The sequence below is a fragment of the Schistocerca serialis genome, chromosome 6 (genome assembly GCF_023864345.2).
Source record: "Schistocerca serialis cubense isolate TAMUIC-IGC-003099 chromosome 6, iqSchSeri2.2, whole genome shotgun sequence".
Taxonomy (NCBI): Eukaryota; Metazoa; Arthropoda; class Insecta; order Orthoptera; family Acrididae; genus Schistocerca; species Schistocerca serialis.
In genome coordinates this window covers 11,563,785-11,635,873 of record NC_064643.1, presented here as the reverse complement: position 1 = coordinate 11,635,873, position 72,089 = coordinate 11,563,785, and positions in this window count along the sequence as shown.

Sequence of the window (72,089 nt, the reverse complement as noted above, 5' to 3'; positions counted from 1 at the left end):
CATCGGAATAAATAACTAGTGTCACAGGAATGGTTCAAACATAGACAGTAAGACTAGTCAATTTTCTTGTACCTAAGTGGGCATTGTGTATTTTGAATTTAATTCCGATGAAATTTCTGTGTTTCATCGTCATTAAGAAAGTCAGAGGGATACAGTAAACCTGAAGTGAAGCATCGGAATCTATAAGTAGTGTCACAGGAATGGTTCAAAACATAGACAGTAAGAAGATTCAGATTTCTTGTACTTAAGACGGCATTGTGCCTTTTGTATTTAATTCCGATGCAATATCTGTGTTTCATCGTCAATAAGAAGGTCAGAGGGATACAATAAACCTAATGTGAAGCATCGGAATCTATAACTACTGGCACAGGAATGGTTCAAAACATAGACAGTAAGAAGAGTCAGTTATCTTGTACTTAAGTAGGCATTGTGCTTTTGTATTTAATTCCGATGCAATTTCTGTGTTTCATCGTCAATAAGAAGGTCAGAGGGCTACAGTAAAGCTGAAGTGAAGCATCGGAATCTATAACTAGCGTCACAGGAATGGTTCAAAACATAGACAGTAAGAAGATTCAGATTTCTTGTACTTAGGTCGCCATTGTGCCTTTTGTATTTAATTCCGATGCAATTTCTGAGATTCATCGTCAATAAGAAGGTCCGAGGGATACAGTAAACCTGAAGTGAAGCACCCGAAACCATAACTAGTGTCACAGGAGTGATTCAAAACATAGACAGTAAGAAGAGTCAGTTTTCTTGTACTTAAGTCGGCATTGTGCCTTTTGTATTTAATAATGATGCAATTTCTGTGTTTCATCGTCAATAAGATGGACAGAGGGATACAGTAAACCTTACGTAAAGCATCGGAATCTATAACTAGTGTCACAGGAATGGTTCAAAACATAGACAGTAAGTAGAGTCAGTTTTCTTGTACTTAAGTCGGCATTGTGCCTTTTGTATTTAATTCCGATGCAATATCTGTGTTTCACCGTCTATAAGAAGGTCCGAGGGATACAGTAAACCTGAAGTGAAGCATCGGAATCTATAACTAGTGTCACAGGAATGGTTCAAACATAGACAGTAAGAAGAGTCAGTTTTCTTGTACTTAAGTCGGCATTGTGCCTTTTGTATTTAATTCCGATGCAATTTCTGTGTTTCATCGACAATAAGGAGGTCAGAGGGATACAGTAAACCTGACGTGAAGCATCGGAATCTATAACTAGTGTCACAGGAATGGTTCAAAACATAGTCAGTAAGAAGAGCCAGTCTTCTTGTACTTGAGTCGGAATTGTGCCTTTTGTATTTAATTCCGATGCAATTTCTGTGTTTCATCGTCAATAAGAAGGTCAGAGGGCTACAGTAAAGCTGAAGTGAAGCATCGGAATCTATAACTAGCGTCACAGGAATGGTTAAAAGCATAGAGAGTAAGATGAGACAGTCTTCTTGTACTTAAGTCGGCATTGAGCCTTTTGTATTTAATTCCGATGCAATTTCTGTGTTTCATCGTCAATATAAGGTCAGAGGGATACAGTAAACCTGAAGTGAAGCATCGGAATCAATAAGTAATGTCACAGGAATGGTTCAAAACATAGGCAGTAAGAAGAGTCAGTTTTCTTGTACTTAAGTCGGCATTGTGCCTTTTGAATTTAATTCCGATGTACTTTCTGTGTTTCGTGGTCAATAAGAAGGTCCATGGGATACAGTAAACCTGAAGTGAAGCATCGGAATCTAAAATCGGTCTCACAGGAAAGGTTCACAACATAGACAGTATGAAGAGCCAGCCTTCTTGTACTTGAGTCAGCATTGTGCCTTTTGTATTTAATTCCGATGCAATTTCTGTGTTTCATCGTCAACAAGAAGGTCAGAGGGATACAGTAAAGCAGAGGTGAAGCATCGGAATCTATAACTAGTGTCACAGGAATGGTTCAATACTTAGACACTAAGAAGAGTCAGTTTTTTGTACTTATGTCGGCATTGTGCTTTATGTATTTAATTCCGATGCACTTTCTGTGCTTCATCGACAATAAGAAGGTCAGAGGGATACAGTAAACCTGAAGTGAAGCATCCGAAACTATAACTAGTGTCACAGGAATGGTTCAAAACATAGACAGTAAGAAGAGTCACTTTTCTTGTACTTATGTCGGCATTGTGCCTTTTGTAATTAATTCCAATGCAATTTCTGTGTTTCACCGCCAATAAGAAGTTCAGAGGGAGGCAGTGAACCTGAAGTCGAGCATCCGAATACATAACTAGTGTCACAGGAATGGTTCAAAACATAGACAGTAAGAAGAGCCAGTCTTCTTGTACTTGAGTCGGCATTGTGCCTTTTGTATTTAATTCCGATGCAATACCTGTGTTTCATCGACAATAAGGAGGTCAGAGCGATACAGTAAACCTGAAGTAAAGCATCGGAATCTATAACTAGTGTCACAGGAATGGTTCAAACATAGACAGTAAGAAGAGTCAGTTTTCTTGTACTTAAGTCGGCATTGTGCCTTTTGTACTTAATTCCGATGCAATTTCTGTGTTTCATCGACAATAAGGAGGTCAGAGGGATACAGTAAACCTGACGTGAAGCATCGGAATCTATAACTAGTGTCACAGGAATGGTTCAAAGCATAGTCAGTAAGAAGAGCCAGTCTTCTTGTACTTGAGTCGGAATTGTGCCTTTTGTATTTAATTCCGATGCAATTTCTGTGTTTCATCGTCAATAAGAAGGTCAGAGGGCTACAGTAAAGCTGAAGTGAAGCATCGGAATCTATAACTAGCGTCACAGGAATGGTTAAAAGCATAGAGAGTAAGATGAGACAGTCTTCTTGTACTTAAGTCGGCATTGAGCCTTTTGTATTTAATTCCGATGCAATTTCTGTGTTTCATCGTCAATATAAGGTCAGAGGGATACAGTAAACCTGAAGTGAAGCATCGGAATCAATAAGTAATGTCACAGGAATGGTTCAAAACATAGGCAGTAAGAAGAGTCAGTTTTCTTGTACTTAAGTCGGCATTGTGCCTTTTGAATTTAATTCCGATGTACTTTCTGTGTTTCGTGGTCAATAAGAAGGTCCATGGGATACAGTAAACCTGAAGTGAAGCATCGGAATCTATAACTAGTGTCACAGGAATGGTTCAAACATAGACACTAAGAAGAGTCAGTTTTCTTGTACTTAAGTCGGCATTGTGCCTTTTGTATTTAATTCCGATGCAATTTCTGTGTTTCATCGACAATAAGGAGGTCAGACGGATACAGTAAACCTGAAGTGAAGCATCGGAATCTATAACTAGTGTCACAGGAATGGTTCAAAACATAGTCAGTAAGAAGAGCCAGTCTTCTTGTACTTGAGTCGGAATTGTGACTTTTGTATTTAATTCCGATGCAATTTCTGTGTTTCATCGTCAATAAGAAGGTCAGAGGGCTACAGTAAAGCTGAAGTGAAGCATCGGAATCTATAACTAGCGTCACAGGAATGGTTCAAAACATAGAGAGTAAGATGAGACAGTCTTCTTGTACTTAAGTCGGCATTGAGCCTTTTGTATTTAATTCCGATGCAATTTCTGTGTTTCATCGTCAATATAAGGTCAGAGGGATACAGTAAACCTGAAGTGAAGCATCGGAATCAATAAGTAATGTCACAGGAATGGTTCAAAACATAGGCAGTAAGAAGAGTCAGTTTTCTCGTACTTAAGTCGGCATTGTGCCTTTTGAATTTAATTCCGATGTACTTTCTGTGTTTCGAGGTCAATAAGAAGGTCCATGGGATACAGTAAACCTGAAGTGAAGCATCGGAATCTAAAATCGGTCTCACAGGAAAGGTTCAAAACATAGACAGTATGAAGAGCCAGCCTTCTTGTACTTGAGTCAGCATTGTGCCTTTTGTATTTAATTCCGATACAATTTCTGTGTTTCATCGTCAACAAGAAGGTCAGAGGGATACAGTAAAGCTGAGGTGAAGCATCGGAATCTATAACTAGTGTCACAGGAATGGTTCAATACTTAGACACTAAATAGAGTCAGTTTTTTTGTACTTATGTCGGCATTGTGCTTTATGTATTTAATTCCGATGCACTTTCTGTGTTTCATCGTCAATAAGAAGGTCAGAGGGATACAGTAAACCTGAAGTGAAGCATCCGAAACTATAACTAGTGTCACAGGAATGGTTCAAACACAGACACTAAGAAGAGTCAGATTTCTTGTACTTATGACGGCATTGTGCCTTTTGTATTAATTTCCGATGCAATTTCTATGTTTCATCTTCAATAAGAAGGTCCGAGGGATACAGTAAACCTGAAGTGAAGCATCGGAAACTATAACTAGTGTCACAGGAGTGGTTCAAAACATAGACAGTAAGAAGAGCCAGTTTTCTTGTACTTAAGTCGGCATTGTGCCTTTTGTATTTAATTCCGATGCAATTTCTGTGTTTCATCGTCTATAAGGAGGGCAGAGGGATACAGTAAACCTGAAGTGAACCATCGGAATCTATAACTAGTGTCACAGGAATGGTTCAAAAACATAGACAGTAAGAAGAGTCAGTTTTCTTGTACTTATGTCGGCATTGTGCCTTTTGTAATTAATTCCAATGCAATTTCTGTGTTTCACCGCCAATAAGAAGTTCAGAGGGAGGCAGTGAACCTGAAGTCGAGCATCCGAATCCATCACTAGTGTCACAGGAATGGTTCAAAACATAGACAGTAAGAAGAGCCAGTCTTGTTGTACTTGAGTCGGCATTGTGCCTTTTGTATTTAATTCCGATGCAATACCTGTGTTTCATCGACAATAAGGACGTCAGAGGGATACAGTAAACCTGACGTGAAGCATCGGAATCTATAACTAGTGTCACAGGAATGGTTCAAAACATAGACAGTAAGAAGAGCCAGTCGTCCTGTACTTGAGTCGGAATTGTGCCTTTTGTATTTAATTCCGATGCAATTTCTGTGTTTCATCGTCAATAAGAAGGTGAGAGGGATACAGTAAAGCTGAAGTAAAGCATCGGACTCTATAACTAGTGTCACAGGAATGGTTCAAAACATAGAGAGTAAGATGAGACAGTCTTCTTGTACTTAAGTCGGCATTGAGCCTTTTGTATTTAACTCCGATGCATTTTCTGTGTTTCATCGTCAATATAAGGTCAGAGGGATACAGTAAACCTGAAGTGAAGCATCGGAATTTATAAGTAGTGTCACAGTAAGGGTCAAAACATAGACAGTAAGAAGAGTCAGTTTTCTTGTATTTAAGTTGGCATTGTCCCTTTTGTATTTCATTCCGATGCAATTTCTGTGTTTCATCGTCAATAAGATCGTCAGAGGGTACAGTAAACCTGAAGTAAAGCATCGGAATCTATAACTAGTGTCACAGGAATGGTTCAAAACATAGACAGTAAGAAGAGTCAGTTTTCTTGTACTTAAGTCGGCATTGTGCCTTTTGAATTTAATTCCGATGTACTTTCTGTGTTTCGTGGTCAATAAGAAGGTCCATGGGATACAGTAAACCTTAAGTGAAGCATCGGAATCTATAACTAGTGTCACATGAATGGTTCAAAGCATAGAGAGTAAGAAGAGTCAGTTTTCTTGTACTTAAGTCAGCATTGTGCCTTTTGTATTTAATTCCGATGCAATATCTGTGTTTCATCGTCTATAAGAAGGTCAGAGGGATACAGTAAACCTGAAGTGAAGCATCGGAATCTATAACTAGTGTCACAGGAATGGTTCAAACATAGACACTAAGAAGAGTCAGTTTTCTTGTACTTAAGTCGGCATTGTGCCTTTTGTATTTAATTCCGATGCAATTTCTGTGTTTCATCGACAATAAGGAGGTCAGACGAATACAGTAAACCTGAAGTGAAGCATCGGAATCTATAACTAGTGTCACAGGAATGGTTCAAAACATAGTCAGTAAGAAGAGCCAGTCTTCTTGTACTTGAGTCGGAATTGTGACTTTTGTATTTAATTCCGATGCAATTTCTGTGTTTCATCGTCAATAAGAAGGTCAGAGGGCTACAGTAAAGCTGAAGTGAAGCATCGGAATCTATAACTAGCGTCACAGGAATGGTTCAAAACATAGAGAGTAAGATGAGACAGTCTTCTTGTACTTAAGTCGGCATTGAGCCTTTTGTATTTAATTCCGATGCAATTTCTGTGTTTCATCGTCAATATAAGGTCAGAGGGATACAGTAAACCTGAAGTGAAGCATCGGAATCAATAAGTAATGTCACAGGAATGGTTCAAAACATAGGCAGTAAGAAGAGTCAGTTTTCTTGTACTTAAGTCGGCATTGTGCCTTTTGAATTTAATTCCGATGTACTTTCTGTGTTTCGAGGTCAATAAGAAGGTCCATGGGATACAGTAAACCTGAAGTGAAGCATCGGAATCTAAAATCGGTCTCACAGGAAAGGTTCAAAACATAGACAGTATGAAGAGCCAGCCTTCTTGTACTTGAGTCAGCATTGTGCCTTTTGTATTTAATTCCGATACAATTTCTGTGTTTCATCGTCAACAAGAAGGTCAGAGGGATACAGTAAAGCTGAGGTGAAGCATCGGAATCTATAACTAGTGTCACAGGAATGGTTCAATACTTAGACACTAAATAGAGTCAGTTTTTTTGTACTTATGTCGGCATTGTGCTTTATGTATTTAATTCCGATGCACTTTCTGTGTTTCATCGTCAATAAGAAGGTCAGAGGGATACAGTAAACCTGAAGTGAAGCATCCGAAACTATAACTAGTGTCACAGGAATGGTTCAAACGCAGACACTAAGAAGAGTCAGATTTCTTGTACTTATGTCGGCATTGTGCCTTTTGTATTAATTTCCGATGCAATTTCTATGTTTCATCTTCAATAAGAAGGTCCGAGGGATACAGTAAACCTGAAGTGAAGCATCGGAAACTATAACTAGTGTCACAGGAGTGGTTCAAAACATAGACAGTAAGAAGAGCCAGTTTTCTTGTACTTAAGTCGGCATTGTGCCTTTTGTATTTAATTCCGATGCAATTTCTGTGTTTCATCGTCTATAAGGAGGGCAGAGGGATACAGTAAACCTGAAGTGAACCATCGGAATCTATAACTAGTGTCACAGGAATGGTTCAAAAACATAGACAGTAAGAAGAGTCAGTTTTCTTGTACTTATGTCGGCATTGTGCCTTTTGTAATTAATTCCAATGCAATTTCTGTGTTTCACCGCCAATAAGAAGTTCAGAGGGAGGCAGTGAACCTGAAGTCGAGCATCCGAATCCATCACTAGTGTCACAGGAATGGTTCAAAACATAGACAGTAAGAAGAGCCAGTCTTGTTGTACTTGAGTCGGCATTGTGCCTTTTGTATTTAATTCCGATGCAATACCTGTGTTTCATCGACAATAAGGACGTCAGAGGGACACAGTAAACCTGACGTGAAGCATCGGAATCTATAACTAGTGTCACAGGAATGGTTCAAAACATAGACAGTAAGAAGAGCCAGTCGTCCTGTACTTGAGTCGGAATTGTGCCTTTTGTATTTAATTCCGATGCAATTTCTGTGTTTCATCGTCAATAAGAAGGTGAGAGGGATACAGTAAAGCAGAAGTAAAGCATCGGACTCTATAACTAGTGTCACAGGAATGGTTCAAAACATAGAGAGTAAGATGAGACAGTCTTCTTGTACTTAAGTCGGCATTGAGCCTTTTGTATTTAACTCCGATGCATTTTCTGTGTTTCTTCGTCAATATAAGGTCAGAGGGATACAGTAAACCTGAAGTGAAGCATCGGAATTTATAAGTAGTGTCACAGTAAGGGTCAAAACATAGACAGTAAGAAGAGTCAGTTTTCTTGTATTTAAGTTGGCATTGTCCCTTTTGTATTTCATTCCGATGCAATTTCTGTGTTTCATCGTCAATAAGATCGTCAGAGGGTACAGTAAACCTGAAGTAAAGCATCGGAATCTATAACTAGTGTCACAGGAATGGTTCAAAACATAGACAGTAAGAAGAGTCAATTTTCGTGTACTTAAGTCGCCATTGTGCCTTTTGTATTTAATTCCGATGCAATTTCTGTGTTTCATCGTCAATAAGAAGGTCAGAGGGATACAATAAAGCTGAAGTGAAGCATCGGAATTTATAACTAGTGTCACAGGAATGGTTCAAAACTTAGACAGTAAGAAGAGTCAGTTATCTTGTATTTATGTCGGCATTGTGCTTTTTGTATTTAATTCCGATGCAATTTCTGTGTTTCATCGTCAATAAGAAGGTGAGAGGGATACAGTAAAACTGAATTGAAGCATCGGAATCTACAACTAGTGTCACAGGAATGGTTTAAAACATAGACAGTAAGAAGAGCCAGTCTTCTTGTAGTTGAGTCGGCATTGTGCCTTTTGTATTTAATTCCGATGCAATTTCTGTGTTTCATCGTCAATAAGGAGGTCAGAGGGAATCAGTAAACCTGAAGTGAAGCATCGGAATCAATAACTAGTGTCACAGGTATGGTTCAAAACATAGATAGTAAGAAGAGTCAGTTTTTTTGTACTTATGTCGGCATTGTGCCTTTTGTATTTAATTCCGATGCAATTTCTGTGTTTCGTCGTCAACAATATGGTCCAAGGGATATAGTAAACCTGAAGTGAAGAATCGGAATCTATAACTAGTGTCACAGGAATGGTTCAAAGCATAGACAGTAAGAAGAGTCAGTCTTCTTGTACTTAAGTCGGCATTGAGCCTTTTGCATTTAATTCCGATGCAATTTCTGTGTTTCATCGTCAATAAGAAGGTCAGAGGGATACAGTAAGCTTGAAGTGAAGCATCGGAATATATAACTAGTGTCACAGGAATGGTTCAAATCATAGACAGTAAGACGAGTCGGTTTTTTGTACTTAAGTGGACATTGTGACTTTTGTATTTAATTCCGACGAAATTTCGGTGTTTCATCGTCAATACGAAGGTCAGAGGGATACAGTAAACCTGAAGTGAAACATCGGAATCTATAACTAGTGTCACAGGAATGGTTCGAAACATAGACAGTAAGAAGATTCAGTTTTCGTGTACTTAAGGCGGCATTGTGCCTTTTGTATTTAATTCCGATGCAATATCTGTGTTTCATCGTCAATAAGAAGGTCAGAGGAATACAATAAACCTGATGTGAAGCATGGAAATCTGTAACTAGTGGCACAGGAATGGTTCAAAACATAGACAATAAGAAGAGTCAGTTTTCTTGTACTTATGTCGGCATTGTGCTTTTTCCATTTAATCCCGATGCAATTTCTGTGTTTCATCGTCAATAAGAAGGTCAGAGGGATACAGTAAACCTTACGTGAAGCATCGGAATCTGTAACTAGTGTCACAGGAATGGTTCAAAACATAGACAGTAAGAAGAGTCAATTTTCGTGTACTTAAGTCGCCATTGAGCCTTTTGTATTTAATTCCGATGCAATTTCTGAGTTTCATCGTCAATAAGGAGGTCGGAGGGATACAGTAAACCTAAAGTGAAGCATCGGAATCTATAACTAGTGTCACAGGAATGGTTCAAAACATAGACAGTAAGAAGAGTCAGTCTTCTTGTACTTAAGTCGGCATTGTGCCTTTTGTATTAATTTCCGATGCAATTTCTATGTTTCATCTTCAATAAGAAGGTCCGAGGGATACAGTAAACCTGAAGTGAAGCATCGGAAACTATAACTAGTGTCACAGGAGTGGTTCAAAACATAGACATAAAGAAGAGTCAGTTTTCTTGTACTTGAGTCGGCATTGTGCATTTTGTATTTAATTCCGATGCAATAACTGTGTTTCATCGACAATAAGGAGGTAAGAGGGATACAGTAAAGCTGAAGTGAAGAATCGGAATCTATAACTTGAGTCACAGGAATGGTTCAAAGCATAGAGAGTAAGATGAGACAGTCTTCTTGCACTTAAGTCGGCATTGATCCTTTTGTATTTAATTCCGATGCATTTTCTGTGTTTCATCGTCAATATAAGGTCAGAGGGATACAGTAAACCTGAAGTGAAGCATCGGAATTTATAAGTAGTGTCACATTAAGGGTCAAAACATAGACAGTAAGATGATTCAGTTTTCTTGTACTTCAGTTGGCATTGTCCCTTTTGTATTTCATTCCGATGCAATTTCTGTGTTTCATCGTCAATAAGATCGTCAGAGGGTACAGTAAACCTGAAGTGAAGCATCGGAATCTAGAACTAGTGTCACAGGAATGGTTCAAAACATAGACAGTAAGAAGAGTCAGTTTTCTTGTACTTATGTAGGCATTGTGCCTTTTGTATTTAATTCCGATGCAATTTCTGTGTTTTATCGTCAATAAGAAGGTCAGAGGGATACAATAAAGCTGAAGTGAAGCATCGGAATCTATAACTAGTGTGACAGGAATGGTTCAAATCTTAGGCAGTAAGAAGAGTCAGTTTTCTTGTACTTAAGTCGGCATTGTGCTTTTTGTATTTAATTCCGATGCTATTTCTTGTTTCATCGTCAATAATAAGGTCAGAGGGATACAGTAAAACTGACTTGAAGCATCGGAATCTATAACTAGTGTCACAGCAATGGTTTATAGCATAGACAGTAAGAAGAGCCAGTCTTCTTGTACTTGAGTCGGCATTGTGCCTTTTGTATTTAATTCCGATGCAATTTCTGTGTTTCATCGTCAATAAGGAGGTCAGAGGGATACAGTAAACCTGAAGTGAAGCATCGGAATCTATAACTAGTGTCACAGGAATGGTTCAAAACATAGATAGTAAGAAGAGTCAGTTTTTTTGTACTTAAGTCGGCATTGTGCCTTTTGTATTTAATTCCGATGCAATTTCTGTGTTTCGTCGTCAATAATAAGGGCCAAGGGATACAGTAAACTTGAAGTGAAGAATCGGAATCTATAACTAGTGTCACACGAATGGTTCAAAGCATAGACAGTAAGAAGAGTCAGTCTTCTTGTACTCAAGTCGGCTTTGAGGCTTCTGTATTTAATTCCGGTGCAATTTCTGTGTTTCATCGTCAATAAGAAGGTCAGAGGGATACAGTAAGCTTGAAGTGAAGCATCGGAATATATAACTAGTGTCACAGGAATGGTTCAAAACATAGACAGTAAGACGAGTTAGTTTTCTTGTACTTAAGTGGACATTGTGACTTTTGTATTTAATTCCGATGAAATTTCGGTGTTTCATCGTCAATACGAAGGTCAGAGGGATACAGTAAACCTGAAGTGAAGCATCGGAATCTATAACTAGTGTCACAGGAATGGTTCAAAACATAGACAGTAAGAAGATTTAGTTTTCGTGTACTTAAGACGGCATTGTGCCTTTTGTATTTAATTCCGTTGCAATATCTGTGTTTCATCGTCAATAAGGTCAGAGGGATACAATAAACCTGATGTGAAGCATCGAAATCTGTAACTAGTGGCACAGGAATGGTTCAAAACGTAGGCAGTAAGAAGAGTCAGTTATCTTGTACTTAAGAACGCATTGTGCTTTGTATTTAATTCCGATGCAATTTCTGTGTTTCATCGTCAATAAGAAGGTCAGACTGATACAGTAAACAAGAAGTGAGGCATCGGATTCTATAACTAGTGTCACAGGAATGGTTCAAAACATAGACAGTAAGAAGAGCCAGTTTTCTTGTACTTAAGTTGTCATTGTGCCTTTTGTATTTAATTCCGATGCAATTTCTGAGTTTCATCGTCAATAAGGCGGTCGGAGGGATACAGTAAACCTAAAGTGAAGCATCGGAATCTATTACAAGTGTCACAGGAATGGTTCAAGGCATAGACAGTAAGAAGAGCCAGTCTTCTTGTATTTGAGTCGGAATTGTGCCTTTTGTATTTAATTCCGATGCAATTTCTGTGTTTCATCGTCAATAAGAAGGTGAGAGGGATACAGTAAAGCTGAAGTGAAGCATCGGAATCTATAACTAGTGTCACAGGAATGGTTCTAAACATAGAGAGTAAGATGAGAGACTCTTCCCGTACTTATGTCGGCATTGAGCCTTTTGTATTTAATTCCGATGCAAATTCTGTGTTTCATCATCAATATAAGGTGAGAGGGATGCAGTAAACCTGAAGGGAAGCATCGGAATCTATAACTAGTGTCACAGGAATGGTTCAAAACATAGACAGTAAGAAGAGTCAGTTTTCTTGTACTTAAGTTGGCATTGTCCCTTTTGTATTTAATTCCGATGCAATTTCTGTGTTTCATCGTCAATAAGAAGGTCAGACTGATACAGTAAACAAGACGTGAGGCATCGGAATCTATAACTAGTGTCACAGGAATGGTTCAAAACATAGACAGTAAGAAGAGTCAGTTTTCATGTACTTAATTAGGCATGTGCCTTTTGTATTTAATTCCGATGCAATTTCTGTGTTTCGTGGTCAATAAGAAGGTCCATGGGATACAGTAAGTCTGAAGTGAAGCATCGGAATCTAATTCCGGTCTCACAGGAAAGGTTCATAACATAGACAGTAAGAAGAGCCAGCCTTCTTGTATTTGAGTCGGCATTGTGCCTTTTCTATTTAATTCCGATGCAATTTCTGTGTTTCATCGTCAATAAGAAGGTCAGCGGGATTCAGTAAACCTGAAGTGAAGCATCGGAATCTATAACTAGTGTCACAGGAATGGTTCAAAACATAGACAGTAAGAAGATTTAGTTTTCGTGTACTTAAGACGGCATTGTGCCTTTTGTATTTAATTCCGATGCAATATCTGTGTTTCATCGTCAATAAGGTCAGAGGGATACAATAAACCTGATGTGAAGCATCGAAATCTGTAACTAGTGGCACAGGAATGGTTCAAAACGTAGGCAGTAAGAAGAGTCAGTTATCTTGTACTTAAGAACGCATCGTGCTTTGTATTTAATTCCGATGCAATTTCTGTGTTTCATCGTCAATAAGAAGGTCAGACTGATACAGTAAACAAGAAGTGAGGCATCGGAATCTATAACTAGTGTCACAGGAATGGTTCAAAACATAGACAGTATGAAGAGCCAGCCTTCTTGTACTTGAGTCGACATTGTGCCTTTTGTATATGATTCCGATGCAATTTCTGTGTTTCATCGCAAAAAAGAAGGTCAGAGGGGTACAGTAAAGCTGAAGTGAAGCATCGGAATCTATAACTAGTGTCACAGGAATGGTTCAAATCTTAGACAGTAAGAAGAGTCAGTTTTCTTGTACTTCAGTCGGCATTGTGCTTTTTGTATTTAATTCCGATGCAATTTCTGTGTTTCATCGTCAATAAGAAGGTCAGAGTGATACAGTAAACCTGAAGTGAGGCATCGGAATCTATAACTGCTGTCACAGGAATGGTTCATAACATAGACAGTAAGAAGAGACAGTTTTATTGTACTTAAGTAGGCATTGTGCCTTTTGTATTTAATTCCGATGCAATTTCTGTGTTTCGTGGTCAATAACAAGGTCCATGGGATACAGTAAGTCTGAAGTGAAGCATCGGAATCTAATTCCGGTCTCACAGGAAAGGTTCATAACATAGACAGTAAGAAGAGCCAGCCTTCTTGTATTTGAGTCGGCATTGTGCCTTTTCTATTTAATTCCGATGCAATTTCTGTGTTTCATCGTCAATAAGAAGGTCAGCGGGATTCAGTAAACCTGAAGTGAAGAATCGGAATCCAAAACTAGTGTCACAGGAATGGTTCAAATTATAGACAGTAAGAAGAGTCAGTCTTCTTGTACTTAAGTCGGCATTGAGAAATTTGTATTTAATTCCGATGCAATATCTGTGTTTCATCGTCAATAAGAAGGTCAGAGGGATACAGTAAGCTTGAAGTGAAGCATCGGAATAAATAACTAGTGTCACAGGAATGGTTCAAAACATAGACAGTAAGACGAGTCAGTTTTCTTGTACTTAAGTGGACATTGTGTCTTTTGTATTTAATTCCGATGAAATTTCTGTGTTTCATCGTCAATAAGAAGGTCAGAGGGATACAGTAAACCTGAAGTGAAGCATCGGAATCAATATCTAGTGTCACAGGAATGGTTCAAAACATAGACAGTAAGAAGATTCAGATATCTTGTTTTTAAGACGGCATTGTGCCTTTTGTATTTAATTCCGATGCAATATCTGTGTTTCATCGTCAATAAGAAGGTCACAGGGATACAATAAACCTGATGTGAAACATCGGAATCTATAACTACTGGCACAGGAATGGTTAAAACATAGACAGTAAGAAGAGTCAGTTATCTTGAACTTAAGTAGGCATTGTTCTTTTGTATTTAATTCCAATGCAATTTCTGTGTTTCATCGTCAATAAGAAGGTCAGAGGGATACAGTGCACCTGAAATGAAGCATCAGAATCTGTAACTAGTGTCACAGGAATGGTTCAAAACTTAGACAGTAAGAAGAGTCAGTTTTCTTGTACTTAAGTAGGCATTGTGCCTTTTGTATTTAATTCCGATGCAATTCCTGTGTTTCGTGATCAATAAGAAGGTCCATGGGATACAGTAAACCTGAAATGAAGCATCGGAATTTAAAACCGGTCTCACAGGAAAGGTACAAAGCATGGACAGTATGTAGAGCCAGCCTTCTTGTACTTGAGTCGGCATTGTGCCTTTTGTATATAATTCCGATGCAATTTCTGTGTTTCATCGTCAAAAAGAAGGTCAGAGGGATACAGTAAAGCTGAAGTGAAGCATAGGAATCTATAACTAGTGTCACAGGAATGGTTCAAAACTTAGACAGTAAGAAGAGTCAGTTTTCTTGTACTTTATTCGGCATTGTGCCTTTTGTATTTAATTCCGATGCAATTTTGTGTTTCATCGTCAATAAGAAGGTCAGAGGGATACAGTAAAACTGAATTGAAACATCGGAATCTATAACTAGTGTCACAGGAATGGTTTAAAACATAGACAGTAAGAAGAGCCAGTCCTCTTGTACTTGAGTCGGCATTGTGCCTTTTGAATTTAATTCCGATGCAAATTCTGTGTTTCGTCGTCAATAAGAAGGTCCAAGAAATACATTAAACCTGAAGTGAAGCATCGGAATCTATAACTAGTGTCACGTGAATGGTTCAAAACTTAGACAATAAGAAGAGTCAGTTTTCTTGTACTTAAGTCGGCATTGTGCTTTTTCCATTTAATTCCGATGCAATTTCTGTGTTTCATCGTCAATACGAAGATCAGAGGGATACAGTAAAACTGAATTGAAGCATCGGAATCTATATCTAGTGTCACAGGAATGGTTTAAAGCATAGACAGTAAGAAGAGCCAGTCTTCTTGTACTAGAGTCGGCATTGTGCCTTTTGTATTTAATTCCGATGCAATTTCTGTGTTTCATCGTTAATAAGGAGGTCAGAGGGTTACAGTAAACCTGAAGTGAAGCATCGGTATCTATAACTAGCGTCACAGGAGTGGTTCAAAACATAGAAAGTAAGAAGAGTCAGTTTTTTTGTACTTAAGTTCGCATTGTGCCTTTTGTGTTTAATTCCGGTGCAATTTCTGTATTTCGTCGTCAATAATAAGGTCCAAGGGATACAGTAAACCTGAAGTGAAGCATCGGAATCATAAACCGGTGTCACGGAAAAGGTTCATAATATAGACAGTAAGAAGAGCCAGTCTTCTTGTATTTGAGTCGGCATTGTGCCTTTTGTATTTAATTCCGATGCCATTTCTGTGTTTCATCGTCAATAAGAAGGTCAGCGGGATTCAGTAAACCTGAAGTGAAGAATCGGAATCCATAACTAGTGTCACAGGAATGGTTCAAAGCATCGACAGTAAGAAGAGTCAGTCTTCTTGTACTTAAGTTGTCATTGAGCCATTTGTATTTTATTAGGATGCAATTACCGTGTTTCATCGTCAATAAGAAGGTCAGAGGGATACAGTAAACCTGAAGTGAAGCATCGGAATCTATAACTAGTGTCACAGGAATGGTTCAAAACATAGACAGTAAGAAGATTCAGATTTCTTGTACTTAAGACGGCATTGTGCCTTTTGTATTTAATTCCGATGCAATATCTGTGTTTCATCGTCAATAAGAAGGTCAGAGGGATACAATAAACCTGACGTGAAGCATCGGAATCTATAACTACTGGCACAGGAATGGTTCAAAACATAGACAGTAAGAAGAGTCAGTTATCTTGTACTTAAGAAGGCATTGTGCTTTTGTATTTAATTCCGATGCAATTTCTGTGTTTCATCGTCAATAAGAAGGTCAGACTGATACAGTAAACATGAAGTGAAGCATCGGAATCTATAACTAGTGTCACAGGAATGGTTCAAAACATAGACAGTAAGAAGATTCAGATATCTTGTTTTTAAGACGGCATTGTGCCTTTTGTATTTAATTCCGATGCAATATCTGTGTTTCATCGTCAATAAGAAGGTCAGAGGGATACAGTAAGCTTGAAGTGAAGCATCGGAATAAATAACTAGTGTCACAGGAATGGTTCAAAACATAGACAGTAAGACGAGTCAGTTTTCTTGTACTTAAGTGGACATTGTGTCTTTTGTATTTAATTCCGATGAAATTTCTGTGTTTCATCGTCAATAAGAAGGTCAGAGGGATACAGTAAACCTGAAGTGAAGCATCGGAATCAATATCTAGTGTCACAGGAATGGTTCAAAACATAGACAGTAAGAAGATTCAGATATCTTGTTGTTAAGACGGCATTGTGCCTTTTGTATTTAATTCCGATGCAATATCTGTGTTTCATCGTCAATAAGAAGGTCACAGGGATACAATAAACCTGATGTGAAACATCGGAATCTATAACTACTGGCACAGGAATGGTTAAAACATAGACAGTAAGAAGAGTCAGTTATCTTGAACTTAAGTAGGCATTGTTCTTTTGTATTTAATTCCAATGCAATTTCTGTGTTTCATCGTCAATAAGAAGGTCAGAGGGATACAGTGCACCTGAAATGAAGCATCAGAATCTGTAACTAGTGTCACAGGAATGGTTCAAAACTTAGACAGTAAGAAGAGTCAGTTTTCTTGTACTTAAGTAGGCATTGTGCCTTTTGTATTTAATTCCGATGCAATTCCTGTGTTTCGTGATCAATAAGAAGGTCCATGGGATACAGTAAACCTGAAATGAAGCATCGGAATTTAAAACCGGTCTCACAGGAAAGGTACAAAGCATGGACAGTATGTAGAGCCAGCCTTCTTGTACTTGAGTCGGCATTGTGCCTTTTGTATATAATTCCGATGCAATTTCTGTGTTTCATCGTCAAAAAGAAGGTCAGAGGGATACAGTAAAGCTGAAGTGAAGCATAGGAATCTATAACTAGTGTCACAGGAATGGTTCAAAACTTAGACAGTAAGAAGAGTCAGTTTTCTTGTACTTTATTCGGCATTGTGCCTTTTGTATTTAATTCCGATGCAATTTTGTGTTTCATCGTCAATAAGAAGGTCAGAGGGATACAGTAAAACTGAATTGAAACATCGGAATCTATAACTAGTGTCACAGGAATGGTTTAAAACATAGACAGTAAGAAGAGCCAGTCCTCTTGTACTTGAGTCGGCATTGTGCCTTTTGAATTTAATTCCGATGCAAATTCTGTGTTTCGTCGTCAATAAGAAGGTCCAAGAAATACATTAAACCTGAAGTGAAGCATCGGAATCTATAACTAGTGTCACGTGAATGGTTCAAAACTTAGACAATAAGAAGAGTCAGTTTTCTTGTACTTAAGTCGGCATTGTGCTTTTTCCATTTAATTCCGATGCAATTTCTGTGTTTCATCGTCAATACGAAGATCAGAGGGATACAGTAAAACTGAATTGAAGCATCGGAATCTATATCTAGTGTCACAGGAATGGTTTAAAGCATAGACAGTAAGAAGAGCCAGTCTTCTTGTACTAGAGTCGGCATTGTGCCTTTTGTATTTAATTCCGATGCAATTTCTGTGTTTCATCGTTAATGAGGGGGTCAGAGGGTTACAGTAAACCTGAAGTGAAGCATCGGTATCTATAACTAGCGTCACAGGAGTGGTTCAAAACATAGAAAGTAAGAAGAGTCAGTTTTTTTGTACTTAAGTTCGCATTGTGCCTTTTGTGTTTAATTCCGGTGCAATTTCTGTATTTCGTCGTCAATAATAAGGTCCAAGGGATACAGTAAACCTGAAGTGAAGCATCGGAATCATAAACCGGTGTCACGGAAAAGGTTCATAATATAGACAGTAAGAAGAGCCAGTCTTCTTGTATTTGAGTCGGCATTGTGCCTTTTGTATTTAATTCCGATGCCATTTCTGTGTTTCATCGTCAATAAGAAGGTCAGCGGGATTCAGTAAACCTGAAGTGAAGAATCGGAATCCATAACTAGTGTCACAGGAATGGTTCAAAGCATCGACAGTAAGAAGAGTCAGTCTTCTTGTACTTAAGTTGTCATTGAGCCATTTGTATTTTATTAGGATGCAATTACCGTGTTACATCGTCAATAAGAAGGTCAGAGGGATACAGTAAACCTGAAGTGAAGCATCGGAATCTATAACTAGTGTCACAGGAATGGTTCAAAACATAGACAGTAAGAAGATTCAGATTTCTTGTACTTAAGACGGCATTGTGCCTTTTGTATTTAATTCCGATGCAATATCTGTGTTTCATCGTCAATAAGAAGGTCAGAGGGATACAATAAACCTGACGTGAAGCATCGGAATCTATAACTACTGGCACAGGAATGGTTCAAAACATAGACAGTAACAAGAGTCAGTTATCTTGTACTTAAGAAGGCATTGTGCTTTTGTATTTAATTCCGATGCAATTTCTGTGTTTCATCGTCAATAAGAAGGTCAGACTGATACAGTAAACATGAAGTGAAGCATCGGAATCTATAACTAGTGTCACAGGAATGGTTCAAAACATTGACAGTAAGAAGAGTCAGTCTTCTTCTACTTAAGTCGGCATTGTGCCTTTTTGTATTAAATTCCGATGCAATGTCTATGTTTCATCTTCAATTAGAAGGTCCGAGGGATACAGTAAACCTGAAGTGAAGCATCCGAAACTATTACTAGTGTCACAGGAGTGATTCAAAACATAGACAGTAAGAAGAGTCAGTTTTCTTGTACTTAAGTCGGCATTGTGCCTTTTGTATTTAATTCCGATGCAATTACTGTGTTTCACAGCCAATAAGAAGTTCAGAGGGAGGCAGTGAACCTGAAGTCGAGCATACGAATCCATAACTAGTGTGACAGGAATGGTTCAAAACATAGACAGTAAGAAGAGCCAGACTTCTTGTACTTGAGTCGGCATTGTGCCTTTTGTATTTAATTCCGATGCAATTTCTGTGTTTCATCGACAATAAGGAGGTCAGAGGGATACAGTAAACCTGAAGTGAAGCATCGGAATCTATAACTAGTGTCACAGGAATGGTTCAAAACATAGACAGTAAGAAGAGCCAGTCTTCTTGTACTTGAGTCGGAATTGTGCCTTTTGTATTTAATTCCAATGCAATTTCTGTGTTTCATCGACAATAAGGAGGTCAGAGGGATACAGTAAACCTGAAGTGAAGCATCGGAATCTATAACTAGTGTCACAGGAATGGTTCAAAACATAGACAGTAAGACGAGTCAGTTTTCTTGTACTTAAGTGGACATTGTGTCTTTTGTATTTAATTCCGATGAAATTTCTGTGTTTCATCGTCAATAAGAAGGTCAGAGGGATACAGTAAACCTGAAGTGAAGCATCGGAATCAATATCTAGTGTCACAGGAATGGTTCAAAACATAGACAGTAAGAAGATTCAGATATCTTGTACTTAAGAAGGCATTGTGCCTTTTGTATTTAATTCCGATGCAATATCTGTGTTTCATCGTCAATAAGAAGGTCAGAGGGATACAATATACCTGATGTGAAACATCGGAATCTATAACTACTGGCACAGGAATGGTTCAAACATAGACAGTAAGAAGAGTCAGTTATCTTGTACTTAAGTAGGCATTGTTCTTTTGTATTTAATTCCAATGCAATTTCTGTGTTTCATCGTCGATAAGAAGGTCAAGGGGATACAGTGCACCTGAAATGAAGCATCAGAATCTGTAACTAGTGTCACAGGAATGGTTCAAAACTTAGACAGTAAGAAGAGTCAGTTTTCTTGTACTTAAGTAGCCATTGTGCCTTTTGTATATAATTCCGATGCAATTTCTGTGTTTCATCGTCAATAAGAAGGTGAGAGGGATACAGTAAAGCTGAAGTGAAGCATCGGAATCTAAAACCGGTCTCACAGGAAAGGTTCAAAACATAGACAGTATGAAGAGCCAGCCTTCTTGTACTTGAGTCGGCATTGTGCCTTTTGTATATAATTCCGATGCAATTTCTGTGTTTCATCGCAAAAAAGAAGGTCAGAGGGGTACAGTAAAGCTGAAGTGAAGCATCGGAATCTATAACTAGTGTCACAGGAATGGTTCTAAACTTAGACAGTAAGAAGAGTCAGTTTTCTTGTACTTCAGTCGGCATTGTGCTTTTTGTATTTAATTCCTATGCAATTTCTGTGTTTCATCGTCAATAAGAAGGTCAGAGTGATACAGTAAACCTGAAGTGAGGCATCGGAATCTATAACTGCTGTCACAGGAATGGTTCATAACATAGACAGTAAGAAGAGACAGTTTTATTGTACTTAAGTAGGCATTGTGCCTTTTGTATTTAATTCCGATGCAATTTCTGTGTTTCGTGGTCAATAACAAGGTCCATGGGATACAATAAGTCTGAAGTGAAGCATCGGAATCTAAATCTGGTCTCACAGGAAAGGTTCATATCATAGACAGTAAGAAGAGCCAGCCTTCTTGTATTTGAGTCGGCATTGTGCCTTTCCTATTTAATTCCAATGCAATTTCTGTGTTTCATCGTCAATAAGAAGGTCAGCGGGATTCAGTAAACCTGAAGTGAAGAATCGGAATCCAAAACTAGTGTCACAGGAATGGTTCAAAGCATAGACAGTAAGATGAGTCAGTCTTGTTGTACCTAAGTCGGCATTGAGCCATTTGTATTTAATTCCGATGCAATTTCTGTGTTTCATCGTCAATAAGAAGGTCAGAGGGATACAGTAAGCTTGAAGTGAAGCATCGGAATAAATAACTAGTGTCACAGGAATGGTTCAAAACATAGACAGTAAGACGAGTCAGTTTTCTTGTACTTAAGTGGACATTGTGTCTTTTGTATTTAATTCCGATGAAATTTCTGTGTTTCATCGTCAATAAGAAGGTCAGAGGGATACAGTAAACCTGAAGTGAAGCATCGGAATCAATATCTAGTGTCACAGGATTGGTTCAAAACATAGACAGTAAGAAGATTCAGATATCTTGTACTTAAGACGGCATTGTGCCTTTTGTATTTAATTCCGAAGCAATATCTGTGTTTCATCGTCAATAAGGAGGTCAGAGGGATACAATAAACCTGATGTGAAACATCGGAATCTATAACTACTGGCACAGGAATGGTTCAAACATAGACAGTAAGAAGAGTCAGTTATCTTGTACTTAAGTAGGCATTGTTCTTTTGTATTTAATTCCAATGCAATTTCTGTGTTTCATCGTCAATAAGAAGGTCAGAGGTATACAGTGCACCTGAAATGAAGCATCAGAATCTGTAACTAGTGTCACAGGAATGGTTCAAAACTTAGACAGTAAGAAGAGTCAGTTTTCTTGTACTTAAGTAGGCATTGTGCCTTTTGTATATAATTCCGATGCCATTTCTGTGTTTCATCGTCAATAAGAAGGTCAGAAGTATACAGTAAAACTGAAGTGAAGCATCGGAATCTATAACTAACGTCACAGGAATGGTTCAAAACATAGAGAGTAAGATGAGACAGTCTTCTTGTACTTAAGTCGCCATTGAGCATTTTGTATTTAATTCCGATGCAATTTCTGTGTTTCATCGCCAATAAGAAGGTCAGAGGGATACAGTAAAACTGAATTGAAACATCGGAATCTATAACTAGTGTCACAGGAGTGGTTTAAAACATAGACAGTAAGAAGAGCCAGTCCCCTTGTACTTGAGTCGGCATTGTGCCTTTTGAATTTAATTCCGATGCAAATTCTGTGTTTCGTCGTCAATAAGAAGGTCCAAAAAATACATTAAACCTGAAGTGAAGCATCAGAATCTATAACTAGTGTCACATGAATGGTTCAAAACATAGACAGTAAGAAGAGTCAGTTTTCCTGTATCTAAGTTGGCATTGTCCCCTTTGTATTTAATTCCGATGCAATTTCTGTGTTTCATCGTCAATAAGATCGTCAGAGGGTACAGTAAACCTGAATTGAAGCATCGGAATCTAAAACCGGTCTCACAGGAAAGGTTCAAAACATAGACAGCATGAAGAGCCAGCCTTCTTGTACTTGAGTCGGCATTGTGCCTTTTGTATTTAATTCCGATGCAATTTCTGTGTTTCATCGTCAATAAGAAGGTCAGAGGGATACAGCAAAGCTGAAGTGAAGCATCGGAAAATATAACTAGTGTCACAGGAATGGTTCAAAACTTAGACAACAAGAAGAGTCAGTTTTCTTGTACTTAAGTCGGCATTGTGCTTTTTCCATTTAATTCCGATGCAATTTCTGTGTTTCATCGTCAATACGAAGATCAGAGGGATACAGTAAAACTGAATTGAAGCATCGGAATCTATATCTAGTGTCACAGGAATGGTTTAAAACATAGACAGTAAGAAGAGCCAGTCTTCTTGTACTTGAGTCGGCATTGTGCCTTTTGTATTTAATTCCGATGCAATTTCTGTGTTTCATCGTTAATAAGGAGGTCAGAGGGTTACAGTAAACCTGAAGTGAAGCATCGGAATCTATAACTAGTGTCACAGGAATGGTTCAAAACATAGAAAGTAAGAAGAGTCAGTTTTTTTGTACTTAAGTTCGCATTGTGCCTTTTGTGTTTAATTCCGGTGCAATTTCTGTATTTCGTCGTCAATAATAAGGTCCAAGGGATTCAGTAAACCTGAAGTGAAGCATCGGAATCATAAACCGGTGTCACAGAAAATGTTCATAATATAGACAGTAAGAAGAGCCAGTCTTCTTGTATTTGAGTCGGCATTGTGCCTTTTGTATTTAATTCCGATGCCATTTCTGTGTTTCATCGTCAATAAGAAGGTCAGCGGGATTCAGTAAACCTGAAGTGAAGAATCGGAATCCATAACTAGTGTCACAGGAATGGTTCAAAGCATCGACAGTAAGAAGAGTCAGTCTTCTTGTACTTAAGTTGTCATTGAGCCATTTGTATTTTATTAGGATGCAATTACTGTATTTCATCGTCAATAAGAAGGTCAGAGGGATACAGTAAACCTGAAGTGAAGCATCGGAATCTATAACTAGTGTCACAGGAATGGTTCAAAACATAGACAGTAAGAAGATCCAGATTTCTTCTACTTAAGACGGCATTGTGCCTTTTGTATTTAATTCCGATGCAATATCTGTGTTTCATCGTCAATAAGAAGGTCAGAGGGATACAATAAACCTGACGTGAAGCATCGGAATCTATAACTACTGGCACAGGAATGGTTCAAAACATAGAGAGTAAGAAGAGTCAGTTATCTTGTACTTAAGTAGGCATTGTGCTTTTGTATTTAATTCCGAAGCAATTTCTGTGTTTCATCGTCAATAAGAAGGTCAGACTGATACAGTTAACATGAAGTGAAGCATCGGAATCAATAACTAGTGTCACAGGAATGGTTCAAAACATTGACAGTAAGAAGAGTCAGTTTTCTTGTACTTATGTCGTCATTGTGCCTTTTGTATTTAATTCCGGTGCAATTTCTGAGCTTCATCGTCAATAAGGAGGACGGAGGGATACAGTAAACCTAAAGTGAAGCATCGGAATCTATAACTAGTGTCACAGGAATGGTTCAAAACTTAGACAGTAAGGAGAGTCAGTCTTCTTCTACTTAAGTCGGCATTGTGCCTTTTGTATTAAATTCCGATGCAATGTCTATGTTTCATCTTCAATTAGAAGGTCCGAGGGATACAGTAAACCTGAAGTGAAGCATCCGAAACTATAACTAGTGTCACAGGAGTGATTCAAAATATAGACAGTAAGAAGAGTCAGTTTTCTTGTACTTAAGTCGGCATTGTGCCTTTTGTATTTAATTCCGATGCAATTACTGTGTTTCATCGTCAATAAGAAGGTCAGAGGGCTACAGTAAAGCTGAAGTGAATCATCGGAATCTATAACTAGCTTCACAGGAATGGTTAAATACATAGAGAGTAAGATGAGACAGTCTTCTTGTACTTAAGTCGGCATTGTGCCTTTTGTATTTAATTCCGATGCAATTTCTGTGTTTCATCGTCTATAAGAAGGTCAGAGAGATACAGTAAACCTGAAGTGAAGGATCGGAATCTATAACTAGTGTCACAGGAATGGTTCAAAACATAGACAGTAAGAAGAGTCAATTTTCGTGTACTTAAGTCGCCATTGTGCCTTTTGTATTTAATTCCGATGCAATTTCTGTGTTTCTTCGTCAATATAAGGTCAGAGGGATACAGCAAACCTGAAGTGAAGCATCGGAATCAATAACTAGTGTCACAGGAATGGTTCAAAACATAGACAGTAAGAAGAGTAAGTTTTCTTGTACTTAAGTCGGCATTGTGCCGTTTGAATTTAATTCCGATGTAATTTCTGTGTTTCCTGGTCAATAAGAAGTTCCATGGGATACAGTAAACCTGAAGTGAAGCATCGGAATCTAAAATCGGTCTCACAGGAAAGGTTCAAAACATAGACAGTATGAAGAGCCAGCCTTCTTGTACTTGAGTCAGCATTGTGCCTTTTGTATTTAATTCCGATGCAATTTCTGTGTTTCATCGTCAACAAGAAGGTCAGAGAGATACAGTAAAGCTGAAGTGAAGCATCGGAATCTATAACTAGTGTCACAGGAATGGTTCAAAGCATAGACAGTAAGAAGAGTCAGTCTTCTTGTACTTAAGTCGGCATTGAGCCATTTGTATTTAATTCCGATGCAATTTCTGTGTTTCATCGTCAATAAGAAGGTCAGAGGGATACTGTAAGCTTGACGTGAAGCATCGGAATAAAAAACTAGAGTCACAGGAATGGTTCAAAACATAGACAGTAAGACGAGTCAGTTTTCTTGTACTTAAGTGGACATTGTGTCTTTTGTATTTAATTCCGATGAAATTTCTGTGTTTCATCGTCAATAAGAAGGTCAGAGGGATACAGTAAACCTGAAGTGAAGCATCGGAATCAATATCTAGTGTCACAGGAATGGTTCAAAACATAGACAGTAGATGATTCAGATATCTTGTACTTAAGAAGGCATTGTGCCTTTTGTATTTAATTCCGATGCAATATCTGTGTTTCATCGTCAATAAGAAGGTCAGAGGGATACAATATACCTGATGTGAAACATCGGAATCTATAACTACTGGCACAGGAATGGTTCAAACATAGACAGTAAGAAGAGTCAGTTATCTTGTACTTAAGTAGGCATTGTTCTTTTGTATTTAATTCCAATGCAATTTCTGTGTTTCATCGTCGATAAGAAGGTCAGAGGGATACAGTGCACCTGAAATGAAGCATCAGAATCTGTAACTAGTGTCACAGGAATGGTTCAAAACTTAGACAGTAAGAAGAGTCAGTTTTCTTGTACTTAAGTAGCCATTGTGCCTTTTGTATATAATTCCGATGCAATTTCTGTGTTTCATCGTCAATAAGAAGGTGAGAGGGATACGGTAAAGCTGAAGTGAAGCATCGGAATCTATAACTAGTGTCACAGGAATGGTTCAAAACATAGACAGTAAGAAGAGTCAGTTTTCATGTACTTAATTAGGCTTGTGCCTTTTCTATTTAATTCCGATGCAATTTCTGTGTTTCGTGGTCAATTAGAAGGTCCATGGGATACAGTAAACCTGAAGTGAAACATCGGAATCTAAAACTGGTCTCACAGGAAAGGTTCAAAACATAGACAGTATGAAGAGCCAGCCTTCTTGTACTTGAGTCGGCATTGTGCCTTTTGTATATAATTCCGATGCAATTTCTGTGTTTCATCGCAAAAAAGAAGGTCAGAGGGGTACAGTAAAGCTGAAGTGAAGCATCGGAATCTATAACTAGTGTCACAGGAATGGTTCTAAACTTAGACAGTAAGAAGAGTCAATTTTCTTGTACTTCAGTCGGCATTGTGCTTTTTGTATTTAATTCCGATGCAATTTCTGTGTTTCATCGTCAATAAGAAGGTCAGAGGGATACAGTAAGCTTGAAGTGAAGCATCGGAATAAATAACTAGTGTCACATTAATGGTTCAAAACATAGACAGTAAGACGAGTCAGTTTTCTTGTACTTAAGTGGAGATTGTGTCTTTTGTATTTAATTCGGATGAAATTTCTGTGTTTCATCGTCAATAAGAAGGTCAGAGGGATACAGCAAAACCTGAAGTGAAGCATCGGAATCAATATCTAGTGTCACAGGAATGGTTCAAAACATAGACAGTAAGAAGATTCAGACATCTTGTACTTAAGACGGCATTGTGCCTTTTGTATTTAATTCCGATGCAATATTTGTGTTTCATCGTCAATAAGAAGGTCAGAGGGATACAATAAACCTGATGTGAAACATCGGAATCTATAACTACTGGCACAGGAATGGTTCAAACATAGACAGTAAGAAGAAACAGTTATCTTGTACTTAAGTAGGCATTGTTCTTTTGTATTTAATTCCAATGCAATTTCTGTGTTTCATCGTCAATAAGAAGGTCAGAGGGATACAGTGCACCTGAAATGAAGCATGAGAATCTGTAACTAGTGTCACAGGAATGGTTCAAAACTTAGACAGTAAGAAGAGTCAGTTTTCTTGTACTTAAGTAGGCATTGTGCCTTTTGTGTATAATTCCGATGCAATTTCTGTGTTTCATCGTCAATAAGAAGGTGAGAAGTATACAGTAAAGCTGAAGTGAAGCATCGGAATCTATAACTAGTGTCACAGGAATGGTTCAAAACATAGAAAGTAAGATGAGACAGTCTTCTTGTACTTAAGTCGCCATTGAGCATTTTGTATTTAATTCCGATGCAATTTCTGTGTTTCATCGCCAATATAAGGTCAGAGGGATACAGTAAACCTGAAGTGAAGCATCGGAATCTATAACTAGTGTCACGGGAATGGTTCAAAGCATAGACACTAAGAAGAGTCAGTTTTCTTGTACTTAAGTTGGCATTGTCCAATCTGTATTTAATTCCGATGCAATTTCTGTGTTTCATCGTCAATAAGATCGTCAGAGGGTACAGTAAACCTGAACTGAAGCATCGGAATCCATAACTAGTGTCACAGGAATGGTTCAAAACATAGACACTAAGAAGAGTCAGTTTTCTTGTACTTAAGTAGGCATTGTGCCTTTTGTATTTAATTCCGATGCAATTTTTGTGTTTCGTGGTCAATAAGAAGGTCCATGGGATACAGTAAACCTGAAATGAAGCATCGGAATTTAAAACCGGTCTCACAGGAAAGGTTCAAAGCATGGACAGTATGTAGAGCCAGCCTTCTTGTACTTGAGTCGGCATTGTACCTTTTGTATATAATTCCGATGCAATTTCTGTGTTTCATCGTCAAAAAGAAGGTCAGAGGGATACAGTAAAGCTGAAGTGAAGCATAGGAATCTATAACTAGTGTCACAGGAATGGTTCAAAACTTAGACAGTAAGAAGAGTCAGTTTTCTTGTACTTTAGTCGGCATTGTGCCATTTGTATTTAATTCCGACGCAATTTTTGTGTTTCATCGTCAATAAGAAGGTCAGAGGGATACAGTAAAACTGAATTGAAACATCGGAATCTATAACTAGTGTCACAGGAATGGTTTAAAACGTAGACAGTAAGAAGAGCCAGTCCACTTGTACTTGAGTCGGCATTGTGCCTTTTGAATTTAATTCCGATGCAAATTCTGTGTTTCGTCGTCAATAAGAAGGTCCAAGAAATACATTAAACCTGAAGTGAAGCATCGGAATCTATAACTAGTGTCACATGAATGGTTCAAAACATAGACAGTAAGAAGAGTCAGTTTTCTTGTATCTAAGTTGGCATTGTCCCCTTTGTATTTAATTCCGATGCAATTTCTGTGTTTCATCGTCAATAAGATCGTCAGAGGGTACAGTAAACCTGAAGTGAAGCATCGGAATCTAAAACCGGTCTCACAGGAAAGGTTCAAAACATAGACAGTACGAAGAGCCAGCCTTCTTGTACTTGAGTCGGCATTGTGCCTTTTGTATTTAATTCCGATGCAATTTCTGTGTTTCATCGTCAATAAGAAGGTCAGAGGGATACAGCAAAGCTGAAGTGAAGCATCGGAAAATATAACTAGTGTCACAGGAATGGTTCAAAACTTAGACAATAAGAAGAGTCAGTTTTCTTGTAATTAAGTCGGCATTGTGCTTTTTCCATTTAATTCCGATGCAATTTCTGTGTTTCATCGTCAATACGAAGATCAGAGGGATACAGTAAAACTGAATTGAAGCATCGGAATCTATATCTAGTGTCACAGGAATGGTTTAAAACATAGACAGTAAGAAGAGCCAGTCTTCTTGTACTTGAGTCGGCATTGTGCCTTTTGTATTTAATTCCGATGCAATTTCTGTGTTTCATCGTTAATAAGGAGGTCAGAGGGCTACAGTAAACCTGAAGTGAAGCATCGGAATCTATAACTAGTGTCACAGGAATGGTTCAAAACATAGAAAGTAAGAAGAGTCAGTTTTTTTGTACTTAAGTTCGCATTGTGCCTTTTGTGTTTAATTCCGGTGCAATTTCTGTATTTCGTCGTCAATAATAAGGTCCAAGGGATTCAGTAAACCTGAAGTGAAGCATCGGAATCATAAACCGGTGTCACAGAAAAGGTTCATAATATAGACAGTAAGAAGAGCCAGTCTTCTTGTATTTGAGTCGGCATTGTGCCTTTTGTATTTAATTCCGATGCCATTTCTGTGTTTCATCGTCAATAAGAAGGTCAGCGGGATTCAGTAAACCTGAAGTGAAGAATCGGAATCCATAACTAGTGTCACAGGAATGGTTCAAAGAATAGACAGTAAGAAGAGTCAGTCTTCTTGTACTTAAGTTGGCATTGAGCCATTTGTATTTTATTAGGATGCAATTACTGTGTTTCATCGTCAATAAGTAGGTCAGAGGGATACAGTAAACCTGAAGTGAAGCATCGGAATCTATAACTAGTGTCACAGGAATGGTTCAAAACATAGACAGTAAGAAGATTCAGATTTCTTGGACTTAAGACGGCATTGTGCCTTTTGTATTTAATTCCGATGCAATATCTGTGTTTCATCGTCAATAAGAAGGTCAGAGGGATACTATAAACCTGACGTGAAGCATGGGAATCTTAAACTACTGGCACAGGAATGCTTCAAAACATAGACAGTAAGAAGAGTCAGTTATCTTGTACTTAAGTAGGCATTGTGCTTTTGTATTTAATTCCGATGCAATTTCTGTGTTTCATCGTCAATAAGAATGTCAGACTGATACAGTAAACATGAAGTGAAGCATCGGAATCTATAACTAGTGTCACAGGAATGGTTCAAAACATTGACAGTAAAAAGAGTCAGTTTTCTTGTACTTATGTCGTCATTGTGCCTTTTGTATTTAATTCCGGTGCAATTTCTGAGTTTCATCGTCAATAAGGAGGACTGAGGGATACAGTAAACCTAAAGTGAAGCATCGGAAACTATAACTAGTGTCACAGGAATGGTTCAAAACATAGACAGTAAGAAGAGTCAGTCTTCTTCTACTTAAGTCGGCATTGTGCCTTTTGTATTAAATTCCGATGCAATTTCTATGTTTCATCTTCAATAAGAAGGTCCGAGGGATACAGTAAACCTGAAGTGAAGCATCCGAAACTATAACTAGTGTCACAGGAGTGATTCAAAACATAGACAGTAAGAAGAGTCAGTTTTCTTGTACTTAAGTCGGCATTGTGCCTTTTGTATTTAATTCCGATGCAATTACTGTGTTTCACCGCCAATAAGGAGTTCAGAGGGAGGCAGTGAACCTGAAGTCGAGCATACGAATCCATAACTAGTGTGACAGGAATGGTTCAAAACATAGACAGTAAGAAGAGCCAGACTTCTTGTACTTGAGTCGGCATTGTGCCTTTTGTATTTAATTCCGATGCAATTTCTGTGTTTCATCGACAATAAGGAGGTCAGAGGGATACAGTAAACCTGAAGTGAAGCATCAGAATCTATAACTAGTGTCACAGGAATGGTTCAAAACATAGACAGTAAGAAGAGCCAGTCTTCTTGTACTTGAGTCGGAATTGTGCCTTTTGTATTTAATTCCGATGCAATTTCTGTGTTTCATCGTCAATAAGAAGGTCAGAGGGCTACAGTAAAGCTGAAGTGAATCATGGGAATCTATAACTAGCGTCACAGGAATGGTTAAATACATAGAGAGTAAGATGAGACAGTCTTCTTGTACTTAAGTCGGCATTGTGCCTTTTGTATTTAATTCCGATGCAATTTCTGTGTTCCATCGTCTATAAGAAGGTCAGAGAGATACAGTAAACCTGAAGTGAAGGATCGGAATCTATAACTAGTGTCACAGGAATGGTTCAAAACATAGACAGTAAGAAGAGTCAATTTTCGTGTACTTAAGTCGCCATTGTGCCTTTTGTATTTAATTCCGATGCAATTTCTGTGTTTCTTCGTCAATATAAGGTCAGAGGGATACAGCAAACCTGAAGTGAAGTATCGGAATCAATAACTAGTGTCACAGGAATGGTTCAAAACATAGACAGTAAGAAGAGTCAGTTTTCTTGTACTTAAGTCGGCATTGTGCCGTTTGAATTTAATTCCGATGTAATTTCTGTGTTTCGTGGTCAATAAGAAGGTCCATGGGATACAGTAAACCTGAAGTGAAGCATCGGAATCTAAAATCGGTCTCACAGGAAAGGTTCAAAACATAGACAGTATGAAGAGCCAGCCTTCTTGTACTTGAGTCAGCATTGTGCCTTTTGTATTTAATTCCGATGCAATTTCTGCGTTTCATCGTCAACAAGAAGGTCAGAGGGATACAGTAAAGCTGAAGTGAAGCATCGGAATCTATAACTAGTGTCACAGGAATGGTTCAAAACATAGACAGTAAGACGAGTCAGTTTTCTTGTACTTAAGTGGACATTGTGTCTTTTGTATTTCATTCCGATGAAATTTCTGTGTTTCATCGTCAATAAGAAGGTCAGAGGGATACAGTAAACCTGAAGTCAAGCGTCGGAATCAATATCTAGTGTCACAGGAATGGTTCAAAACATAGACAGTAAGAAGATTCAGATATCTTGTACTTAAGAAGGCATTGTGCCTTTTCTACTTAATTCCGATGCAATATCTGTGTTTCATCGTCAATAAGAAGGTCAGAGGGATACAATAAACCTGATGTGAAACATCGGAATCTATAACCACTGGCACAGGAATGGTTCAAACATAGACAGTAAGAAGAGTCAGTTATCTTGTAAGTAAGTAGGCATTGTTCTTTTGTATTTAATTCCAATGCAATTTCTGTGTTTCATCGTCAATAAGAATGTCAGAGGTATACAGTGCACCTGAAATGAAGCATCGGAATCTATAACTAGTGTCACGGGAATGGTTCAAAACATAGACACTAAGAAGAGTCAGTTTTCTTGTACTTAAGTTGGCATTGTCCCATCTGTATTTAATTCCGATGCAATTTCTGTGTTTCATCGTCAATAAGATCGTCAGAGGGTACAGTAAACCTGAACTGAAGCATCGGAATCCATAACTAGTGTCACAGGAATGGTTCAAAACATAGACGGTAAGAAGAGTCAGTTTTCTTGTACTTAAGTAGGCATTGTGCCTTTTGTATTTAATTCCGATGCAATTTCTGTGTTTCGTGGACAATAAGGAGGTCCATGGGATACAGTAAACCTGAAATGAAGCATCGGAATTTAAAACCGGTCTCACAGGAAAGGTTTAAATCATGGACAGTATGTAGAGCCAGCCTTCTTGTACTTGAGCCGGCATTGTGCCTTTTGCATATAATTCCGATGCAATTTCTGTGTTTCATCGTCAAAAAGAAGGTCAGAGGGATACAGTAAAGCTGAGGTGAAGCATCGGAATCTATAACTAGTGTCACAGGAAAGGTTCAAAACTTAGACAGTAAGAAGAGTCAGTTTTCTTGTACTTTAGTCGGCATTGTGCCTTTTGTATTTAATTCCGATGCAATTTTTGTGTTTCATCGTCAATAAGAAGGTCAGAGGGATACAGTAAAACTGAATTGAAACATCGGAATCTATAACTAGTGTCACAGGAGTGGTTTAAAACATAGACAGTAAGAAGAGCCAGTCCTCTTGTACTTGAGTCGGCAAGTGCCTTTTGAATTTAATTCCGATGCAAATTCTGTGTTTCGTCGTCAATAAGAAGGTCCAAGAAATACATTAAACCTGAAGTGAAGCATCGGAATCTATAACTAGTGTCACATGAATGGTTCAAAATATAGACAGTAAGAAGAGTCAGTTTTCTTGTACCTAAGTTGGCATTGTCCCCTTTGTATTTAATTCCGATGCAATTTCTGTGTTTCATCGTCAATAAGATCGTCAGAGGGAACAGTAAACCTGAAGTGAAGCATCGGAATCTAATACCGGTCTCACAGGAAAGGTTCAAAACATAGACAGTATGAAGAGCCAGCCTTCTTGTACTTGAGTCGGCATTGTGCCTTTTGTATTTAATTCCGATGCAATTTCTGTGTTTCATCGTCAATAAGAAGGTCAGAGGGATACAGCAAAGCTGAAGTGAAGCATCGGAAAATATAACTAGTGTCACAGGAATGGTTCAAAACTTAGACAATAAGAAGAGTCAGTTTTCTTGTACTTAAGTCGGCATCGTGCTTTTTCCATTTAATTCCGATGCAATTTCTGTGTTTCATCGTCAATACGAAGATCAGAGGGATACAGTAAAACTGAATTGAAGCATCGGAATCTATATCTAGTGTCACAGGAATGGTTTAAAACATAGACAGTAAGAAGAGCCAGTCTTCTTGTACTTGAGTCGGCACTGTGCCTTTTGTATTTAATTCCGATGCAATTTCTGTGTTTCATCGTTAATAAGGAGGTCAGAGGGTTACAGTAAACCTGAAGTGAAGCATCGGAATCTATAACTAGTGTCACAGGAATGGTTAAAAACATAGACTGTAAGAAGAGTCAGTCTTCTTGTACTTAAGTCGGCATTGTGCCTTTTGTATTAAATTCCGATGCTATTTCTATGTTTCATCTTCAATAAGAAGGTCCGAGGGATACAGTAAACCTGAAGTGAAGCATCGGAATCATAAACCGGTGTCACAGAAAAGGTTCATAATATAGACAGTAAGAAGAGCCAGTCTTCTTGTATTTGAGTCGATATTGTGCCTTTTGTATTTAATTCCGATGCCATTTCTGTGTTTCATCGTCAATAAGAAGGTCAGACTGATACAGTAAACATGAAGTGAAGCATCTTAATCTATAACTAGTGTCACAGGAATGGTTCAAAACATTGACAGTAAGAAGAGTCAGTTTTCTTGTACTTATGTCGTCATTGTGCCTTTTGTATTGAATTCCGGTGCAATTTCTGAGTTTCATCGTCAATAAGGAGGACGGAGGGATACAGTAAACCTAAAGTGAAGCATCGGAATCTTTAACTAGTGTCACAGGAATGGTTCAAAACATAGACTGTAAGAAGAGTCAGTCTTCTTGTACTTAAGTCGGCATTGTGCCTTTTGTATTAAATTCCGATGCTATTTCTATGTTTCATCTTCAATAAGAAGGTCCGAGGGATACAGTAAACCTGAAGTGAAGCATCCGAAACTATAACTAGTGTCACAGGAGTGATTCAAAACATAGACAGTAAGAAGAGTCAGATTTCTTGAACTTAAGTCGGCACTGTGCCTTTTGTATTTAATTCCGATGCAATTACTGTGTTTCACCGCCAATAAGAAGTTCAGAGGGAGGCAGTGAACCTGAAGTCGGGCATACGAATCCACAACTACTGTGACAGGAATGGTTCAAAACATAGACAGTAAGAAGAGCCAGTCTTCTTGTACTTGAGTCGCAATTGTGCCTTTTGTATTTAATTCCGATGCAATTTCTGTGTTTCATCGTCAATAAGAAGGTCAGAGGGCTACAGTAAAGCTGAAGTGAATCATCGGAATCTATAACTAGCGTCACAGGAATGGTTAAATACATAGAGAGTAAGATGAGACAGTCTTCTTGTACTTAAGTCGGCATTGTGCCTTTCGTATTTAATTCCGATGCAATTTCTGTGTTTCATCGTCTATAAGAAGGTCAGAGAGATGCAGTAAACCTGAAGTGAAGGATCGGAATCTATAACTAGTGTCACAGGAATGGTTCAAAACATAGACAGTAAGAAGAGTCAATTTCCGAGTACTTAAGGCGCCATTGTGCCTTTTGTATTTAATTCCGATGCAATTTCTGTGTTTCATCGTCAATATAACGTCAGAGGGATACAGCAAACCTGAAGTGAAGCATCGGAATCAATAACTAGTGTCACAGGAATGGTTCAAAACATAGACAGTAAGAAGAGTCAGTTTTCTTGTACTTAAGTCGGCATTGTGCCGTTTGAATTTAATTCCGATGTAATTTCTGTGTTTCGTGGTCAATAAGAAGGTCCATGGGATACAGTAAACCTGAAGTGAAGCATCGGAATCTATAATCGGTCTCACAGGAAAGGTTCAAAACATAGACAGTATGAAGAGATAGCCTTCTTGTACTTGAGTCAGCATTGTGCCTTTTGTATTTAATTCCGATGCAATTTCTGTGTTTCATCGTCAACAAGAAGGTCAGAGGGATACAGTAAAGCTGAAGTGAAGCATCGGAATCTATAACTAGTGTCACAGGAATGGTTCAAAACTTAGACACTAAGAAGAGTCAGTTTTCTTGTACTTATGTCGGCATTGTGCTTTTTGTATTTAATTCCGATGCACTTCCTGTGTTTCATCGTCAATAGGAAGGTCAGAGGGATACGGTAAACCTGAAGTGAAGCATCGGAATCTATAACTAGTGTCACAGGAATGGTTCAAACATAGACAGTGAGAAGAGTCAGATTTATTGTACTAAAGTCGGCATTGTGCCTTTTGTATTTAATTCCGTTGCAATTTCTGTGTTTCATAGTCGTTACAAAGGTCAGAGGGCTACAGTAAAGCTGAAGTGAATCATCGGAATCTATAACTAGCGTCACAGGAATGGTTAAATACATAGAGAGTAAGATGAGACAGTCTTCTTGTACTTAAGTCGGCATTGTGCCTTATGTATTTAATTCCGATGCAATTTCTGTGTTTCATCGTCTATAAGAAGGTCAGAGAGATACAGTAAACCTGAAGTGAAGGATCGGAATCTATAACTAGTGTCACAGGAATGATTCAAAACATAGACAGTAAGAAGAGTCAATTTTCGTGTACTTAAGTCGCCATTGTGCCTTTTGTATTTAATTCCGATGCAATTTCTGTGTTTCATCGTCAATATAAGGGCAGAGGGATACAGCAAACCTGAAGTGAATCATCGGAATCAATAACTAGTGTCACAGGAATGGTTCAAAACATAGACAGTAAGAAGAGTCAGTTTTCTTGTACTTAAGTCGGCATTGTGCCGTTTGAATTTAATTCCGATGTAATTTCTGTGTTTCGTGGTCAATAAGAAGGTCCATGGGATACAGTAAACCTGAAGTGAAGCATCGGAATCTAAAATCGGTCTCACAGGAAAGGTTCAAAACATAGACAGTATGAAGAGCCAGCCTTCTTGTACTTGAGTCAGCATTGTGCCTTTTGTATTTAATTCCGATGCAATTTCTGTGTTTCATCGTCAACAAGAAGGTCAGAGGGATACAGTAAAGCTGAAGTGAAGCATCGGAATCTATAACTAGTGTCACAGGAATGGTTCAAAACTTAGACACTAAGAAGAGTCAGTTTTCTTGTACTTATGTCGGCATTGTGCTTTTTGTATTTAATTCCGATGCACTTCCTGTGTTTCATCGTTAATAGGAAGGTCAGAGGGATACAGTAAACCTGAAGTGAAGCATCGGAATCTATAACTAGTGTCACAGGAATGGTTCAAACATAGACAGTAAGAAGAGTCAGATTTATTGTACTAAAGTCGGCATTGTGCCTTTTGTATTTAATTCCGTTGCAATTTCTGTGTTTCATAGTCAATACGAAGGTCAGAGGGATACAGTAAACCTGAGGTGAAGCATCGGAATCTATAACTAGTGTCACAGGAATGGTTAAAACATAGACAGTTAGAAGAGTCAATTTTCGTGTACTTAAGTCGCCATTGTGCCTTTTGTATTTAATTCCGATGCAATTTATGAGTTTCATCGTCAATAATGAGGTCGGGGGGATACAGTAAACCCAAAGTGAAGCATCAGATTCTATAACTAGTGTCACAGGAATGGTTCAAAACATACACAGTAAGAAGAGTCAGTCTTCTTGTACTTGAGTCGGCATTGTCCCTTTTGTATTTAATTCCGATGCAATTTCTGTGTTTCGTGGTCAATAATAAGGTCCATGGGATACAGTAAACCTGAAGTGAAGCATCGGCATCAAAAACCGGTCTCACAGGACACGTTCAAAACGTAGAAAGTATGAAGAGCCAGCCTTCTTGTACTTGAGTCGGCATTGTCCCTTTTGTATTTAATTCCGATGCAATTTCTGTGTTTCGTGGTCAATAAGATGGTCCATGGGATACAGTAAACCTGAAGTGAAGCATCGGAATCTAAAACCGGTCTCACAGGAAACGTTCAAAACGTAGCCAGTATGAAGAGCCAGCCTTCTTGTACTTGAGTCGGCATTGTCCCTTTTGTATTTAATTCCGATGCAATTTCTGTGTTTCATCGTCAATAAGAAGGTCAGAGGGATACAATAAAGCTGAAGTGAAGCATCGGAATCTATAACTAGTCCGACAGGAATGGTTCAAATCTTAGACAGTAAGAAGAGTCAGTTTTCTTGTACTTAAGTCGGCATTGTGCTTTTTGTATTTAATTCCGATGCAATTTCTTGTTTCATCGTCAATAAGAAGGTCAGAGGGATACAGTAAGCTTGAAGTGAAGCATCGGAATATATAACTAGTGTCACAGGAATGGTTCAAAACATAGACAGTAAGACGAGTTAGTTTTCTTGTACTTAAGTGGACATTGTGACTTTTGTATTTAATTCCGATGCACTTCCTGTGTTTCATCGTTAATAGGAAGGTCAGAGGGATACAGTAAAACTGAATTGAAGCATCGGAATCTATAACTAGTGTCACAGGAATGATTTATAACATAGACAGTAAGAAGAGCCAGTCTTCTTGTACTTGAGTCGGCATTGTGCCTTTTGTATTTAATTCCGATGCAATTTCTGTGTTTCGTCGTCAATAATAAGGTCCAAGGCATACAGTAAACCTGAAGTGAAGAAACGGAATCCATAACTAGTGTCACAGGAATGGTTCAAAGCATAGACAGTAAGAAGAGTCAGTCTTCTTGTACTCAAGTCGGCATTGAGACTTTTGTATTTAATTCCTGTGCAATTTCTGTGTTTCATCGTCAATAAGAAGGTCAGAGGGATACAGTAAGCTTGAAGTGAAGCATCGGAATATATAACTAGTGTCACAGGAATGGTTCAAAACATAGACAGTAAGACGAGTTAGTTTTCTTGTACTTAAGTGGACATTGTGACTTTTGTATTTAATTCCGATGCACTTCCTGTGTTTCATCGTTAATAGGAAGGTCAGAGGGATACAGTAAACCTGAAGTGAAGCATCGGAATCTATAACTAGTGTCACAGGAATGGTTCAAACATAGACAGTAAGAAGAGTCAGATTTATTGTACTAAAGTCGGCATTGTGCCTTTTGTATTTAATTCCGTTGCAATTTCTGTGTTTCATAGTCAATACGAAGGTCAGAGGGATACAGTAAACCTGAGGTGAAGCATCGGAATCTATAACTAGTGTCACAGGAATGGTTCAAAACATAGACAGTTAGAAGAGTCAATTTTCGTGTACTTAAGTCGCCATTGTGCCTTTTGTATTTAATTCCGATGCAATTTATGAGTTTCATCGTCGATAATGAGGTCGGGGGGATACAGTAAACCCAAAGTGAAGCATCAGATTCTATAACTAGTGTCACAGGAATGGTTCAAAACATACACAGTAAGAAGAGTCAGTCTTCTTGTACTTGAGTCGGCATTGTCCCTTTTGTTTTTAATTCCGATGCAATTTCTGTGTTTCGTGGTCAATACGAAGGTCCATGGGATACAGTAAACCTGAAGTGAAGCATCGGAATCTAAAACCGGTCTCACAGGAAACGTTCAAAACGTAGACAGTATGAAGAGCCAGCCTTCTTGTACTTGAGTCGGCATTGTCCCTTTTGTATTTAATTCCGATGCAATTTCTGTGTTTCGTGGTCAATAAGAAGGTCCATGGGATACAGTAAACCTGAAGTGAAGCATCGGAATCTAAAACCGGTCTCACAGGAAACGTTCAAAACGTAGCCAGTATGAAGAGCCAGCCTTCTTGTACTTGAGTCGGCATTGTCCCTTTTGTATTTAATTCCGATGCAATTTCTGTGTTTCATCGTCAACAAGAAGGTCAGAGGGATACAGTAAAGCTGAAGTGAAGCATCGGAATCTATAACTAGTGTCACAGGAATGGTTCAAACATAGACAGTAAGAAGAGTCAGATTTATTGTACTAAATTCGGCATTGTGCCTTTTGTATTTAATTCCGTTGCAATTTCTGTGTTTCATAGTCGTTACAAAGGTCAGAGGGCTACAGTAAAGCTGAAGTGAATCATCGGAATCTATAACTAGCGTCACAGGAATGGTTAAATACATAGAGAGTAAGATGAGACAGTCTTCTTGTACTTAAGTCGGCATTGTGCCTTATGTATTTAATTCCGATGCAATTTCTGTGTTTCATCGTCTATAAGAAGGTCAGAGAGATACAGTAAACCTGAAGTGAAGGATCGGAATCTATAACTAGTGTCACAGGAATGATTCAAAACATAGACAGTAAGAAGAGTCAATTTTCGTGTACTTAAGTCGCCATTGTGCCTTTTGTATTTAATTCCGATGCAATTTCAGTGTTTCATCGTCAATATAAGGGCAGAGGGATACAGCAAACCTGAAGTGGATCATCGGAATCAATAACTAGTGTCACAGGAATGGTTCAAAACATAGACAGTAAGAAGAGTCAGTTTTCTTGTACTTAAGTCGGCATTGTGCCGTTTGAATTTAATTCCGATGTAATTTCTGTGTTTCGTGGTCAATAAGAAGGTCCATGGGATACAGTAAACCTGAAGTGAAGCATCGGAATCTAAAATCGGTCTCACAGGAAAGGTTCAAAACATAGACAGTATGAAGAGCCAGCCTTCTTGTACTTGAGTCAGCATTGTGCCTTTTGTATTTAATTCCGATGCAATTTCTGTGTTTCATCGTCAACAAGAAGGTCAGAGGGATACAGTAAACCTGAAGTGAAGCATCGGAATCTATAACTAGTGTCACAGGAATGGTTCAAAACTTAGACACTAAGAAGAGTCAGTTTTCTTGTACTTATGTCGGCATTGTGCTTTTTGTATTTAATACCGATGCACTTCCTGTGTTTCATCGTTAATAGGAAGGTCAGAGGGATACAGTAAACCTGAAGTGAAGCATCGGAATCTAAAACTAGTGTCACAGGAATGGTTCAAACATAGACAGTAAGAAGAGTCAGATTTATTGTACTAAAGTCGGCATTGTGCCTTTTGTATTTAATTCCGTTGCAATTTCTGTGTTTCATAGTCAATACGAAGGTCAGAGGGATACAGTAAACCTGAGGTGAAGCATCGGAATCTATAACTAGTGTCACAGGAATGGTTCAAAACATAGACAGTTAGAAGAGTCAATTTTCGTGTACTTGAGTCGGCATTGTCCCTTTTGTTTTTAATTCCGATGCAATTTCTGTGTTTCGTGGTCAATACGAATGTCCATGGGATACAGTAAACCTGAAGTGAAGCATCGGAATCTAAAACCGGTCTCACAGGAAACGTTCAAAACGTAGACAGTATGAAGAGCCAGCCTTCTTGTACTTGAGTCGGCATTGCCCCTTTTGTATTTAATTCCGATGCAATTTCTGTGTTTCGTGGTCAATAAGAAGGTCCATGGGATACAGTAAACCTGAAGTGAAGCATCGGAATCTAAAACCGGTCTCACAGGAAACGTTCAAAACGTAGCCAGTATGAAGAGCCAGCCTTCTTGTACTTGAGTCGGCATTGTCCCTTTTGTATTTAATTCCGATGCAATTTCTGTGTTTCATCGTCAACAAGAAGGTCAGAGGGATACAGTAAAGCTGAAGTGAAGCATCGGAATCTATAACTAGTGTCACAGGAATGGTTCAAAACTTAGACACTAAGAAGAGTCAGTTTTCTTGTACTTATGTCGGCATTGTGCTTTTTGTATTTAATTCCGATGCACTTCCTGTGTTTCATCGTCAATAGGAAGGTCAGAGGGATACGGTAAACCTGAAGTGAAGCATCGGAATCTATAACTAGTGTCACAGGAATGGTTCAAACATAGACAGTAAGAAGAGTCAGATTTATTGTACTAAAGTCGGCATTGTGCCTTTTGTATTTAATTCCGTTGCAATTTCTGTGTTTCATAGTCGTTACAAAGGTCAGAGGGCTACAGTAAAGCTGAAGTGAATCATCGGAATCTATAACTAGCGTCACAGGAATGGTTAAATACATAGAGAGTAAGATGAGACAGTCTTCTTGTACTTAAGTCGGCATTGTGCCTTATGTATTTAATTCCGATGCAATTTCTGTGTTTCATCGTCTATAAGAAGGTCAGAGAGATACAGTAAACCTGAAGTGAAGGATCGGAATCTATAACTAGTGTCACAGGAATGATTCAAAACATAGACAGTAAGAAGAGTCAATTTTCGTGTACTTAAGTCGCCATTGTGCCTTTTGTATTTAATTCCGATGCAATTTCTGTGTTTCATCGTCAATATAAGGGCAGAGGGATACAGCAAACCTGAAGTGGATCATCGGAATCAATAACTAGTGTCACAGGAATGGTTCAAAACATAGACAGTAAGAAGAGTCAGTTTTCTTGTACTTAAGTCGGCATTGTGCCGTTTGAATTTAATTCCGATGTAATTTCTGTGTTTCGTGGTCAATAAGAAGGTCCATGGGATACAGTAAACCTGAAGTGAAGCATCGGAATCTAAAATCGGTCTCACAGGAAAGGTTCAAAACATAGACAGTATGAAGAGCCAGCCTTCTTGTACTTGAGTCAGCATTGTGCCTTTTGTATTTAATTCCGATGCAATTTCTGTGTTTCATCGTCAACAAGAAGGTCAGAGGGATACAGTAAAGCTGAAGTGAAGCATCGGAATCTATAACTAGTGTCACAGGAATGGTTCAAAACTTAGACACTAAGAAGAGTCAGTTTTCTTGTACTTATGTCGGCATTGTGCTTTTTGTATTTAATACCGATGCACTTCCTGTGTTTCATCGTTAATAGGAAGGTCAGAGGGATACAGTAAACCTGAAGTGAAGCATCGGAATATATAACTAGTGTCACAGGAATGGTTCAAACATAGACAGTAAGAAGAGTCAGATTTATTGTACTAAAGTCGGCATTGTGCCTTTTGTATTTAATTCCGTTGCAATTTCTGTGTTTCATAGTCAATACGAAGGTCAGAGGGATACAGTAAACCTGAGGTGAAGCATCGGAATCTATAACTAGTGTCACAGGAATGGTTCAAAACATAGACAGTTAGAAGAGTCAATTTTCGTGTACTTAAGTCGCCATTGTGCCTTTTGTATTTAATTCCGATGCAATTTATGAGTTTCATCGTCAATAATGAGGTCGGGGGGATACAGTAAACCCAAAGTGAAGCATCAGATTCTATAACTAGTGTCACAGGAATGGTTCAAAACATACACAGTAAGAAGAGTCAGTCTTCTTGTACTTGAGTCGGCATTGTCCCTTTTGTATTTAATTCCGATGCAATTTCTGTGTTTCGTCGTCAATAATAAGGTCCATGGGATACAGTAAACCTGAAGTGAAGCATCGGAATCTAAAACCGGTCTCACAGGAAACGTTCAAAACGTAGACAGTATGAAGAGCCAGCCTTCTTGTACTTGAGTCGGCATTGTCCCTTTTGTATTTAATTCCGATGCAATTTCTGTGTTTCGTGGTCAATAAGAAGGTCCATGGGATACAGTAAACCTGAAGTGAAGCATCGGAATCTAAAACCGGTCTCACAGGAAACGTTCAAATCGTAGCCAGTATGAAGAGCCAGCCTTCTTGTACTTGAGTCGGCATTGTCCCTTTTGTATTTAATTCCGATGCAATTTCTGTGTTTCATCGTCAATAAGAAGGTCAGAGGGATACAATAAAGCTGAAGTGAAGCATCGGAATCTATAACTAGTCCGACAGGAATGGTTCAAATCTTAGACAGTAAGAAGAGTCAGTTTTCTTGTACTTAAGTCGGCATTGTGCTTTTTGTGTTTAATTCCGATGCAATTTCTTGTTTCATCGTCAATAAGAAGGTCAGAGGGATACAGTAAAACTGAATTGAAGCATCGGAATCTATAACTAGTGTCACAGGAATGATTTATAACATAGACAGTAAGAAGAGCCAGTCTTCTTGTACTTGAGTCGGCATTGTGCCTTTTGTATTTAATTCCGATGCAATTTCTGTGTTTCGTCGTCAATAATAAGGTCCAAGGCATACAGTAAACCTGAAGTGAAGAAACGGAATCCATAACTAGTGTCACAGGAATGGTTCAAAGCATAGACAGTAAGAAGAGTCAGTCTTCTTGTACTCAAGTCGGCATTGAGACTTTTGTATTTAATTCCTGTGCAATTTCTGTGTTTCATCGTCAATAAGAAGGTCAGAGGGATACAGTAAGCTTGAAGTGAAGCATCGGAATATATAACTAGTGTCACAGGAATGGTTCAAAACATAGACAGTAAGACGAGTTAGTTTTCTTGTACTTAAGTGGACATTGTGACTTTTGTATTTAATTCCGATGAAATTTCGGTGTTTCATCGTAAATACGAAGGTCAGAGGGATACAGTAAACCTGAAGTGAAGCATCGGAATCTGTAACTAGTGTTGCAGGAATGGTTCAAAACGTAGACAGTAAGAAGATTTAGTTTTCGTGTACTTAAGACGGCATTGTGCATTTTGTATTTAATTCCGATGCAATATCTGTGTTTCATCGTCAATAAGAAGGTCAGAGGGATACAATAAACCTGATGTGAAGCATCGAAATCTGTAACTAGTGGCACAGGAATGGTTCAAAACGTAGACAGTAAGAAGAGTCAGTTATCTTGTACTTAAGTAGGCATTGTGCTTTAGTATTTAATTCCGATGCAATTTCTGTGTTTAATCGTCAATACGAAGGTCGGAGGGATACAGTACACCTGAAGTGAAGCATCATAATCTATAACTAGTGTCACAGGAATGGTTCAAGGCATAGACAGTAAGAAGAGTCAGTTTTCTTGTACTTAAGTAGGCATTGTGCCTTTTGTATATAATTCCGATGCAATTTCTGTGTTTCATCGTCAATAAGAAGGTCAGACTGATACAGTAAACAAGAAGTGAGGCATCGGAATCTATAACTAGTGTCACAGGAATGGTTCAAAACATAGACAGTAAGAAGAGTCAGTTTTCTTGTACTTAAGTTGTCATTGTGCCTTTTGTATTTAATTCCGATGCAATTTCTGAGTTACATCGTCAATAAGGAGGTCGGAGGGATACAGTAAACCTAAAGTGAAGCATCGGAAGCTATTACTAGTGTCACAGGAATGGTTCAAGTCATAGACAGTAAGAAGAGCCAGTCTTCTTGTACTTGAGTCGGAATTGTGCCTTTTGTATTTAATTCCGATGCAATTTCTGGGTTTCATCGTCAATAAGAAGGTGAGAGGGATACAGTAAAGCTGAAGTAAAGCATCGGAATCTATAACTAGTGTCACAGGAATGGTTCAAATCATAGAGAGTAAGATGAGAGAGTCTTCTTGTACTTAAGTCGGCATTGAGCCTTTTGTATTTAATTCCGATGCAATTTCTGTGTTTCATCGTCAATATAAGGTCAGAGGGATGCAGTAAACCTGAAGTGAAGCATCGGAATCTACAACTAGTGTCACAGGAATGGTTCAAAACATAGACAGCAAGAAGAGTCAGTCTTCTTGTACTTAAGTCGGCATTGTGCCATTTGTATTTAATTCCGATGCAATTTCTGTGTTTCATCGTCAATAAGAAGGTCAGAGGGATACAGTAAGCTTGAAGTGAAGCATCGGAATAAATAACTAGTGTCACAGGAATGGTTCAAAACATAGACAGTAAGAAAAGTCAGTTTTCTTGTACTTAAGTGGACATTGTGTCTTTTGTATTTAATTCCGATGAAATTTCTGTGTTTCATCGTCAATAAGAAGGTCAGAGGGATACAGTAAACCTGAAGTGAAGCATCGGAATCTATATCTAGTGTCACAGGAATGGTTCAAACCATAGACAGTAAGAAGACTCAGATTTCTTGTACTTAAGACGGCATTGTGCCTTTTGTATTTAATTCCGAAGCAATATCTGTGTTTCATCGTCAATAAGAAGGTCAGAGGGATACAATAAACCTGATGTGAAACATCGGAATCTATAACTACTGGCACAGGAATGGTTCAAATCATAGACAGTATGAATAGTCAGTTATCTTGTACTTAAGTAGGCATTGTTCTTTTGTATTTAATTCCAATGCAATTTCTGTGTTTCATCGTCAATAAGAAGGTCAGAGGGATACAGTACACCTGAAATGAAGCATCGGAATCTATAACTAGTGTCACAGGAATGGTTCAAAACATAGACAGTAAGAAGAGCCAGTCTTCTTGTACTTGAGTCGGAATTGTGCCTTTTGTATTTAATTCCGATGCAATTTCTGTGTTTCAACGTCAATATAAGGTCAGAGGGATACAGTAAACCTGAAGTGAAGCATCGGAATCAATAACTAGTGTCACAGGAAAGGTTCAAAACATAGACAGTAAGAAGAGTCAGTTTTCTTGTACTTAAGTCGGCATTGTGCCGTTTGAACTTAATTGCGATGTAATTTCTGTGTTTCGTGGTCAATACGAAAGTCCATGGGATACAGTAAACCTGAAGTGAAGCATCGGAATCTAAAATCGGTCTCACAGGAAAGGTTCAAAACATAAACAGTATGAAGAGCCAGCCTTCTTGTACTTGAGTCAGCATTGTGATTTTGTATTTAATTCCGATGCAATTTCTGTGTTTCATCGTCAACAAGGAAGTCAGAGAGATACATTAAAGCTGAAGTGAAGCATCGGAATCTATAACTAGTGTCACAGGAATGGTTCAAACTTAGACACTAAGAAGAGTCAGTTTTCTTGTACTTATGTCGGCATTGTGCTTTTTGTATTTAATTCCGATGCACTTTCTGTGTTTCATCGTCAATAAGAAGGTCAGAGGGATACAGTAAACCTGAAGTGAAGCATCGGAATCTATAACTAGTGTCACAGGAATGGTTCAAACATAGACAGTAAGAAGAGTCAGATTTCTTGTACTTAAGTCGGCATTGTGCCTTTTGTATTGATTTCCGTTGCAATTTCTGTGTTTCATAGTCAATACGAAGGTAAGAGGGATACAGTAAACCTGAGGTGAAGCATCGGAATCTATAACTAGTGTCACAGGAATGGTTCAAAACATAGACAGTAAGAAGAGTCAATTTTCGTGTACTTAAGTCGCCATTGTGCCTTTTGTATTTAATTCCGATGCAATTTCTGAGTTTCTTCGTCAATAAGGAGGTCGGAGGGATACAGTAAACCTAAAGTGAAGCATCGGAATCTATAACTAGTGTCACAGGAATGGTTCAAAACATAGACAGTAAGAAGAGTCAGTCTTCTTGTACTTAAGTCCACATTGTGCCTTTTGTATTAATTTCCGATGCTATTTCTATGTTTCATCTTCAATAAGAAGATCCCAGGGATACAGTAAACCTGAAGTGAAGCATCGGAAACTAGAACTAGTGTCACAGGAGTGGTTCAAAACATAGACAGTAAGAAGAGTCAGCTTTCTTGTACTTAAGTCGGCATTGTGCCTTTTGTGTTTAACTCCGATGCAACTTCTGTGTTTCATCGTCTATAAGAAGGTCAGAGGGATACAGTAAACCTGAAGTGAAGCATCGGAATCTATAACTAGTGTCGCAGGAATGGTTCAAAACATAGACAGTAAGAAGAGTCAGTTTTCTTGTACTTATGTCGGCATTGTGCCTTTTGTAATTAATTCCAATGCAATTTCTGTGTTTCACCGCCAATAAGGAGTTCGGAGGGAGGCAGTGAACCTGAAGTCGAGCATCCGAATCCATAACTAGTGTCACAGGTATGGTTCAAAGCATAGACAGTAAGAAGAGCCAGTCTTCTTGTACTTGAGTCGGCATTGTGCCTTTTGTATTTAATTCCGATGCAATAACTGTGTTTCATCGACAATAAGGAGGTCAGAGGGATACAGTAAAGCTGAAGTGAAGCGTCGGAATCTATAACTAGTGTCACAGGAATGGTTCAAAAAATAGAGAGTAAGATGAGACAGTCTTCTTGCACTTAAGTCGGCATTGAGCCTTTTGTATTTAATTCCGATGCATTTTCTGTGTTTTCATCGTCAATATAAGGTCAGAGGGATACAGTAAACCTGAAGTGAAGCATCGGAATTTATAAGTAGTGTCACAGTAAGGGTCAAAACATAGACAGTAAGAAGAGCCAGTTTTCTTGTACTTAAGTTGGCATTGTCCCTTTTGTATTTCATTCCGATGCAATTTCTGTGTTTCATCGTCAATAAGATCGTCAGAGGGTACAGTAAACCTGAAGTGAAGCATCGGAATCTATAACTAGTGTCACAGGAATGGTTCAAAACATAGACAGTACGAAGAGTCAGTTTTCTTGTACTTAAGTAGGCATTGTGCCTTTTGTATTTAATCCCGATGCAATTTCTGTATTTCGTGGTCAATAAGAAGGTCCATGAGATACAGTAAACCTGAAGTGAAGCTTCGGAATCTAAAACCGGTCTCACAGGAATGGTTCAAAACGTAGACAGTATGAAGAGCCAGCCTTCTTGTACTTGAGTCGGCATTGTCCCTTTTGTATTTAATTCCGATGCAATTTCTGTGTTTCATCGTCTATAAGAAGATCAGAGGGATACAATAAAGCTGAAGTGAAGCATCGGAATCTATAACTAGTGTGACAGGAATGGTTAAAATCTTAGACAGTAAGAAGAGTAAGTTTTCTTGTACTTAAGTCGGCATTGTGTTATTTGTATTTAATTCCGATGCAATTTCTTGTTTCATCGTCAATAAGAAGGTCAGAGGGATACAGAAAAACTGAATTGAAGCATCGGAATCTATAACTAGTGTCACAGGAATGGTTTATAACATAGACAGTAAGAAGAACCAGTCTTCTTGTACTTGAGTCGGCATTGTGCCTTTTGTATTTAATTCCGATGCAATTTCTGTGTTTCATCGTCAATAAGGAGGTCAGAGGGATACAGAAAACCTGAAGTGAAGCATCGGAATCTATAACTAGTGTCACAGGAATGGTTGAAAACATAGATAGTAAGAAGAGTCAGTTTTTTTGTACTTAAGTCGGCATTGTGCCTTTTGTATTTAATTCCGATGCAATTTCTGTGTTTCGTCGTCAATAATAAGGTCCAAGGGATACAGTAAACCTGAAGTGAAGAATCAGAATCTATAACTATTGTCACAGGAATGGTTCAAAGCACAGACAGTAAGAAGAGTCAGTCTTCTTGTACTCAAGTCGGCATTGGGACTTTTGTATTTAATTCCGGTGCAATTTCTGTGTTTCATCGTCAATAAGAAGGTCATAGGGATAAAGTAAGCTTGAAGTGAAGCATCGGAATATATAATTAGTGTCACAGGAATGGTTCAAAACATAGACAGTAAGACGAGTTAGTTTTCTTGTACTTAAGTGGACATTGTGACTTTTGTATTTAATTCCGATGAAATTTCGGTGTTTCATCGTCAATACGAAGGTCAGAGGGATACAGTAAACCTGAAGTAAAGCATCGGAATCTATAACTAGTGTCACAGGAATGGTTCAAAACATTGACAGCAAGAAGATTTAGTTTTCGTGTACTTAAGACGGCATTGTGCCTTTTGTATTTAATTCCGAAGCAATATCTGTGTTTCATCGTCAATAAGAAGGTCAGAGGGATACAGTACACCTGAAATGAAGCATCAGAATCTATAAGTAGTGTCACAGGAATGGTTCAAAACTTAGACAGTAAGAAGAGTCAGTTTTCTTGTACTTAAGTAGGCATTGTGCCTTTTGTATATAATTCCGATGCAATTTCTGTGTTTCATCGTCAATAAGAAGGTCAGACTGATACAGTAAACATGAAGTTAAGCGTGGGTATCTATAACTAGCGTCACAGGAATGGTTAAATGCATAGAGAGTAAGATGATACAGTCTTCTTGTACTTAAGTCGGCATTGAGCCTTTTGTATTTAATTCCGATGAAATTTTGGTGTTTCATCGTCAATACGAAGGTCAGGGGGATACAGTAAACCTGAAGTGAAGCATCGGAATCTATAACTAGTGTCACAGGAATGGTTCAAAACATTGACAGCAAGAAGATTTAGTTTTCGTGTACTTAAGAGGGCATTGTGCCTTTTGTATTTAATTCCGATGCAATTACTGTGTTTCACCGCCAATAAGAAGTTAAGTGGGTGGCAGTGAACCTGAAGTGAAGCATCGGAATCTATAACTAGTGTCACAGGAATGGTTCAAAACATAGACAGTAAGATGAGCCAGTCTTCTTGTACTTGAGTCGGAATTGTGCCTTTTGTATTTAATTCCGATGCAATTTCTGTGTTTCATCGTCAATAAGAAGGTCAGAGGGCTACAGTAAAGCTGAAGTGAAGCATCGCAATCTATAACTAGCGTCACAGGAATGGTTAAATACATAGAGAGTAAGATGAGACAGTCTTCTTGTACTTAAGTCGGCATTGAGCCTTTTGTATTTAATTCCGATGCAACTTCTGTGTTTCATCGTCAATATAAGGTCAGAGGGATACAGTAAACCTGAAGTGAAGCATCGGAATCAATAACTAGTGTCACAGGAATGGTTCAAAACATAGACAGTAAGAAGAGTCAGTTTTCTTGTATTTAAGTCGGCATTGTGCCGTTTGAATTTAATTCCGATGTAATTTCTAAGTTTCGTGGTCAATAAGAAAGTCCATGGGATACAGTAAACCTGAAGTGAAGCATCGGAATCTAAAATCGGTCTCACAGGAAAGGTTCAAAACATAAACAGTATGAAGAGCCAGCCTTCTTGTACTTGAGTCGGCATTGTGCCTTTTGTATTTAATTTCGATGCAATTTCTGTGTTTCATCGTCAACAAGAAGGTCAGAGGGATACAGTAAAGCTGAAGTGAAGCATCGGAATCTATAACTAGTGTCACAGGAATGGTTCAAACTTAGACACTAAGAAGAGTCAGTTTTCTTGTACTTATGTCGGCATTGTGCTTTTTGTATTTAATTCCGATGCACTTTCTGTGTTTCATCGTCAATAAGAAGGTCAGAGGGATACAGTAAACCTGAAGTGAAGCATCGGAAACTATAACTAGTGTCACAGGAGTGGTTCAAAACATAGACAGTAAGAAGAGTCAGTTTTCTTGTACTTAAGTCGGCATTGTGCCTTTTGTATTTAATTCCGATGCAATTTCTGTGTTTCATCGTCTATAAGAAGGTCAGAGGGATACAGTAAACCTGAAGTGAAGCATCGGAATCTATAACTAGTGTCACAGGAATGGTTCAAAACATAGACAGTAAGAAGAGTCAGTTTTCTTGTACTTATGTCGGCATTGTGCCTTTTGTAATGAATTCCAATGCAATATCTGTGTTTCACCGCCAATAAGAAGTTCAGAGGGAGGCAGTGAACCTGAAGTCGAGCATCCGAATCCATAACTAGTGTCACAGGTATGGTTCAAAGCATAGACAGTAAGAAGAGCCAGTCTTCTTGTGCTTGAGTCGGCATTGTGCCTTTTGTATTTAATTCCGATGCAATAACTGTGTTTCATCGACAATAAGGAGGTCAGAGGGATACAGTAAAGCTGAAGTGAAGCATCGGAATCTATAACCAGTGTCACAGGAATGGTTCAAAACATAGACAGTAAGAAGAGTCAGTTTTCTTGCACTTAAGTAGGCATTGTGCCTTTTGTATTTAATTCCGATGCAATTTCTGTGTTTCGTGGTCAATAAGAAGGTCCATGGGATACAGTACCCCTGAAGTGAAGCTTCGGAATCTAAAACCGGTCTCACAGGAAAGGTTCAAAACGTAGACAGTATGAAGAGCCAGCCTTCTTGTACTTGAGTCGGCATTGTCCCTTTTGTATTTAATTCCGATGCAATTTCTGTGTTTCATCGTCAATAAGAAGGTCAGAGGGATTCAATAAAGCTGAAGTGAGGGATCGGAATCTATAACTAGTGTGTCAGGTATGGTTCAAATCTTAGACAGTAAGAAGAGGCAGTTTTCTTGTACTTAAGTCGGCATTGTGTTTTTTGTATTTAATTCCGATGCAATTTCTTGTTTCATCGTCAATAAGAAGGTCAGAGTGGTACAGTAAAACTGAATTGAAGCATCGGAAACTATAACTAGTGTCACAGGAATGGTTTATAACATAGACAGTAAGAAGAGCCAGTCTTCTTGTACTTGAGTCGGCATTGTGCCTTTTGTATTTAATTCCGATGCAATTTCTGTGTTTCATCGTCAATAAGGAGGTCAGAGGGATACAGAAAACCTGAAGTGAAGCATCGGAATCTATAACTAGTGTCACAGGAATGGTTCAAAACATAGGTAGTAAGAAGAGTCAGTTTTTTTGTACTTAAGTCGGCATTGTGCCTTTTGTATTTAATTCCGATGAAATTTCGGTGTTTCATCGTCAATACGAAGGTCAGAGGGATACAGTAAACCTGAAGTGAAGCATCGGAATCTATAACTAGTGTCACAGGAATGGTTCAAAACATTGACAGCAAGAAGATTTAGTTTTCGTGTACTTAAGACGGCATTGTGCCTTTTGTATTTAATTCCGATGCAATATCTGTGTTTCATCGTCAATAAGAAGGTCAGAGGGATACAGTACACCTCAAATGAAGCATCAGAATCTATAACTAGTGTCACAGGAATGGTTCAAAACTTAGACAGTAAGAAGAGTCAGTTTTCTTGTACTTAAGTAGGCATTGTGCATTTTGTATATAATTCCGATGCAATTTCTGTGTTTCATCGTCAATAAGAAGGTCAGACTGATACAGTAAACATGAAGTGAAGCTTCGGAATCTATAACTAGTGTCACAGGAATGGTTCAAATCATAGACAGTAAGAAGATCCAGTCTTCTTGTACTTGAGTCGGAATATGGCCTTTTGTATTTAATTCCGATGCAATTTCTGTGTTTCATCGTCAATAAGAAGGTCAGAGGGCTACAGTGAAGCTGAAGTGAAGCATCGGAATCTATAACTAGCGTCACAGGAATGGTTAAATACATTGAGAGTAAGATGAGACAGTCTTCTTGTACTTAAGTCGGTATTGAGCCTTTTGTATTCAATTCCGATGCAATTTCTGTGTTTCATCGTCAATATAAGGTCAGAGGGATACAGTAAACCTGAAGTGAAGCATCGGAATCAATAAATAGTGTCGCAGGAATGGTTCAAAACATAGACAGTAAGAAGAGTCAGTCTTCTTGTACTCAAGTCGGCATTGTGCCTTTTGTATTAATTTCCGATGCAATTTCTATGTTTCATCTTCAATAAGAAGATCCGAGGGATACAGTAAACCTGAAGTGAAGCATCGGAAACTATAACTAGTGTCACAGGAGTGGTTCAAAACATAGACAGTAAGAAGAGTCAGTTTTCTTGTACTTAAGACGGCATTGTGCCTTTTGTATTTAATTCCGATGCAATTTCTGTGTTTCATCGTCTATAAGAAGGTCAGAGGGATACAGTAAATCTGAAGTGAAGCATCGGAATCTATAACTAGTGTCACAGGAATGGTTCAAAACATAGACGGTAAGAAGAGTCAGTTTTCTTGTACTTATGTCGGCATTGTGCCTTTTGTAATTAATTCCAATGCAATTTCTGTGTTTCACCGCCAATAAGAAGTTCAGAGGGAGGCAGTGAACCTGAAGTCGAGCATCCGAATCCATAACTAGTGTCACAGGTATGGTTCAAATCATAGACAGTAACAAGAGAAAGTCTTCTTGTACTTGAGTCGGCATTGTGCTTTTTGTATTTAATTCCGATGCAATTTCTGAGTTTCATCGACAATAAGGAGGTCAGAGGGATATAGTAAAGCTCAAGTGAAGCATCGGATTTTATAACTAGTGTCACAGGAATGGTTCAAAACATAGACAGTAAGAAGAGTCAGTTTTATTGCACTTAAGTAGGCATTGTGCCTTTTGTATTTAATTCCGATGCAATTTCTGTGTTTCGTGGTCAATAAGAAGGTCCATGGGATACAGTACCCCTGAAGTGAAGCTTCGGAATCTAAAACCGGTCTCACAGGAAAGGTTCAAAACGTAGACAGTATGAAGAGCCAGCCTTCTTGTACTTGAGTCGGCATTGTCCCTTTTGTATTTAATTCCGATGCAATTTCTGTGTTTCATCGTCAATAAGAAGGTCAGAGGGATTCAATAAAGCTGAAGTGAGGGATCGGAATCTATAACTAGTGTGTCAGGAATGGTTCAAATCTTAGACAGTAAGAAGAGGCAGTTTTCTTGTACTTAAGTCGGCATTGTGTTTTTTGTATTTAATTCCAATGCAATTTCTTGTTTCATCGTCAATAAGAAGGTCAGAGTGGTACAGTAAAACTGAATTGAAGCATCGGAAACTATAACTAGTGTCACAGGAATGGTTTATAACATAGACAGTAAGAAGAGCCAGTCTTCTTGTACTTGAGTCGGCATTGTGCCTTTTGTATTTAATTCCGATGCAATTTCTGTGTTTCATCGTCAATAAGGAGGTCAGAGGGATACAGAAAACCTGAAGTGAAGCATCGGAATCTATAACTAGTGTCACAGGAATGGTTCAAAACATAGGTAGTAAGAAGAGTCAGTTTTTTTGTACTTAAGTCGGCATTGTGCCTTTTGTATTTAATTCCGATGAAATTTCGGTGTTTCATCGTCAATACGAAGGTCAGAGGGATACAGTAAACCTGAAGTGAAGCATCGGAATCTATAACTAGTGTCACAGGAATGGTTCAAAACATTGACAGCAAGAAGATTTAGTTTTCGTGTACTTAAGACGGCATTGTGCCTTTTGTATTTAATTCCGATGCAATATCTGTGTTTCATCGTCAATAAGAAGGTCAGAGGGATACAGTACACCTCAAATGAAGCATCAGAATCTATAACTAGTGTCACAGGAATGGTGCAAAACTTAGACAGTAAGAAGAGTCAGTTTTCTTGTACTTAAGTAGGCATTGTGCATTTTGTATATAATTCCGATGCAATTTCTGTGTTTCATCGTCAATAAGAAGGTCAGACTGATACAGTAAACATGAAGTGAAGCTTCGGAATCTATAACTAGTGTCACAGGAATGGTTCAAATCATAGACAGTAAGAAGATCCAGTCTTCTTGTACTTGAGTCGGAATATGGCCTTTTGTATTTAATTCCGATGCAATTTCTGTGTTTCATCGTCAATAAGAAGGTCAGAGGGCTACAGTGAAGCTGAAGTGAAGCATCGGAATCTATAACTAGCGTCACAGGAATGGTTAAATACATTGAGAGTAAGATGAGACAGTCTTCTTGTACTTAAGTCGGTATTGAGCCTTTTGTATTTAATTCCGATGCAATTTCTGTGTTTCATCGTCAATATAAGGTCAGAGGGATACAGTAAACCTGAAGTGAAGCATCGGAATCAATAAATAGTGTCGCAGGAATGGTTCAAAACATAGACAGTAAGAAGAGTCAGTCTTCTTGTACTCAAGTCGGCATTGTGCCTTTTGTATTAATTTCCGATGCAATTTCTATGTTTCATCTTCAATAAGAAGATCCGAGGGATACAGTAAACCTGAAGTGAAGCATCGGAAACTATAACTAGTGTCACAGGAGTGGTTCAAAACATAGACAGTAAGAAGAGTCAGTTTTCTTGTACTTAAGACGGCATTGTGCCTTTTGTATTTAATTCCGATGCAATTTCTGTGTTTCATCGTCTATAAGAAGGTCAGAGGGATACAGTAAATCTGAAGTGAAGCATCGGAATCTATAACTAGTGTCACAGGAATGGTTCAAAACATAGACGGTAAGAAGAGTCAGTTTTCTTGTACTTATGTCGGCATTGTGCCTTTTGTAATTAATTCCAATGCAATTTCTGTGTTTCACCGCCAATAAGAAGTTCAGAGGGAGGCAGTGAACCTTAAGTCGAGCATCCGAATCCATAACTAGTGTCACAGGTATGGTTCAAATCATAGACAGTAACAAGAGAAAGTCTTCTTGTACTTGAGTCGGCATTGTGCTTTTTGTATTTAATTCCGATGCAATTTCTGAGTTTCATCGACAATAAGGAGGTCAGAGGGATATAGTAAAGCTCAAGTGAAGCATCGGATTTTATAACTAGTGTCACAGGAATGGTTCAAAACATAGAGAGAAAGATGAGACAGTCTTCTAGCACTTAAGTCGGCATTGAGCCTTTTGTATTTAATTCCGATGCATTTTCTGTGTTTCATCGTCAATATAAGGTCAGAGGGATACAGTAAACCAGAGGTGAAGCATCGGAATTTATAAGTAGTGTCACAGTAAGGGTCAAAACATAGACAGTAAGAGGAGTCAGTTTTCTTGTACTTAAGTTGGCATTGTCCCTTTTGTATTTCATTCCGATGCAATTTCTGTGTTTCATCGTCAATAAGATCGTCAGAGGGTACAGTAAACCTGAAGTGAAGCATCGGAATCTATAACTAGTGTCACAGGAATGGTTCAAAACATAGACAGTAAGAAGAGTCAGTTTGCTTGTACTTAAGTAGGCATTGTGCCTTTTGTATTTAATTCCGATGCAATTTCTGTGTTTCGTGGTCAATAAGAAGGTCCATGGGATACAGTAAACCTGAAGTGAAGCTTCGGAATCTAAATCCGGTCTCACAGGAAAGGTTCAAAACGTAGACAGTATGAAGAGCCAGCCTTCTTGTACTTGAGTCGGCATTGTCCCTTTTGTATTTAATACCGATGCAATATCTGTGTTTCATCTATAACTAGTGTCACAGGAATGGTTCAAAACATAGACAGTAAGAAGAGTCAGTTTTCTTGTACTTAAGTTGGCATTGTCCCTTATGTATTTAATTCCGATGCAATTTCTGTGTTTCATCGTCAATAAGATCGTCAGAGGGTACAGTAAACCTGAAGTGAAGCATCGGAATCCATAACTAGTGTCACAGGAATGGTAAAAAACATAGACAGTAAGAAGAGTCAGTTTTCATGTACTTAATTAGGCATGTGCCTTTTGTATTTAATTCCCATGCAATTTCTGTGTTTCGTGGTCAATAAGAAGGTCCATGGGATACAGTAAACCTGAAGTGAAACATCGGAATCTAAAACCGGTCTCACAGGAAAGGTTCAAAACATAGACAGTATGAAGAGCCAGCTTTCTTGTACTTGAGTCGGCATTGTGCCTTTTGTATATAATTCCGATGCAATTTCTGTGTTTCATCGTCAATAAGATCGTCAGAGGGTACAGTAAACCTGAAGTGAAGCATCGGAATCTATAACTAGTGTCACAGGAATGGTTCAAAACATAGACAGTAAGAAGAGTCAGTTTTCTTGTACTTAAGTAGGCATTGTGCCTTTTGTATTTAATTCCGATGCAATTTCTGTGTTTCGTGGTCAATAAGAAGGTCCATGGGATACAGTAAACCTGAAGTGAAGCATCGGAATCTAAAACCGGTCTCACAGGAAAGGTTCAAAACATAGACAGTATGAAGAGCCAGCCTTCTTGTACTTGGGTCAGCATTGTGCCTTTTGTATTTAATTCCGATGCAATTTCTGTGTTTCATCGTCAATAAGAAGGTCAGAGGGATACAGTAAAGCTGAAGTGAAGCATCGGAATCCATAACTAGTGTCACAGGAATGGTTCAAAATTTAGACACTAAGAAGAGTAAGTTTTCTTGTACTTATGTCGGCATTGTGCTTTTTGTATTTAATTCCGATGCACTTTCTGTGTTTCATCGTCAATAAGAAGGTCAGAGGGATACAGTAAACCTGAAGTGAAGCATCGGAATCTATAACTAAGGTCAGAGGAATGGTTCAAACATAGACAGTAAGAAGAGTCAGATTTCTTGTACTTAAGTCGGCATTGTGCCTTCTGTATTTAATTCCGTTGCAATTTCTGTGTTTCATAGTCAATACGAAGGTCAGAGGGATACAGTAAACCTGAGGTGAAGCATCGGAATCTATAACTAGTGTCACAAGAATGGTTCAAAACATAGACAGTAAGAAGAGTCAATTTTCTTGTACTTAAGTCCGCATTGTGCCTTTTCTATTTAATTCCGATGCAATTTCTGTGTTTCATCGTCAATAAGAAGGTCAGAGGGATACGGTAAACCTGAAGTGAAACATCGGAATCTATAACTAGTGTCACGGGAATTGTTCAAAACATAGACAGTAACAAGAGTCAGTTATCTTGTACTTAAGTCTTAATTGTGCCCTTTGTATTTAATTCCGATGAAATTTCTGTGATTCATCGTTAATAAGAAGGTCAGAGGGATACAGTAAACCTGAAGTCAAGCATCGGAATCTATAACTAGTGTCACAGGAATGGTTCAAAACATAGACAGTAAGAAGAGTCAGTTTTCTTGTACTTAAGTCGGAATTGTGCCTTTTGTATTTAATTCCGATGCAATTTCTGTGTTTCCTCGTCAATAAGAGGGACAGATGGATACAGTAAACCTGAAGTGAAGCATCGGAGTCTATAACTAGTGTCACAGGAATGGTTCAAACCATAGCCAGTAAGAAGAGTCAGTTTTCTTGTACTTAAGTCGGCATTGTGCCTTTTGTATTTAACTCCGATGCAATATCTGTGTTTCATCGTCTATAAGAAGGTCAGAGGGATACAGTAAACCTGAAGTGAAGCATCGGAATCTATAACTAGTGTCACAGGAATGGTTCAAAACATAGACAGTAAGAAGAGTCAGTTTTCTTGTACTTAAGTCGGCATTGTGCCTTTTGTATTTAATTCCGATGTAATTACTGTGTTTCACCGCCAATAAGAAGTTCAGAGGGAGGCAGTGAACCTGAAGTCGAGCATCCGAATCCATAACTAGTGTGACAGGAATGGTTCAAATCATAGACAGTAAGAAGAGCCAGACTTCTTGTAGTTGAGTCGGCATTGTGCCTTTTGTATTTAATTCCGATGCAATTTCTGTGTTTCATCGACAATAAGGAGGTCAGAGGGATACAGTAAACCTGAAGTGAAGCATCGGAAACTATAACTAGTGTCAAAGGAATGGTTCAAAACATAGACAGTAAGAAGAGCCAGTCTTCCGGAACTTGAGTCGGAATTGTGCCTTTTGTATTTAATTCCGATGCAATTTCTGTGTTTCATCGTCAATAAGAAGGTCAAAGGGCTACAGTAAAGCTGAAGTGAAGCATCGGAATCTATAACTAGCGTAACAGGAATGGTTCAAAACATAGAGAGTAAGATGAGACAGTCTTCTTGTACTTAAGTCGGCATTGAGCCTTTTGTATTTAATTCCGATGCAATTTCTGTGTTTCATCGTCAATATAAGGTCAGAGGGATACAGTAAACCTGAAGTTAAGCATTGGCATCTATAACTAGTGTCACAGGAATGGTTCAAAACATAGACTGTAAGAAGAGTCAGTTTTCTTGCACTTCAGTCGGCATTGTGCCTTTTGAAATTAATTCCGATGCAAATTCTGTGTTTCGTCGTCAATAAGAAGGTCCAAGGGATACATTAATCCTGAAGTGAAGCATCGGAATCTATAAGTAGTGTCACATGAATGGTTCAAAGCATAGACAGTAACAAGAGTCAGTTTTCTTGTACTGAAGTAGTCATTGTGCCTTTTGTATTTACTTCCGATGCAATTTCTGTGTTTCGTGGTCAATAAGAAGGTCCATGGGATACAGTAAACCTGAAGTGAAGCATCGGAATCTAAAACCGGTCTCACAGGAAAGGTTCAAACCATAGACCGTATGAAGAGCCAGCCTTCTTGTACTTGAGTCAGCATTGTGCCTTTTGTGTTTAATTCCGATGCAATTTCTGTGTTTCATTGTCAATAAGAAGGTCAGAGGGATACAGTAATGCTGAAGTGAAGCATCGGACTCCATAACTAGTGTCACAGGAATGGTTCAAAACCTAGACACTAAGAAGAGTCAGTTTTCTTGTACTTATGTCGGCATTGTGCCTTTTGTATTTAATTCCGTTGCAATTTCTGTGTTTCATAGTCAATACGAAGGTCAGAGGAATACAGTAAACCTGAGGTGAAGCATCGGAATCTTTAACTAGTGTCACAGGAATGGTTCAAAACATAGACAGTAAGAAGAGTCAATTTTCGTGTACTTAAGTCGGCATTGTGGCTTTTCTATTTAATTCCGATGCAATTTCTGTGTTTCATCGTCAATAAGAAGGTCAGAGGGATACGGTAAACCTGAAGTGAAACATCGGAATCTATAACTAGTGTCACAGGAATGGTTCAAAGCATAGACAGTAACAAGAGTCAGTTATTTTGTACTTAAGTCTTAATTGTGCCCTTTGTATTTAATTCCGATGAAATTTCTGTGTTTCATCTTCAATAAGAAGGTCAGAGGGATACAGTAAACCTGATGTGAAGCATCGGAATCTATAACTAGTGTCACATGAATGGTTCAAAACATAGACAGTAAGAAGTGTCAGTTTTCTTGTACTTTAGTCGGCATTGCGCCTTTTGTATTTAATTCCGATGCAATTTCTGTGTTTCCTCGTCAATAAGAAGGACAGATGGATACAGTAAACCTGAAGTGAAGCATCGGAATCTATAACTAGTGTCACAGGAATGGTTAAAACATAGACAGTAAGAAGAGTCAGTTTTTCCTTGTACTTAAGTCGGCATTGTGCCTTTTGTATTTAATTCCGATGCAATTTCTGTGTTTCATCGTCAATAAGAAGGTCCAAGGGATACATTAATCTTGAAGTGAAGCATCGGAATCTATAACTAGTGTCACATGAATGGTTCAAAACATAGACAGTAAGAAGAGTCAGTTATCTTGTACTTAAGTTGGCATTGTGCCTTTTGTATTTAATTCCGATGCTATTTCTGTGTTTCATCGTCACTAAGAAGGTCAGAGGGATACAGTAAACCGGAAGTGAAGCATCAGAATCTATAACTAGTGTCACAGGAATGGTTCAAAACATAGACAGTAAGGAGAGTAAAGTTTCTTGTACTTAAGTCGGCATTGTGCTTTTGTATTTAATTCCGATGCAATTTCTGTGTTTCATCGCCAATAAGAAGGTCAGAGGGAGGCAGTGTACCTGAAGTCGAGCATCCGAATCCATAACTAGTGTCACAGGAAAGGTTCAAAACATAGACAGTAAGAAGAGCCAGTCTTCTTGTACTTGAGTCGGCATTGTGCCTTTTGTATTTAATTCCGATGCAATTTCTGTGTTTCATTGATAATAAGGTGGTCAGAGGGATACAGTAAGCCTGAAGTAAAGCATCGGAATCTATAACTAATGTCACAGGAATGGTTCAAAACATAGACAGTAAGAAGAGCCAGTCTTCGTGTACTTGAGTCGGAATTGTGCCTTTTGTATTTAATTCCGATGCAATTTCTGTGTTTCATCGTCAAGAAGAAGGTCACAGGGATACAGTAAAGCTGAAGTGAAGCATCGGAATCTATAATTAGTGTCACAGGAATGGTTCAAAACATAGAGATTAAGATGAGACAGTCTTCTTGTACTTAAGTCGGCATTGAGCCTTTTGTATTTCATTCCGATGCAATTTCTGTGTTTCATCGTCAATAAGAAGGTCAGAGGGATACAGTAAACCTGAAGTGAAGCATCGGAATCTATATCTAGCGTCACAGGAATGGTTCAAATCATAGACAGTAAGAAGAGTCAGTTTTCTTGTACTTTAGTCGGCATTGTGCTTCTTCAATTTAATTCCGATGCAAATTCTGTGTTTCATCGTCAATAAGAAGGTCACAGGGATACAGTAAAGCTGAAGTGAAGCATCGGAATCTATAACTAGTGTCACAGGAATGGTTCAAACCATAGACAGTTAGGAGAGTCAGTTTTCTTGTACTTAAGTCGGCATTGTGCCTTTTGTATTTAATTCCTATGCAATTTCTGTGTTTCATCGTCAGTAAGAAGGTCAGAGGGATACAGTAAACCTGAAGTGAAGCATCGGAATCTATAACTAGTGTCACAGGAATGGTTAAAACATAGACAGTAAGAAGAGTCAGTTTTTCCTTGTACTTAAGTCTTAATTGTGCCCTTTGTATTTAATTCCGATGAAATTTCTGTGTTTCATAGTCAATATGAAGGTCAGAGGGATACAGTAAACCTGAAGTGAAGCATCGGAATCTATAACTAGTGTCACAGGAATGGTTCAAAACATAGACAGTAAGAAGAGTCAGCTTTCTTGTACTTAAGTCGGCATTGTGAATTTTGGATTTAATTCCGATGCAACTTCTGTGTTTCCTCGTCAATAAGAGGGACAGATGGATACAGTAAACCTGAAGTGAAGCATCGGAATCTATAACTAGTGTCACATGAATGGTTCAACTCATAGACAGTAAGAAGAATCACTTATCTTTTACTAAAGTCGGCATTGTGCCTTTTGTATTTAATTCCGATGCTATTTCTGTGTTTCATCTTCAATAAGAAGGTCAGAGGGATACAGTAAACCGGAAGAGAAGCATCGGAATCTATAACTAGTGTCACAGGAATGGTTCAAAACATAGTAAGAAGAGTCAGTTTTCAAGTACGTAAGTCGGCATTGTACGTTTTGTACTTAATTCCGATGCAATTTCTGTGTTTCATAGCCAATAAGAAGGTCAGAGGGAGGCAGTGAACCTGAAGTCGAGCATCCGAATCCATAACTAGTGTCACAGGAAAGGTTCAAAGCATAGACAGTAAGAAGAGCCAGTCTTCTTGTACTTGAGTCGGCATTGTGCCTTTTGTATTTAATTCCGATGCAATTTCTCTTGTTTCATCAATAAGGAGGTCGGAGGGATACAGTAAACCTGAAGTAAAGCATCGGAATCTATAACTAGTGTCACAGGAATGGTTCAAAAGATAGACAGTAAGAAGAGCCAGTCTTCTTGTACTTGAGTCGGAATTGTGCCTTTTGTATTTAATTCCGATGCAATTTCTGTGTTTCATCGTCAATAAGAAGGTCACAGGGGTACAGTAAAGCTGAAGTGAAGCATCGGAATGTATAACTAGTGTCACAGGAATGGTTCAAAACATAGAGAGTAAGATGAGACAGTCTTCTTGTACTTAAGTCGGCATTGAGCCTTTTGTATTTCATTCCGATGCAATTTCTGTGTTTCATCGTCAATATAAGGTCAGAGGGATACAGTAAACCTGAAGTGAAGCATCGGAAACTATATCTTGTGTCACAGGAATGGTACAAAGCATAGACAGTAAGAAGAGTCAGTTTTCTTGTACTTTAGTCGGCATTGTGCTTTTTGAATTTAAATCCGATGCAAATTCTGTGTTTCATCGTCAATAAGAAGGTCACAGGGATACAGTAAAGCTGAAGCGAAGCATTGGAATCAATAACTAGTGTCACAGGAATGGTTCAAAACGTAGACAGTAAGGAGAGTCAGTTTTCCTGTACTTAAGTCGGCATTGTGCCTTTTGTATTTAATTCTTATGCAATTTCTGTGTTTCATCGTCAATAAGAAGGTCAGAGGGATACAGTAAACCTGAAGTGTAGAATCGGAATCTATAACTAGCGTCACAGGAATGGTTCAAAACATAGACAGTAAGAAGAGTCAGTTTTCTTGTACTTAAGTCGGCATTGTGCCTTTTGTATTTAATTCTTATGCAATTTCTGTGTTTCATCGTCAATAAGAAGGTCAGAGGGATACAGTAAACCTGAAGTGTAGAATCGGAATCTATAACTAGTGTCACAGGAATGGTTCAAAACATAGACATTAAGAAGATACGGTCTTGTTGTACTTAAGTCGGCATTGTGCCTTTTGTATTTAATTCCGATGCAATCACTGTGTTTCATTGTCAATAAGAAGGAGCGAGAGGTACAGTAAACCTGAAGTGCAGCATCGGAATCTATAACTAGTGTCACAGGAATGGTTGAAAACATAGACAGTAAGAAGAGTCAGTTTTCTTGTACTTAAGTCGGCAATGTGCCTTTTGTATTTAATTCTTATGCAATTTCTGTGTTTCATCGTCAATAAGAAGGTCAGAGGGATACAGTAAACCTGAAGTGTAGAATCGGAATCTATAACTAGTGTCACAGGAATGGTTCAAAACATAGACATTAAGAAGATACGGTCTTGTTGTACTTATGTCGGCATTGTGCTTTTTGTATTTAATTCCGAGGCACTTTCTGTGTTTCATCGTCAATAAGAAGGTCAGAGGGATACAGTAAACCTGAAGTGAAGCATCGGAAACTATAACTAGTGTCACAGGAATGGTTCAAACATAGACAGTAAGAAGAGTCAGATTTCATGTACTTAAGTCGGCATTGTGCCTTTTGTATTTAATTCCGATGCAATTTCTGTGTTTCCTCGTCAATAAGAAGGACAGATGGATACAGTAAACCTGAAACGAAGCATCGGAATCTATAACTAGTGTCACAGGAATGGTTTATAACATAGACAGTAAGAAGAGTCAGTTTTCTTGTACTTAAGTCGGCATTGTGCCTTTTGTATTTAATTCCGATGCAATTTCTGTGTTTCATCGCCAATAAGAAGGTCAGAGGGATACAGTAAAGCTGAAGTGAAGCATCGGAATCCATAACTAGTGTCACAGGAATGGTTCAATACTTAGACACTAAGAAGAGTCAGTTTTCTTGTACTTATGTCGGCATTGTGCTTTTTGTATTTAATTCCGAGGCACTTTCTGTGTTTCATCGTCAATAAGAAGGTCAGAGGGATACAGTAAACCTGAAGTGAAGCATCGGAATCTATAACTAGTGTCACAGGAATGGTTCAAACATAGACAGTAAGAAGAGTCAGATTTCTTGTACTTGAGTCGGCATTGTGCTTTTTGTATTTAATTCCGATGCAATTTCTGTGTTTCATCGACAATAAGGAGGTCAGAGGGATACAGTAAACCTGAAGTGAAGCATCGGAATCTATAACTAGTGTCAAAGGAATGGTCAAAACATAGACAGTAAGAAGAGCCAGTCTTCTGGAACTTGTGTCGGAATTGTGCCTTTTGTATTTAATTTCGATGCAATTTCTGCGTTTCATCGTCAAAAAGAAGGTCAGAGGGCTACAGTAAAGCTGAAGTGAAGCATCGGAATCTATAACTAGCGTAACAGGAATGGTTCAAAATATAGAGAGTAAGATGAGACAGTCTTCTTGTACATAAGTCGGCATTGAGCCTTTTGTATTTAATTCCGATGCAATTTCTGTGTTTCATCGTCAATAAGAAGGTCAGAGGGATACAGTAAAGCTGAAGTGAAGCATCGGAATCCATAACTAGTGTCACAGGAATGGTTCTATACTTAGCCACTAAGAAGAGTCAGTTTTCTTGTACTTATGTCGGCATTGTGCTTTTTGTATTTAATTCCGAGGCACTTTCTGTGTTTCATCGTCAATAAGAAGGTCAGAGGGATACAGTAAACCTGAAGTGAAGCATCGGAATCTATAACTAGTGTCACAGGAATGGTTCAAAACATAGACTGTAAGAAGAGTCAGTTTTCTTGTACTTAAGTCGGCATTGTGTCTTTTGAATTTAATTCCGATGCAAATTCTGTGTTTCGTCGTCAATAAGAAGGTCCAAGGGATAGAATAATCCTGAAGTGAAGCATCGGAATCTATAACTAGTGTCACATGAATGGTTCAAATAATTGACAGTAAAAAGAGTCAGTTTTCTTGTACTTAAGTCGGCATTGTGCCTTTTGTATTTAATTCCGATGCAATTTCTGTGTTTCCTCGTCAATAAGAAGGACAGATGGATACAGTAAACCTGAAACGAAGCATCGGAATCTATAACTAGTGTCAAAGGAATGGTTTATAACATAGACAGTAAGAAGAGTCAGTTTTCTTGTACTTAAGTCGGCATTGTGCGTTTTGTATTTAATTCCGATGCAATTTCTGTGTTTCATCGACAGTAAGAAGGTCAGAGGGAGCCAGTGAACCTGAAGTCGAGCATCCGAATCCATAACTAATGCCACAGGAAAGGTTCAAAACATAGACAGTAAGAGGAGCCAGTCTTCTTGTACTAGAGTCGGCATTGTGCCTTTTGTATTTAATTCCGACGCAATTTCTGTGTTTCATCGACAATACGGAGGTCAGAGGGATACAGTAAACCTGACGTAAAGCATCGGAATCTATAACTAGTGTCACAGAAATGTATCAAAACATAGACAGTAAGAAGAGCCAGTCTTCTTGTACTTGATTCGGCATTGCGCCTTTTATAATTAATTCCGATGCAATTTCTGTGTTTCATCGTCAATAAGAAGGTCACAGGGATACAGTAAAGCTGAAGTGAAGCATCGGAATCTATAACTAGTGTCTCAGGAATGGTTCAAAACATAGACAGTAAGAAGAGTCAGTTTTCTTGTACTTCAGTCGGCATTGTGCTTCTTGAATTTAATTCCGATGCAAATTCTGTGTTTCATCGTCAATAAGAAGGTCACAGGAATACAGTAAAGCTAAAGTGAAGCATCGGAATCTATAACTAGTGTCACAGGAATGGTTCAAACCATAGACAGTTAGGAGAGTCAGTTTTCTTGTACTTAAGTCGGCATTGTGCCTTTTGTATTTAATTCCTATGCAATTTCTGTGTTTCATCGTCAGTAAGAAGGTCAGAGGGATACAGCAAACCTGAAGTGAAGCATCGGAATCTATAACTAGTGTCACAGGAATGGTTAAAACATAGACAGTAAGAAGAGTCAGTTTTTCCTTGCACTTAAGTCTTAATTGTGCCCTTTGTATTTAATTCCGATGAAATTTCTGTGTTTCATAGTCAATATGAAGGTCAGAGGGATACAGTAAACCTGAAGTGAAGCATCGGAATCTATAACTAGTGTCACAGGAATGGTTCAAAACATAGACAGTAAGAAGAGTCAGCTTTCTTGTACATAAGTCGGCATTGTGAATTTTGGATTTAATTCCGATGCAACTTCTGTGTTTCCTCGTCAATAAGAAGGACAGATGGATACAGTAAACCTGAAGTGAAGCATCGGAATCTATAACGAGTGTCACAGGAATGGTTAAAACATAGACAGTAAGAAGAGTCAGTTTTTCCTTGTACTTAAGTCGGCATTGTGCCTTTTGTATTTAATTCCGATGCAATTTCTGTGATTCATCGTCAATAAGAAGGTCAGAGGGATACAGTAAACGTGAAGTGAAGCATCCGAATCTATAACTAGTGTCACATGAATGGTTCAACTCATAGACAGTAAGAAGAATCAGTTATCTTTTACTAAAGTCGGCATTGTGCCTTTTGTATTTAATTCCGATGCAATTTCTGTGTTTCATCGTCAGTAAGATGGTCAGAGGGATACAGTAGACCTGAAGTGAAGCATCGGAATCTATAACTAGTGTCACAAGAATGGTTCAAATCATAGACAGTAAGAAGAGTCTGTCTTCCTGTACTTAAGACGGCATTGTGCCTTTTGTAATTAATTCCGATGCAATTTCTGTGTTTCATCGTTAATAAGAAGGTCAGAGGAATACAGTAAACCTGAAGTGAAGCATCGGAATCCATAAGTAGCGTCACAGGAATGGTTCAAAACATAGACAGCAAGAAGAGTCAGTTTTCTTCTACTTAAGTCGGCATCGTGCATTTTGTATATAATTCCGACGCAATATCTGTGTTTCATGGTCAATAAGAAAGTCAGAGGGATACAGTAAACCTGTAGTGAAGCATCGGAATCTATAACTAGTGTCACAGGAATGGTTCAAAACATAGACAGTAAGAAGAGTCAGTTTTCAAGTACGTAAGTCGGCATTGTACGTTTTGTATTTAATTCCGATGCAATTTCTGTGTTTCATCGCCAATAAGAAGGTCAGAGGGAGGCAGTGAACCTGAAGTCGAGCATCCGAATCCATAACTAGTGTCACAGGAAAGGTTCAAAGCATAGACAGTAAGAAGAGCCAGTCTTCTTGTACTTGAGTCGGCATTGTGCCTTTTGTATTTAATTCCGATGCAATTTCTCTTGTTTCATCAATAAGGAGGTCAGAGGGATACAGTAAACCTGAAGTAAAGCATCGGAATCTATGACTAGTGTCACAGGAATGTTTCAAAAGATAGACAGTAAGAAGAGCCAGTCTTCTTGTACTTGAGTCGGAATTGTGCCTTTTGTATTTAATTCCGATGCAATTTCTGTGTTTCATCGTCAATAAGAAGGTCACAGGGATACAGTAAAGCTGAAGTGAAGCATCGGAATGTATAACTAGTGTCACAGGAATGGTACAAACATAGAGAGTAAAATGAGACAGTCTTCTTGTACTTAAGTCGGCATTGAGCCTTTTGTATTTCATTCCGATGCAATTTCTGTGTTTCATCGTCAATATAAGGTCAGAGGGATACAGTAAACCTGAAGTGAAGCATCGGAAACTATATCTTGTGACACAGGAATGGTACAAAACATAGACAGTAAGAAGAGTCAGTTTTCTTGTACTTTAGTCGGCATTGTGCTTTTTGAATTTAAATCCGATGCAAATTCTGTGTTTCATCGTCAATAAGAAGGTCACAGGGATACAGTAAAGCTGAAGTGAAGCATCGGAATCAATAACTAGTGTCACAGGAATGGTTCAAAACATAGACAGTAAAATGAGTCAGTTTTCTTGTACTTATGTCGTCATTGTGCCTTTTGTATTTAATACCGATGCAATTTCTGTGTTTCATCGTCAATAAGAAGGACAGATGGATACAGTAAACCTGAAACGATGCATCGGAATCTATAACTAGTGTCACAGGAATGGTTTATAACATAGACAGTAAGAAGAGTCAGTTTTCTTGTACTTAAGTCGGCATTGTGCCTTTTGTATTTAATTCCGATGCAATATCTGTGTTTCATCGTCTATAAGAAGGTTAGAGGGATACAGTAAACCTGAAGTGAAGCATCGGGATCTATAACTAGTGTCACAGGAATGGTTGAAAACATAGACAGTAAGAAGAGCCAGTCTTCTGGAACTTGAGTCAGAATTGTGCCTTTTGTATTTAATTCCGATGCAATTTCTGTGTTTCATCGTCAAAAAGAAGGTCAGAGGGCTACAGTAAAGCTGAAGTGAAGCATCGGAATCTATAACTAGCGTAACAGGAATGGTTCAAAACATAGAGAGTAAGATGAAACAGTCTTCTTGTACTTAAGTCGGCATTGAGCCTTTTGTATTTAATACCGATGCAATTTCTGTGTTTCATCGTCAATATAAGGTCAGAGGGATACAGTAAACCTGAAGCATCGGAATCTATAAGTAGCGTCACAGGAATGGTTCAAAACATAGACTGTAAGAAGAGTCAGTTTTCTTGTACTTAAGTCGGCATTGTGTCTTTTGAATTTAATTCCGATGCAAATTCTGTGTTTCGTCGTCAATAAGAAGGTCCAAGGGATACAATAATCTTGAAGTGAAGCATCGGAATCTATAACTAGTGTCACATGAATGGTTCAAAACATTGACAGTAAAATGAGTCAGTTTTCTTGTACTTATGTCGTCATTGTGCCTTTTGTATTTAACTCCGATGCAATTTCTGAGGTTCATCGTCAATAAGGAGGTCGGAGGGATACAGTAAACCTAAAGTGAAGCATCGGAATCTATAACTAGTGTCACAGGAATGGTTGAAAACATAGACAGTAAGAAGAGTCAGTTTTCTTGTACTTAAGTCGGCATTGTGCCTTTTGTATTTAATTCCGATGCAATTACTGTGTTTCACCGCCAATAAGAAGTTCAGACGTAGGCATTGAACCTAAAGCCGACCATCCGAATCCATAACTAGTGTGACAGGAATGGTTCGAATCATAGACAGTAAGAAGAGCCAGACTTCTTGTACTTGAGTCGGCATTGTGCCTTTTGTATTTAATTCCGATGCAATTTCTGTGTTTCATCGACAATAAGGAGGTCAGAGGGATACAGTAAACCTAAAGTGAAGCATCGGAATCTATAACTAGTGTCACAGGAATGGTTCAAAACATAGACAGTAAGAAGAGTCAGTCTTCTTGTACTTAAGTCGGCATTGTGAGTTTTGTATTTAATTCCGATGCAATTTCTGTGTTTCATCGTCAATAAGAAGGTCCAAGGGATACATTAATCTTGAAGTGAAGCATCGGAATCTATAACTAGTGTCACAGGAATGGTTCAAAACTTAGACACTAAGAAGAGTCAGATGTCTTGTACTTATGTCGGCATTGTGCTTTTTGTATTTAATTCCGATGCACTTTCTGTGTTTGATCGTCAATAAGAAGGTCAGAGGGATACAGTGAACCTGAAGTGAAGCATCGGAATCTATAACTAGTGTCAAAGGAATGGTCAAAACATAGACAGTAAGAAGAGCCAGTCTTCTGGAACTTGAGTCGGAATTGTGCCTTTTGTATTTAATTCCAATGCAATTTCTGTGTTTCATCGTCAAAAAGAGGGTCAGAGGGCTACAGCAAAGCTGAATTGAAGCATCGGAATCTATAACTAGCGTAACAGGAATGGTTCAAAACATAGAGAGTAAGATGAGACAGTCTTCTTGTACTTAAGTCGGCATTGAGCCTTTTGTATTTAATTCCGATGCAGTTTCAGAGTTTCATCGTCAATAAGGAGGTCGGAGGGATACAGTAAACCTAAAGTGAAGCATCGGAATCTATAACTAGTGTCACAGGAATGGTTCAAAACATAGACAGTAAGAAGAGTCAGTCTTCTTGTACTTAAGTCGGCATTGTGAGTTTTGTATTTAATTCCGATGCAATTTCTGTGTTTCATCGTCAATAAGAAGGTCCAAGGGATACATTAATCTTGAAGTGAAGCATCGGAATCTATAACTAGTGTCACAGGAATGGTTCAAAACTTAGACACTAAGAAGAGTCAGATGTCTTGTACTTATGTCGGCATTGTGCTTTTTGTATTTAATTCCGATGCACTTTCTGTGTTTGATCGTCAATAAGAAGGTCAGAGGGATACAGTGAACCTGAAGTGAAGCATCGGAATCTATAACTAGTGTCACAGGAATGGTTCAAAACATAGACAGTAAGAAGAGTCAGTTTTCTTGTACTTAAGTAGGCATTGTGCCTTTTGTATTTAATTCCGATGCAATTTCGGTGTTTCGTGGTCAATAAGAATGTCCATGGGATAAAGTAAACCTGAAGTGAAGCATCGGAATCTAAAACCGGTCTCACTGGAAAGCTTCAAAACATAGACAGTATGAAGAGCCAGCCTTCTTGTACTTGAGTCAGCATTGTGCCTTTTGTATTTAATTCCGATGCAATTTCTGTGTTTCATCGTCAATAAGAAGGTCAGAGGGATACAGTAAACCTGAAGTGAAGCATCGGAATCCATAACTAGTTTCACAGGAATGGTTCAAAACTTAGACACTAAGAAGAGTCAGATGTCTTGTACTTATGTCGGCATTGTGCTTTTTGTATTTAATTCCGATGCACTTTCTGTGTTTGATCGTCAATAAGAAGGTCAGAGGGATACAGTGAACCTGAAGTGAAGCATCGGAATCTATAACTAGTGTCACAGGAATGGTTCAAAACATAGAATGTAAGAAGAGTCAGTTTTCTTGTACTTAAGTCGGCATTGTGCCTTTTGAATTTAATTCCGATGCAATTTCTGTGTTTCATCGACAATAAGGAGGTCAGAGGGAGGCAGTAAACCTGAAGTGAAGCATCGGAATCTATAACTAGTGTCAAAGGAATGTTTCAAAACATAGACAGTAAGAAGAGTCAGTTTTCATGTACTTGAGTCGGAATTGTGCCTTTTGTATTTAATTCCGATGCAATTTCTCAGTTTCATCGTCTATAAGAAGGTCAGAGGGCTACAGTAAAGCTGAAGTGAGGCATCGGAATCTATAACTAGCGTAACAGGAATGGTTCAAAACATAGAGAGCAAGATGAGACAGTCCTCTTGTACTTAAGTCGGCATTGAGCCTTTTGTATTTAATTCCGATGCAATTTCTGTGTTTCATCGTCAATATAAGGTCGGAGGGATACAGTAAACCTGAAGTGAAGAATCGGAATCTATAACTAGTGTCACAGGAATGGTTCAAAACATAGACTGTAAGAAGAGTCAGTTTTCTTGTACTTAAGTTGGCATTGTCCCTTTTGTATTTAATTCCGATGCAATTTCTATGTTTCATCGCCAATAAGAACGTCAGAGGGTACAGTAAAAATGAAGTGAAGCATCGGAATCTATATCTAGTGTCACAGGAATGGTTCAAAACTTAGACACTAAGAAGAGTCAGTTTTCTTGTACTTATGTCGGCATTGTGCTTTTTGTATTTAATTCCGATGCACTTTCTGTGTTTGATCGTCAATAAGAAGGTCAGAGGGATACAGTGAACCTGAAGTGAAGCATCGGAATCTATAACTAGTGTCACAGGAATGGTTCAAAACATAGAATGTAAGAAGAGTCAGTTTTCTTGTACTTAAGTCGGCATTGTGCCTTTTGAATTTAATTCCGATGCAATTTCTGTGTTTCATCGACAATAAGGAGGTCAGAGGGAGGCAGTAAACCTGAAGTGAAGCATCGGAATCTATAACTAGTGTCAAAGGAATGTTTCAAAACATAGACAGTAAGAAGAGTCAGTTTTCTTGTACTTGAGTCGGAATTGTGCCTTTTGTATTTAATTCCGATGCAATTTCTCTGTTTCATCGTCTATAAGAAGGTCAGAGGGCTACAGTAAAGCTGAAGTGAGGCATCGGAATCTATAACTAGCGTAACAGGAATGGTTCAAAACATAGAGAGCAAGATGAGACAGTCTTCTTGTACTTAAGTCGGCATTGAGCCTTTTGTATTTAATTCCGATGCAATTTCTGTGTTTCATCGTCAATATAAGGTCGGAGGGATACAGTAAACCTGAAGTGAAGCATCGGAATCTACAACTAGTGTCACAGGAATGGTTCAAAACATAGACTGTAAGAAGAGTCAATTTTCTTGTACTTAAGTTGGCATTGTCCCTTTTGTATTTAATTCCGATGCAATTTCTGTGTTTCATCGCCAATAAGATCGTCAGAGGGTACAGTAAAAATGAAGTGAAGCATCGGAATCTATATCTAGTGTCACAGGAATGGTTCAAAACTTAGACACTAAGAAGAGTCAGTTTTCTTGTACTTATGTCGGCATTGTGCTTTTTGTATTTAATTCCGATGCACTTTCTGTGTTTGATCGTCAATAAGAAGGTCAGAGGGATACAGTGAACCTGAAGTGAAGCATCGGAATCTATATCTAGTGTCACAGGAATGGTTCAAAACTTAGACACTAAGAAGAGTCAGTTTTTCCTTGTACTTAAGTGGGCATTGTGCCTTTTGCATATAATTCCGAAGCTATTTCTGTGATTCATCGTCAATAAGAAGGTCAGAGGGATACAGTAAACGTGAAGTGAAGCATCGGAATCTATAACTAGTGTCACATGAATTGTTCAACTCATAGACAGTAAGTAGAGTAAGTTTTCTTGTACTTAAGTCGGCATTGTGCCTTTTGTATTTAATTCCGATGCAATTTCTGTGTTTCATCGTTAATAAAAAGGTAAGAGTGATACAGTAAACCTGAAGTGAAGCATCGGAATCTATAACTAGCGTCACAGGAATGGTTCAAAGCATAGACAGTAAGAAGAGTCAGTTTTCTTGTACTTAAGTCGGCATCGTGCATTTTGTATATAATTCCGACGCAATATCTGTGTTTCATCGTCAATAAGAAGGTCAGAGGGATACAGTAAACCTGTAGTGAAGCATCGGAATCTATAACTAGTGTCACAGGAATGGTTCAAAACATAGACAGTAAGAAGAGTCAGTTTTCAAGTACATAAGTCGGCATTGTGCGTTTTGTACTTAATTCCGATGCAATTTCTGTATTTCATCGCCAATAAGGTCAGAGGGAGGCAGTGAACCTGAAGCCGAGCATCCGAATCCATAACTAGTGTCACA